Source organism: Hibiscus syriacus, unplaced genomic scaffold (genome assembly GCF_006381635.1).
Source record: "Hibiscus syriacus cultivar Baekdansim isolate YM2019G1 unplaced genomic scaffold, ASM638163v2 tig00110503_pilon, whole genome shotgun sequence".
NCBI classification, from domain to species: Eukaryota; Viridiplantae; Streptophyta; class Magnoliopsida; order Malvales; family Malvaceae; genus Hibiscus; species Hibiscus syriacus.
The window spans coordinates 4,537,393-4,609,481 of NW_024062764.1; the positions used below are offsets into that span (position 1 = coordinate 4,537,393).

General features: G+C 33.8%; 2 protein-coding genes and 1 pseudogene across 2 annotated transcripts; 2 read left to right on the forward strand and 1 right to left on the reverse strand.

The window, feature by feature from the left end:
- Positions 1–13,860: 13,860 nt before the first annotated feature.
- Positions 13,861–14,347, forward strand: LOC120129742. Its single transcript, XM_039147172.1, has one exon. The coding sequence runs from the start codon at positions 13,880–13,882 to the stop codon at positions 14,339–14,341; it is 462 nt and encodes a 153-aa protein (XP_039003103.1). The 5' UTR covers positions 13,861–13,879; the 3' UTR covers positions 14,342–14,347.
- A 2,025-nt stretch (positions 14,348–16,372) lies between these two features.
- On the reverse strand, positions 16,373–25,429 carry LOC120129839 (L10-interacting MYB domain-containing protein-like). Its single transcript, XM_039147242.1, has 5 exons — positions 25,273–25,429; positions 24,829–25,187; positions 24,663–24,756; positions 17,484–17,983; positions 16,373–17,109 (listed from the first exon to the last, which is right to left on the reverse strand). Exons 2-5 carry the CDS (start codon positions 25,162–25,164, stop codon positions 16,525–16,527), a joined length of 1,515 nt encoding a protein of 504 aa, XP_039003173.1. The 5' UTR covers positions 25,165–25,187; positions 25,273–25,429; the 3' UTR covers positions 16,373–16,524.
- LOC120129528 lies at positions 20,015–21,780 on the forward strand (annotated as a pseudogene).
- Positions 25,430–72,089: the final 46,660 nt, after the last annotated feature.

The window sequence follows — 72,089 nt, forward strand, 5'->3', positions numbered from 1 at the left end:
CGGACTGCGGAATCGGATTTAGAACGTCGAAAAATATCAGGATAGGTATACTCGGTCAAATGTCGTTTAATGCCCGGTCAAAACCAGTCAAAGTTCTGGTCAACTGTGGTCAACTGTGGTCAACAGTCGACCATTTTACACAAATATCACCCTAACAGAAATTAATTACCAAATTAGCCACATTATGTAAATATTTACCAATCTAACACCTTAATTTTAAACAAATAGCACCCAAACATAAATTAATTACTAAATTATCACCCCAGACGATACCCACTCTAGGGGGTGGCGTGTGCGGCATGTGAACAGTGCTACGGTGTCGGAAAATTCCTGAAAAAATTCCTAAAAATTATTTTAAGCGATTTTAAGGCACTTAGAAAGATTGGTTCACAATTTTGGACGGTGGAGAGCTCGATTCCAAAACGTCGGAAACTTTGACGGTCTCACCCCTTTACGCGCCGGCGATGACGGAGAAACGGAGAACACCGGTGGACTCGGAACGATGCAAAAAACACGATGGTGCGGGAGGTGTCGTAAACAGATAATCGGATCGTCGTGAATCGACGAAAAACCAATTGAAATCGAGTTATTACCGATGATACTTCCGACTGAAATTAACAATGAACGGACACGATTCACGGTGAAAGGTTTGAGGGGTTTTGTTCCTCGGTTGAATACGAACACGATGGTGGTTTCAGCTCGTCGATCGGAGGTCGAACGGCGAGTAGATCGGAGGTCAAAGTCAAAGGTCGTTTAATGCTCGGTCAAAGCCAGTCAAAGTCCTGGTCAACTGTGGTCAACGCCGGTCAATGGTCAACGGTCAACAGTCGACCATTTTACACAAATATCACCCTAACAGAAATTAATTACCAAATTAGCCACATTATGTAAAAAATTACCAATCTAATACCCGAATTTTACACAAATAGCACCCAAACATAAATTAATTACTAAATTATCACCCAGACGATACCCACTCTCGAGGGGTGGCGCGTGCGGCGTGTGAACAGTGTTATGGTGTCGAAAAATTCCCGGAAAAAATCCTAAAATTATTTGAAGCGATTTTAAGGCACTTACAAAGCTCGGTTCATAATTTTGAACGGTGGAGAGCTCGATTCCAAAACGTCGAAAACTTTGACGGTCTCACCCCTTCACGCGTCGGTGGTGACGGAGAAATGGAGAACACCGGTGGACTCGGAACGATGCAAGGAACACGATTGTGCGGGAGGTGTCGTAAACGGATAATCGGATCGTCGTGAATCGACGAAAAACCAATTGAAATCGAGTTATTACCAATGATACTTCCGATTGAAATTAACGACGAACGAAGACGATTCACGATGAAAGGTTTGAGGGGTTTTGTTCCTCGGTTGACAAGGAACACGATGGTGGTTTTGGCTCGTCGATCGGAGGTCAAACGACGAGTAGATCAGAGTTGAAAGAAGGGTTATTAGAGAGGGAAAACTGAGAAAATATTCTGCTGAACATACGGGGGGAGAGATTTATAATTCTCTCCAAAATAAAAATGGTTAAATCATAGGTTTAGCCACTGAATTTCTTGTACTTCTTAAAATGGTCTGCCAACTTTAAAATTTTATAATTTAATCCCCAATTTCTTCCAAAAATACAAATTAAATTCACCACTTTATAATTTCTTAAATTTAGCCCCTAAATTGGGGTGTTACACCAAGATCAAACATAACACCTTTAATTGCTACCTTACTGATTTTGTAAGGTATAACGAACATACCTTGGTCCTTTAATTTTTGTGGAAGCTTACGTTGAAAAACAATTGAGATGTTATTGCCTAAGTTTACTTTTTTATTGTCGGTAAGTCTTCTTTTGGTTGTGTAAAGATCTTTTAAGAATATGTTTATCTCCACCTTTTGGAAGACATCTAAAATTTCTTTCTCCTCTGCTTGTTTATCGAGTTTAACTAACCTCGAGGGAAAGGGAGGTAGCGTTACATAAGGGAGATAGTGCGGGAGGAGTCGACGATGTATCTTTCTTTTTCCTCTAGGTACTCATGTCGACTACTTCCTTTTCTTGGGATTTTTTTGTGTTGTCCTCTTTTTCTTTCTCCCCTGTGTCAATTTCTTCCTTCTGGGAATAGGCAACAATATCTTTTTTGTTGGATTTTATGGAACCATTTTTAGGAATTGGTGCAATAATTGTGCCACTTCGAAGGGTGATGACACTATTTTTTCTCGTGGGTTTGCCTCAGTTTGAGATGGTAATTTTCCCTGTGATTCCATGCATCTCATGATCTGAGGTAGTTGATTCATTTGGTTATCCAATTCTTGCAGAGTTGCTTCAGTTCGATTTTGAAACTTCTCTTGAGATAGTGTCAATCGTTCGATGATGGACTCTGATGAAGGTTTCAGTAGTTGATACAACTATTATGGAGGAGGCCTCAATTAATACAACTGATTAGGTCTTGAGTTTTGTGCATAACTGAAGTTCAAATGGTCCATCCACCTCTGATTATAGGTACTTAAGGTCTCTGGGGAGGTCCCGTAAAATTTCCAACTGTATTAACTTGTATGACATTGTCTTCTTGTAGCATCGGACAACAATCCATGGGATAGTCTAACATTGTGCATTTTCCGCAAAGTCTAGCAATACCTATTTTGCTTTCAACAAGATATCAAACTATATCAACTAATTTATAAAATTTTATTTTCCAAAGAAATTGTACTTATCTCGTGAACCCATCGAATATGTTCACTAGAAGAGCCAAACTGTTGAGAGTTAGCGGCCATAGTAGAGATCAAATTTATGGCTGCATTTGGAGTCATATTTACAATTGCTCCTCCACTAGTTGTGTCTATCATCTTCATCTCTAAAGGAAGTAGGCATTCGTAAAAGTGTTGAAGGAGTGTTTGCTCCGATAGTCTATGTTGTGGGCAGCTAGCACAAAATTTCTTAAATTTATCCCAATAGACTTTTAATGACTCTTCATCTTTCTATCGCACTCCTAAGATGCTTCTTCTTAGTTCACTCACTTTCGCCGCAGGGAAGAATCTAACATGAAAAAGATGATTCATATCAACCCAAGTATTAACAGAATTAGGAGGTAAATAGAATAGCCAATTCTTAGCCAAATCGGTTAAGGAAAAAAAACGCGAAGTGTAATATGATTCTCGTATAATCCTTGTGGTTTCATGCTTGAGAAAACCATGTGAAATTCAGTGAGATTCTTATGCGGATTATTGCTTGGTAATCCGTGAAAGGTGAGGAGAATATGAATTAATCCCATCTTGAGTTCAAATATGTTTCGCCTTAAGGGAACGTGATGCATAACAATTATTGTACCGCAGAAGCTATAGTTAATTCTCGGATTGTTTGATCAACCAACGAAATAAGTTATTCATCGAATTCAGAGTGTGCTGCAACATCAGAGGGTGCTTCCAATTTAGATTGATGTTGTTGTCGTTGTCTTTTTTCTTGTTGCAAGCATACGTGTAGCCTTTGGGCTTATGCTTCGATCTCAAGGTTGTAGTCTTCTAGTTCGCCTGGATTCTTCCTAGAAATAAATAAAAACTAAATTTAATCAGTAAATTGCCAAGGTCCCTGGAAAAGATTCCAATATGAAAAGTTTCATAATTGTAAAATAAATAAGCCCTTTTCTCAAATAAATAAGCTAAGAACATAATATAGAGAAGAAAGGGATGATTCGTAGGGACTTAGAAATTTCCAATGTCAGTTTGAATTGATCTTTAACCAAGAAATCTGTAAGAGAAAAATAAAAGGGGGTTTAGTAAAATAAATTGAAACAAAGAAAAATAATTAAAGCAAGAAAAGTAAATAGTTGAAAATAATTATGATGAGAGATGGCCTTTAACTTCGCTTTGCTTCGTTCGTCTTGATCGCTAAAATATATTTTACTTTAGATACTTTCCGGTTACAGTCTATAAGGACCAACCCTTGTAACTTACTCTTCTCTCTAATGAACTAATTTTCCAAAGTCAATCCTTGAACTTTAGTCATTGTTTGGATTAACATCGTCTATCGATGTTAGCGCCAATCCATTATTTTAATATTGGAAAAGCCCGTGCTCAGATTATGGTGTCTCGATGGGAATCAAACATGATCTTAATTTCCCTTAGCAGACTGTCGCTAAGTTTGTTCTTAGGGAGTTGAATTTGCTATAGGTCGACACTTCTCCCCAACAGTAGATCACAATGTCGATCAAGTAAATGTTCACTCTTTGGATTGAAGGTGTCGATATGCTTGAACGAAAGGTCGATTACCAATCCTAGATTGTAGAAAATCAAGAAAGAAATATGAGGGTGTGGAGAAAATTTTCAATTCTCACGAAATAGACTGAGTCGTCGCTCAACTATCGACTAAATGGAAGTTCAACTTATCATGATAGAAATCATACTTAACATACAAAAGAAAGAAATAAAAATAAAGAAGATGAAGAAGAAAAATAATATTTACAAAAAATCCCAAAGCTAATTGAAGTTGAGAAAATAGTACATCTATTGAGCTTCACCCTAATGGGTATTTATAGCTTGAGAAAACCTAAAGAAATTAAAACACCTAAAGACAATCCTATGAACATTCAAATACTTGAGTTCTAATTAAGAACAATCTTGAAACCTAAGTAATAGCAAACTAAATTTCTAATTAATTAAATAATAAATCCTAAATATTTGAATTCAATTACAACTCCTAAATCCCAAAGAGTTTTTCATCTGTTGGATATTTCTTCTTGGTTCTGATGACTGAGTTGTATTCTAAAAGTTATGGCTGACTGGAATGTAGAACTCGCCCTTTAAACGTTGTTTTATGGAAAATAGAGTCAATCCTTGATTCCAAAGTCATGCACATGTATCCATCCTTGATTCCAGGAAAGAAAATCTACAGAACTCGCCCTTTAAACGTTGTTTTATGGAAAATGGAGTCCTTTACAGAATTGAATGTTAACAACCCAAATTAGCAATATGAAAGAGATAACACAAAGTAATTAGTAACAAAACATTAAAAAAATAAAACACTCATCACAATGCTTAAAAGTAAATGTACATCATTAAAATATGATTTTATTATATCCTAATCAACATGTTAACATCCAGCTCAGACGATCGTCAATTTTTTTTTAACGGAAATTGATGAGTTTGGAACATATAAATACTCGAGTTGTCATTTTATAACTTTTAATAGTCAAATGACTCAATAAAACAACATCCTATAGTCGAGAGATCGTTTTATAACTTTAATAGTCGAAGGACTCAACAAAATAATATCATATAGTCTGAGAACCATTTGTGTACTTTACCCTTATGTTTATTAGTTTTAAAGGCACTTGTATTTTAATCATCAACAAAAATTACTAGAACTATTTTGTTAAGGAAAACTTTCAATTCAATTATCGGGTCGTTAAATAATTAACGATACCTAACTTGAAATGCGCATATGTCAAAAATTTATTTCGATATTAATTATCATAATAAAACCATGAATATAATTTATTTTTTAAAAAAACTATTAAATCATATGCTAAAACAATAATAAAGACTATAGCTTAACCTTTCAAAAATTTATAATTTAACTTTGATCCCTTCGAAAATTTTAAACTTCGTTCATGTACGTAAAATATCACGAATGACTATAATAAAAAGAGGTAAAATATATAAATGGTCCACTGACTATAGGATATTGTTTTATTAAGTCTTTTGATTATTAAAAATTATAAAATGGTACCTCGACTATTGGTAGTTTCTTTGTTGAGTGTCTTGACTATTAAAAGTTACAAAATGGTCACTCAACTATTCATTATGTTCCAAACTAGTCTTTTTCGTTAAAAAATTAACGATTATCTGAGTTGGATGTTAACATGCTGACTTAGATATGATAGTCGTTTGAGATTATGAGATCACATCTCAGTCAGTAGGTCAACGTACAATTCAGATAGTCGTCAATTTTTAACAAAAAATGACGAATTTGAAACATAATGAATAGTTTGGTGACAATTTTATAAATTTTAATGGTCAAGGTACTCAACAAAGTAACTCCCTATAGTCGGAGTACCCTATAGTAAGGGGACCATTTATGTACTTTACCCAATAAAAATTTATAAAATTAAGTAATGCAAAATTGTTGCAACCTAACCTATAGGTACCTCTAAGTCTAAGACAAAATAGACAAAGATGTTAATTAAGCGCATATGTCCCTCTTTTATATGCCAAATTTGTGCATGCACCTTTCTTCTTAGGGTTCATAATGATTCAACTAATGAGTCCATTCCTCCAACTCAGTTCGTTATTCGTCATTTTATTATCCACTTTTATCGTGCATGCTTTAAACTTTGATTCTTTTATCTATTTCTAATAATTTTATTGATTATTATCTAATTTTTTAAATTAGATTATTTATTATCTTAGTTTAATTTTTATTTATATGTATATACATATATGTATAAAGTTAAAGGTAGCTCGCTGAACATAGGTTAGGCCTCGTAGCATCAAAGCACTACGTCTTCCCCTCCACCACCCTTTTCCGGTGCAAGCTCTTTTTGATTCTTTATCTAATTTATTGATCGATTAATTCAGATCAAATACTGTAAAAGTAAGAACGACCATTCCAACATAATTTGCTCCATTCGTAAATTTCAAGATTGGAACTCTTAATCTTACTTAGGGATCTAGTGTCTCATCCCACTAAACCAACTAATTGTTGGTTTTTTTTTTATTTCCTTTTTATTTGAATAAACTAATATTTTATTAATCTTTAAATTTATTGTATCTCTTTCAGTTTTTTTCGTATTTTGTGTCTCTATTACTTAATATTTAATAGATTCATATTTTTTTATATAAAATAATTTTGTCCCCTCAACATTTGTCCTGGTCCCGTCCTTGATTTTAAATTTTTTATGTATTTTGTATTGATAATCTAATTTTTTTTCTTTTAAAATTTTATAAATTTACTCATAATATAAAATCATATGTATTTCTTTGTGAATCATAATCCTTTGACATGACTTTTGATTGGCTCATATGATCTGTCATAATGAAATCTATTATTATAAGACGGTAATAATCATTTGTCCCCTCTCACCACACTATCTATCTTTTTCTTTAACTCATTTGAATTATCGGTCATGACTTTCTTTCCAGATCAGAAAAATGAATAGTCTAATATCATATTTGATGTTTCGATTAATTTGATCAAATCCACGTGATCTTTTTTAAGGTGGGGGTTCTGGGGAGTGACAGAGGTGTTGTTCTGAGATTGGTGAAGGACATGAAACATGAGGTTTTGATGTTAGCAAGCGAGTAAACTATGAAGAGGAAACAAATGATTCGTTATACCTGGCAAAGCGTAGCATGATTCTCGTACTCGGACACGTTTCTAAAATCAGTTCGCTCCTCCATCACCCACTACCCTACGCATGTACATGCTCCTCCATCCATCCATAACCTCAAATCCCATTTTTTTTTATTAATTATTAATTTTATTGATTGTATTTAGCTTGATATCTAAATTTCTTTTTATTTTTAGTAAATTTTGTATTATTAATATACATGTGTCTACCATAAAAAATATTTCTCGATCTATCACTACTTTTCTTCTTCTCTTTAGTATTGTTGATCCCGATATCAATTTAATATAGGATAAAGTATAGAAATGGTCTCTCGACTACAAGATATTGCTTTATTAAGTCCCTTGACTATTTAAAGTTATAAAATGGTCTCTCGATTATAGAAAGTTACTTTGTTGAGTCCCTCAACGTTAATATGTTGATTGAGATATGCTAGTCATTTGAGATTATGAGATCATATTTTATCACATCTTAGTTAGCAGGTTCGCATAATCGTTAGTTTTTTTAGTTGAAAAGGATGGGTTTGGAACATAATAAATAGTCAGGTGACCATTTTGTAACTTTTAATAGTAGAGGGACTCAACAAATCAACTCTCTATAATCAGAGGACCATTTTGTAACTTTTAATAGTCAAAGGACTTAACAAAATAATATCTTATGGTATGGGGACCATTTGTATACTTTACCCTTTAATATATAGGCTTAATATAAAAATAGGTGCCCAAACTATATCGTTTTTCTCATTTATGTGCCTAAACTTTCTTCAGTTAATCTAGGTGCCTAACGTTTCTTACGTTATACTTTTAGGTGCCTTAGCCTTAACGTATGTTAAATTCCATCGTTAAGTGACAGTGTTACACTTAAGTAATTTGAAAAAATTTATAAAGGCGACACAAGTCATTTAACAATAGTAACCGTTCAGGCGCCTAAAAGTGTAACGTTGGAAACGTTAGGCACTTGGATTGACCGAAAAATAGTTTAGACATCTAAACGAGAAAAAATGTATAGTTTAGAGACTTATTTTTATATTAAACCTAATATATATATGTCATCTTTTTCCTAGTATTCCCCAACATTAGTCCATTATATATTTATAGTGAGACATTCATGTCATTTCCCCCATGTGTGCAAATGTTTACTTTGCTGGCTCTGCCCACCATGCTTGGCACAAACCTATTTTACATCATTTCAGATAACACAACTGAGCTAAAAACGCCTAAAACAACTGCCTAACCCAACTAATGTTGAATCTAGAGCTAAGAGGCAACAAGCATCCTGCATGAGTCCAAATACATCCCTACCAACAAGATCATGAATAAGTACATGGACAATATCATTGGAAAAAAACCTGAAATTTCATCAAGGTTGACGACGTTATCATGTCATTTACCGTCATATCAGCTTCACGATGAACACATCTAATCTTCGTGCCCAACTTTTTACTCGAAGTCGGGAGATAGTGTGAACACAAACAATGGACTATATGCTCAGCATCCGGGTCGGAGCTTAGTTTTACAGTTCGTACACAATCAGTTTGAATATGCAATAGTTCAAAGCCATAGGTTCATGCGAGACGCAACCCTTCGTAGATGCCTCACAACTCTAAGCAATTTTGTCTTAATTTTAAGAAACTGAAAATGTGTCTAGAATGTAAAATTTAGTCCGATTGAAATATGATTATAGAAATTGAAAGATGATGATTGGAAATTTAGACATTAAAATAAGAAGATAATCATAGAAACTTGCCTTGATTATACCAAATGTATTAGTTAATGGAATTCAATGACTTAAGTGCTAAGTGTCATCACTAGTAATTGTAACTTATTTTTTTTTTAATAGTTTGAGGTAATTATAAAATATTATTTATTTATATTTTTTTAGTCATTAACAATGCATACACATTTTACAGATGTAATTGCTCGAATCTAATATCTCTAGAGAGAACATCATCTTTAACCATTAAGATCACTAAATGAGTTCATGTAGCTTAACTTTAATTTTAAGGATAATGTGTAAAATTGATGTAAACTGATAATAAAAAACGATGATTAAAAAAAAAACCTCATTTGAAAGGTTTTGTGCCCAAACACCATATGCCCTACGGTTAAGAGAGAAACCTCGACTTTAGCGTAAATAGTGTTCCAAACCTCAAATTAAATATAGATTTGTGAATGTCAAGCTTAATACTATCTTTTGGTACTATTTTTTTTTAAATTTATAGAATATATAAAAATTTTATAAGTATCGAAATCCCAACGTAGTTCCATTTTGTACTTTGGCTCAATTAGAGCATTTCGTTGGCAACTATATTCTTAGATTAAGTTTCTCGAAGTTTGATGATTCAATGTATTTCGAGTTATTTAAGTTTTATTTTATAATATAATTTAAATTTGAATTATTTTAATCGAGTTGAATTTATAAAATTAATTTAAATTAAACTTTTTAAATTATATTAAGTTAAAATAATTAAATTTTTTAATCGAATCAAATTTTACTCACCATTACGTTGCACCGTAATTATTGAAGTTGGTTAAGTGGTATTCTACATCTGGGCTTCACATTAAAGTTCCAGATTTTATTCTAGATTTTATACGAATCATAATCCATTATTGATTTTATTTTATTTTTAAATATTCTACTTTTTCTCATTTTTCCCTTGCGCAATTAGTCTCCATTCTTTTATCTTTTTGTTTGGCCGGTTACTATATTAATTTTAGTGCTGGTCGTAAAATGTCAGTATATCTTTAAAATTTTAAGGTAAACTATGTATTTAATACTTAAATTATTAATTTTGGTTTATTTTAATACTTAAACTTTCAATTTTTTTATAATCATACCTAACGTTTAATTTTTGTTTCATTTTAGTACCACATCATTAAAAACTTAATAGATAGGCTGACGGGGTATAGCTTCGGTGGACGGATGACAAATCTGAATGGTGGACCACAAGAGAATGACAAGTCGACCAACATAGTCCAATTTTAGGTCTATCGGACGACTGCCAATAGAGATTTGAGGATGAAGAAGTCGAAGAGTTCATCATCGATTTAGTGAGATTGAGGCATTTTCTGGTGAAGCGGAGGCCACAATCAAGTTCTAGGGGTTTAAAAGGTGTTAGCTGAAAAGTTCTAGCTTCATCAACCAATAGATGCGACAATTAGCAATTTTAGATGCGACAGTCGGTAAGTCCGCCCGTTAAGTTTTTAACGACGGGTATTAAAATGAAACAAAACTAAACGTAGGTATGGTTTTAAAAAAATTGAAAGTTTATTTACTAAAACAAACCAAAACTGATAGTTAAGGTACTAAACGTGTAATTTTCCCTAATTTTTAATAACTCATCGTTTATGATACACTTTCCTTTGTCTTTTAACACGATTTCAATCTTCTTTATCGGTCGTTATCTTTGTTTAATTTTAAGGTTAGATTTGATATCGTCTTGACTAATCAACATGACATTTATTTGTTGCCAGACTAATTTTCCATGCTTTGAAGCTCCGGATTGAATTTGGATACGTGATGGAGATATTTTTCTCACGACAATCGATTCTGATTTACGATGGTCGATAATCTTTCAATAGTTTGATATCCTATTATAACTCGTTTATGATTTTTTTTTCTCACTTTTTTAAGATTTTATCCATTTTTTTATTTCAGATATTTTTAACAAAAAATGCCATATGTAGCAAAACCTGATTGGATTACGTAGTGTCTTTTAACGGTTTTAGATTAAACAAAAGTTGAGAGGTCGAACTGATAAAAGGAAATAGTAAAAGGACTAAATTGAAGATTATATTAAAATACAGGGTCAGTTTAGGTATTAAGCCGGAAATAAAAATTGGATAGGGTTTTTTCTCGTGGGTCTATGTATTATGTACATTAAAAGATGGGTTTGGGACACATGCGCTCTTGGGCTTGGGTTTACTAGCACAACTATTTTATTATTAACCTTTTATTTAGATCAGAAGTTGTTTTATATTTTTTTAATAATATGTGTAACTGTGTTGATTATAGCATATTATTTGTTTGAAATATTTTTAATTATTTTTTGACAATGAAGTTTATATACTCCTATAAACGTCGTATTTAAAATTGAGACTTCAAAAGATAACAATCATCCATTTAATTGAATTATAATATTTTTAATTGGCATTAACTATAAAATGTTATGGTCTATAATCTAAGATATACATTGAACTGTGTTTGTTGATTATAAATACCCTTTGTTTAGTTAACAATCTTTAAATCAAACGGTTAAAAACTATCGATTGTATCTCCCTTATTTCTCTCTAATTTGTGGGTCCGATAGTCATTAGGAGTATTATTCCGCTTTCTCCTCTCTCTAAGTAGAAATTGTTAAAAAAAATTCTTTTGTTTAAAAATAGGCATAATAATAAAATTACCCCCAACATTTTCATAAATAGTCACTTTGTCTCCTATCCCTTTTTTTAAGTATTTTAACCCCCAACATTTCATTTTGGAGTAAAATGTCCCCTGGTTGGATAAAAATTTTAATTGTCAATGTTTCATACGAACATGGCAAGTTCATGTGTGATGTCACTTCAACAAAAAAACTAGAGTAAACTATAATTATAATTAATTACATATACACTTATAAATATATATTTAAAATTTTAAATATATATATATATATATATATATATATATATATATATATATATATATATATATATATATATTTGATGATGTGACATCACACGTGGACCTACCACATCAATAGAAAGCATTGACAGGTAGTCAACTACATATTTCCATCCATTGAGGGGAATTTTGTGCCAAAATAAAACATTGGAGTACTAAAATGCTCTAAAAAATAGGAGACAAAGTAACAATTTGTACAAACGTTGGGGGATAATTTTATTATTATGCCTTAAAAATAATACTCCCCTAGAGCTGAGAGTATGACAATATAAACTCCTAATGAAAAAGAAATGCAGTGTAAAAACACAACTTTTGTGAAAAGATTACTTATTGGTAAATGTTGTTCTACCATTTTCACACTAGTGCAAGCATAATAAAACAGTAAACATAAAGTATTCTCCTCACACCACAATTCAATTAGTTTTGGATGTTATTTATGATATAAAAAATTGATTTTTAACCTACTAGTTGATTTTAGTGATAAAGAAAAATAATGTTGTTCTCTTTAAAATACTCAAACATCGTCAATGATTAAATTTTTTTTGAACAAATACTACCTTAAAATGACCTTAATTATTAAAAATGATTTTTTAATTATTTCCTTTTTCTTTTACTCTTTAGTCTTAAGAAAACTATAAAATATAAAAGGTAATTAAATAAATGGCTGATTAAACCAACGTGACTCCATCTACTTAAGGACATATAATCCAATTGAATTGTCTGTTTGACCAAAAATTAAGTATATATCAAAGTAAAGTGGTATTTGACCTTTTCAATCATCTAATTATTGCTTCTAATTTGTCTTTTCTCAGCCCTCTAATATAGATTTAAGGTTTGTGGTTTATTGCAAATGAAAACTAAAGATTCAAGGAAAAATCTGAGAAAGAACGAAACATAAGTTAATAACTTAATTTAGGGTTTAGAGTTTATGGATTCATTCTTTTTCTTCGATAAAAAATATAGAATATGATAAAGAAAACGACTTTTGATATTATATATATATATATATATTGAAATTTTTAACTTGAAATGAAAAAAACAAATGGATGACACACAACTCAAACCCTAATTCATGATGGATCCGTGGTTTCACTAATTTCATTTCTTTAACAAACGTGTATATAAATAATTATATACAAGTTGGTTAATATGGAATATGGAGAAGAAAGAAACTTGTTGATGGAATAAATTAATCTTTTTATCATTGACAAATCGTCCATTTTAATTTAAATAGAGAATTACAATCGATGAGAGAGTAGTTGTCGATCGTTGTTTCTATACGAGGAAAAAGAAGAGAAAGGTTGTGTGGGAAATAAGATGATTATTGTTGATAAGAGTGACCTCTTCTCAGTTTTTCCTTGAGATATAAATATATCACAATTATAGGATGACTGGTGTTATCTCTAGGGTTATTATACATACCTGTTGATAGACTGACAGATTGTACAGATACGATGACCAATTATTAGATTTGATCATTATCAAAGTTCATGTCAAAAGTTGAGGAGCATAGACTCGGAAAAACAATCACGATAGATGATAGTTTCGAAGAATTATGTAGTTTTCGAAGAATGACTTCGGATATAACAATGGTTTTACTATATTTTACTTTTAAATATATATTTAAAATTTATTTTAAAATCCAAAAAAATGGATGACACACACAACTCAAACCCTAAATCATGGTGGAATAGTGGTTTCACAAACTTCATTTCTTTAACAAACTTGTATATTATAATAATAATAATAAATGATAGTATGTATTATAAGATGCGTGCCATCAATCTCCCAACCACCTACCTTTGTTTCTTTTTCTTGAAAAAGTAGCCGCTGCATAAACAAGAACAAATCAGGAAAGGCTCCATCAGGAAGAAACCAAAACTAGTAATGGAAGGTATTTCCGTTACTGTGTACAAGTCTTTGAGAGGCTACTGGAACCGGAGAGGCTACGTCAAGCTCAACGGTTCTACCGGTTCACGGCGGAGCAAGGTGGTGAACCTTGGCTCTTCCACCCGGCGGCGGCGGCGGAGGAGGTTATGGAGGATGAGGGTCAAGGCGAAGCTGAGGATAATACCTTCGCCCAAGAAGTTGTTTGTTTGGTTACGAGACGCCTACGTGAAAACGATGCAGGGATTAGCAAATTCCGGGGTGGTGGTTAACACCGCTTACATGGGAGCCATCGGTGGTGGAGGTGGTGGTCGGAGCATCGCAGCCTTCGGGAAGAGTCCTGTGAAAGAATACGACGACAAAATGATTGTGGAGGTCTATAAATCTTTGGCGATGGTGCAAGGTCAGCTGCTGCCTCGTGAGGCAAGGAAGATTAGCTCTGCAATTATTTGTCAACGGTGAAACAATGTTGAGGGTGATTAATTTAGAGTCTAGTTATTTTTCTTCTTAGATTATGGAAATTATATTAAAAAATTACTTTAGATATGTAAATTATCATTTTCCATCTTATTTTATTAAAAGATTACTAATATTCAATAAAAATATGAAACAAATACATTGTTATTAATAAGTTTCTGTTAAATTAAGGCGAAAATGATAATTTAGATGTAAAGCTGGAAAAAGTACTTAAATGAAAAAGAAAGTGTCAAATTGTAAATCAAACCCTCCTATTATATTGTGATAAAAAAAACTACCAGTAAAAATGTTGGATTTGGCGAATAAGCTGTTAAATTTGCTTACCTAATTAATTTGGGGCCACAAAAGGACTTAATTAATTAATAGTGGAAGCATTTCTATGCTAGTTTTATAAAAAAAATAAGGATAAAGTACAGAAATGATCCCCTAACTATAGGGTATTACTTTATTAAGCTCATCGACTATTGAAAATTATAAAATGGTCCTTCAACTATAAAGTGTTGCTTTGTTGAGTCTCTCAACTATAAAAAGTTACAAAATGATGTACCTACTATTCATTATGTTCCAAACTCGTCATTTTATGTTAAAAAATCGATATTATTTTTAGTTGAACATTAACATGCCGACTGCGATATGATAAAATTTGATCATATAATCTCAAAGACTTATCTCAGTCATCATGTTAACGTCTAGCTTAGACAACCGCCAATTTTTTTAACGAAAAATGACTAGTTTGAAACATAATAAATAGTTTGGTGACTATTTTCTAACTTTTAATAATCAAGGGACATAACAAAGTAACATTCTATAGTCGGATGATCATTTTGTAACTTTTGATAATCGAAAGACTTAATGAAGTAGTACCCTATAGTTTAGGGACCATTTGTGTAATTTACCCAAAATTAATTAAATTAATTAATCATTAATCATAGATTATTCTTTAAGCGTGTTAGATCGTGCTTGGATTAAATCAAATAAGAGTAATAAAATAATGTTATGTTCAGCCGAAAACCTCTTTTTTTTTAATTTGAAGTATATTAAAATATTTTTTCTATTAATATTACATTGTAAAATTCCAATAACAGTTGTTATTAAATAGTGATAAATTTGAGTTGGTGGGTGCTGGACCTTTTGAATATCAAATGAATAACCTATTAAAAAGGACACCAGGTATTTAAATTCGATAATTTTTCTCAAATTATACTCGATAATGGACGTGCTCTCCAAATAATATATCCGAAAACGTAAGATTTTATGTTAGGATAAATTTATAAAATTTTAAGTAATAAAAATAAATTATTAATAAAAATATTTAAAATATATAGATAATCAAAATATTAAGATCATTTTTATTAACCTCTTTAATCTATTATTGATGATCATGCTCTAGTTAAGGATGGACACGAGATCTAAACTTGAAAAGTTCGGATCTCCAATAAGGATGGACACGAAACCCAAACTCGATGAGTTCAGATCTAATCTGACCTTAGACTATCTCCAGCCCTCATCTCTACTCTACACCCCTAATCTCTACTCTACAGCATCTCTATCTCCACTCTAAAGAAACAATAATTCATCTCCAGCATTATCTCTACATTACCACTAATTCTACTTTATTCACAATATTTAACTATTATAATATTGATTTTACAAATATAAAATAAAACATACACATTTCTAATAAATATTAAGATAAATTAATCTTTAAAGTATTAAAATAACGATGGGCTGGAGTTAAAATCCATCTCTAAAGTAGAGATTACAGCCACTCCAACGATGCGCTGGAGTTGGTCTTATTGTGTTTTTTTAAATTGAGTTGGGGTCAACTTAGGTTTTATAAAGTATAAGTTCAAATCTAGTTAAATTCGAGTTTATGAAGAAAAATATCTAACCTAACCTAAAAATAATATAATTATACTTTATATATTTAGAGATAATTGTAATAATATACGTTTCTTGGAGTAACGGAGGAAGACAGTCTTTGACTTGATATGAAGATACTTTTCTCCCAGAAAATGTCTCAAAAATGTAAACTTGTTTCCATGTATATATTCCACATATCCTAGCAATTTTGTAGAATTTCTCTACCATTTCCATAAGATTGTGTGTATCTCTGTGCCTAATCTCTTCTAAAGAATAAAAGTAAACTCAATTAGACTCGATTCAACTCACTGCGGAGGACGGAGCTTCCTCGACAGCCACTTCTTCCGCAGTTTGACATCCAGTGCCATAAAAGTTTTTGCTTTTATTTCATCTTCCAGAAAGTCGCATGCATCCAATATAAACTCTTCATCCATGTACGGCAATGTCTGTACCGCTGTAACTACGCTCTCTATCGAAATGGGGTTCGAGTTTTCGTCATCCTTCTTCTCGGTCAAAGACGAAACAGCACTCGCCATCTCTCGAAGCGCACTGGCCATACTGTCATACTCGCTTCTTGATTTCTTTGAATGTATGGAACTCGACTTGTTTTCTAGTTGACGTTTGTTGTTAGCGTTAGACCCTGTGTTTGAATCCAGACATGCTGGATCCAGTAAGTAACCGATTTCACCTTCACTCGAAATAGATGCTACAGGAGACTGAGAACTCTTAGCTGCCTGCACCGGCTTCACTTCTTGAACCACGTTTTCTGGTTCGGAACATTGGAGAGCAACGCAATCACGTTCATCAGGATACGAGGAATTGCATATCGAGCACAGGTCTTTATAGTAGGGCACCGGTCGGGTCATGAACTGCCGTGCATCCTTATGCCCCTGCATGTTAGTACATTAAAGGGCTTTCAATAGTATGTCAAACAAATCAATAACCAAAATGAAATGACAACAATCATCTTCCTCGTACCATCATTACCCTGCATTACGTTCGGATTATGACCCTCCGAATACATTGAAAAATTTGACCATTACCGTGTCATATACATACCAGTATCCGAACATTCACACCGTATCATATACTTGATGGCAGATATCGTCTCCAAGTCCTAATGTACACTAATTCTATATGGCTACTAGTACCAAGTATGCAAGATTCGGGTATGATTATAAGATAACCGAACATCTTATATTATAATATGACCTAGATTATTAGAGCATCAACTGCAATTCGAGTTTAACGCATAAATACATACCTTGATGTAGTCTTGCCATACACTATCATCAGCAGTCACCATTTGACGTTCATAGTCCCAAGCAAATCCATCCAGTTGAAGAATGTTCTTGATGACATTATATTGCCTTCTTAGAGTTTTAAGGCGATTCTTTAGTATGTCCACGTCGTAGCTAGAACCGAATTTCGCATTAAACAAAGCAATCATCTCTATCCATGCCTGCTTGCAAAATACACCACCGATCTGGTTCCCGTTGCGCACTTGCTCAACCATAAGATCAATGAAAAACTGGTCCATCGGCGGTTGCCAGTACATCCTATTGCGACCATATGGTGGGTTTGTTGTTGCAATTGGCGTACTCTCCGATGCATCCATCATTTCAAGGGGAAGTGAGACACATTCTTCACCTAATGCGATTTCATGAACAGCCTCCACGGTTCCCTCTTCGCCATGTTCTAGTCGAGCGGCCAATCGTTCTTCATCCTCACCCAAGTGTGATGATGTCTCCGGCAAACTATAACCTGGTAACAAATTACACCACCAATACATGAAACCTCGGCTGCACCACACTGATTTTTGCTAATGTGTCTGCATTAAATATATGTATTCGACACATTCGGACATAAATACGATATATCATCCTCCAAATACATGCAAAATCTTTGAAAATGGAGCATACTTTGTTTCTTGTACCGTATCCGACACTAGGGCTGTAAACGAGTTGAGTCGAGTTTGAATATTGTTGAGTTTGACTTGAAAAGTGTAAAACTAAGCTTAACTCGACCTGAAAAGTATAAAACTGAGCTCAACTCTACTTGAAAACTCACGAGCTTAAAATTGTCAAGCTCGACTCGAACTCAAAATAAAAAATTAAAGTTTGGCTCGAGCTCAAAAAAAATTTAAACTTGAAATGTTCTCAGACTGTCATGCACAAAGGAGAAGATATAAGAATCGGAGCAAGAGAATTAGGGAAATCAAAGAGGGTTAGGGATTTGGAATTGGGAATGGACCTGACACGTTCTACAGCCCACTAAGGATAGGAAACAGCTTGCTTATCTGTGTAGGTTGTTATATTCAGTACAACAAGGACTGCCAACTGTAGGGTAACTAGGGGTACACTGTAATTATATAAACCATGTACTAGAGGAGGAGAGGGCATGCTTTGATTGAATGAATTCTAAGCTACTTGAATCTTTTCTTTTCTCTCAATCTTAATTCTCTCAATTCTTCGTCTAATTTCTTCTCTAATCTCCTAGGGTCATAACAATTGATATTCATAGCCATCATTTCCTGGTAGCTTGAAGCAAAGAATCGAACCATGGTCGAAACTCCTAATCTTTCTTCAATCCAACAGCAGATTGCAGAACTTACAACTTTGGTGACGCAAGTAACGGATGGCACATAACCTCCTAAATGGTGGCAGCAGCAGGACAGTCGGTTGAGTATGTTGGAATCCAAAATGGTGTCGCAGCAGAGAGATGTGGAGCACATTTTCCAGTTGCTGACTGGTAAAAAGTGTAAGGAAAAACATGATGATTCCCAGGTGTTCGATAAATTACCAACACCAAAGGTAGATGTACCAGTGCAGCAGAGCTACCTGTGGTACAGTTCAAGCAGTGGTGATTCTGATTCCCAGGCATCTGGTGCATATGTATTCCGGCCTAACAGCTCATCTCTAATCGTTGTTTCACGATCAGTGCCATTGAGGATCACTCCTGGACCCTTAGTTGATGAAGTTTACCAACAGTTTAATGAATGGATCTACCAGGTCACCAGACTCTACAAAGACAAAGAGCATACTGAATTCGAATTCACTATTGGTCCGATTTCCACGGATGACATTGTCGGCAAAGAGATAATTACTCGGCTGACAGCAAAAATGACCACAAACAAGGTGTTTCATATTGATTCTAATGGGAGGAATAAACTTGTAGAAGATGATGACCCTTACAAGTTTAGATTATTGCTAATGGGAATCAATCTTAAAAATGCGCGAGTGGGCAGTGGTTTTGTTGCTGTGGAGATTCCATACTATCTTGATGAAGCCACAAGATGGGGTTTGGAAGTCTCTGAGCTTAAGAAACAACTTGAGATTTCCAGGTACAAGGGCAGCACTGTTAGGGCCTTGGTTGTAATAAATCCAGGCAAACCAACAGGACAGGTTCTTACTGAGGAAAATCAGAAGACAATTGTGGAGTTCTGCAAGCAAAAGGGTCTTGTTCTGCTGGCAGACGAGGTTTATCAGGAAAATATTTATGTACCTGAAAAGAAATTCCACTCTTTCAAGAAGGTTTCGCGGTCCATGGGTTATAGCGAGAAGGATATATCCTTAGTATCTTTTCAGTCAGTCTCTAAAGGTTATTATGGATAGTGTAAAAAAAGGGGTGGCTACATGGAGGTAACTAGGTTCAGTGTAGATGTCAGGGAGCAAATTTATAAAGTGGCAATTGTCAATATGTATTCCAACATCTCTGGTCAAATTCTTGTTAGTCTTGTTATGAGTCCACCTAAGGTTGGAGATGAATCCTATGAATCATACAGTGCTGAAGGAGATAGAGCTCTAGAGCTAAAAGCTTCAATGGCGGCCAAGAATCAACAAATGCGAAAACCCAAGCAGAGAAAGCAAATTTCAAGCTCAAACACTGACCGAGATTGCTCGAAATCGAAGAAGCCGAAGCTACTTGCTTCAATCCAATAAAAAAACCCTTCAAACAAGCCATTAATAAAACCTTTCAACCCATCGAAACAAAAACACGAACACCCAAGTCATTCAAAGTTTAAGAAGCAGGATTACGGGAGTGAAAATAAAGAGCTTTCTAAGAGAGAGCGTCGAATCCAAGCAAAGGAATTGGCAACAGCTAGAAAGAAGAAGAGGAAACCGCATTATACTCTTGAACAAGAGCTTGCATCTCTATGGGAAAAGATGAGATGTCGGAATATTGCTAAAGAAGACAGATCAAAGCTGATAACTGAAGCTCTGCAAAAGATGAAGGGAAAGATTCCAGAAATAGTTGGTTCCCATGTTTCGTCTCGTGTTCTGCAGACCTGTGTTAAACACTGCTCGCAATCAGAAAGGGATGCTATATTTTCTGAGCTTCAGCCACACCTTCTCACCCTTTCGTGCAATGCCTATGCGGTGCATCTTGTGAAGAAAATGTTAGATGCGGCATCTAATAAGCAGCTGGTGGGGGTTATCTCAACTCTTCGTGGGCACGTTGCTTCGCTTCTTCGTCACATGGTTGGATCTGTAGTTGTTGAGCATGCATATCAACTTGGAAATGCCTCTAAAAAACAAGAGCTTCTGATGGAATTATATTCTTTCGAGCTTCATCTGTTTAAAGACTTTGCATCCATCAAAGAAAGCAGGTTAATAGATGTAATATCGAAGTTGGGCCTGCAGAAATCTTCTGTTTTGCAACACATGAGTTCGGTGATTTAACCAATCCTTGAAAAAGGAATAGTGGATCACTCGATTATATACAGGGTATTAGTAGAGTATTTGAACATAGCTGATCAGTCCTCTGCTGCGGATATAATTCAACAACTGTCTGGTCCACTCCTAGTTCATATGATCCATACTCGGGATGGATCTAAGATTGGTATGCTCTGCGTTAAGCATGGAAGTGCTAAGGAAAGAAAGAAAATCATCAAAGGAATGAAAGGCCATATAAGCAAGATAACACATGATCAATGTGGGTGCATGGTACTCGTTGGCATTGTTTCAATGGTTGATGACACGGAGCTTCTAACAAAGTTCATCATCCGTGAGCTCCAAGCAACATTGAAAGAGCTTGCTTTGGACAAGAGTGGAAGGCGCTTTGTTCACGCTATTTAAATTTCGATGGTCTGGCCTTTCTAAATTTATCTGTTCTGTCGCTCACTGCTAAGAATGATTACGAAGTCGGATCTGAGAAAATTTCACGGGATAAAGAATCTAATAAGAAGGCAGCTAAGAGTGATATTCCTGAAGAGAACCTTGATGAAGAACCTACAAAGGAGACAGCTACAAGTGATCCTGATATGACAGAAACCGAGTCTGATAAAAGTGATATTCCCGAAGAGAGCCTCTGCTCAGCTGAAGGTGGGAAGAAGGTTCGTTCAATAAGGAGGAGAGTTGATAGTCAAGAGTGGGCTCGCTGAGAATCTTGTTGATGTTTGCATTGAGGGCTCAGGAGAATTGCTTACTTCAAATTTTGGCAAAGAAATAATTTTTGAGGTTGCAATGGGTGGTTCTGATGGAATTCTCTGCCCAACACTGGATGAAAGTGTATTTAACCTCAAGAAGCACAATCAGGCTATCACTCAATTGTTGTTGTAGTGGACGAACTTGAGGCCAGAAAATATCACTGGGGAAAACTATATTGTGCTTAAAGCACTAATCCCAGGTTTGGATCCTTGGGGACAAGGATCCTTTCATGGAGGGGGTATTGTCATGCACAAAGGAGAAGAGATATGAATCGGAGCAAGAGAATTTGATGTGATCCTATCTAGCTCCAATTTTCTCCATAACTTGATCACACCATGGATGTTATTCAAAGCTGGTTCTAAGGGAGTTCTTCCTTACTTTATATTATATTTACTCATTTATGCACTATATATTATTATGAGCATACATTTGCATCTTAAACTATGCTTGAATAATCATATGTTATCATTCACTTGCAACTATATAATTTTTATGCATAAAATATGTTTTCACATCTTTACTTAGCTTTATATTATGTTTACATACGTTTTAGATTCATTTATTATGTTTGCATATCATTTACATATCATGACAGCATGTATTCATTCATTCATTAACTCATGTCATGTTATTCTAGCTCATGTTATGTTTACATTAGCTCACTAGCTTTAAATCCATGATTCTTTAGCTCATTTGCATGCATGCATCTATTTTCTAGCTCATATATGTTTTCTTAAAGCTCATGAACGTCCTATGCCTTTTATCTAGCTTATATACATGTTATCTTAGCTTCTAGATGATCATTCATAGCTTATATCACTCAAACACCTCACGACATCATGCATTTTACCTTAAATGAGCTCACACATTGCTTACTTGGTTTGTTTGTTAATTCCTATAGGTGAAACACAAAGCAAGGCATATTATGGTAGCTTGGTTAGCTAAAAGGATAAGCATAGCAGCTCACACTAGCTCTTGAACGTTATGGCAGTTCATTTCATCACTTAAGGAGCTTCAACTTAGCTGGAGGAGCTATCATGTAGCTGAACCTAGTTGGAAGAGAGCTTTGGACCAAATTGTTGAAAAGTGGACTAAAGGTAGCTGGAAGTAACTGGGAGAGTAGCTGAGGAGCTGAGAAGACCAAAGCTAACTAGCTTGAGTCCATCAAGCTATAACTCACCTAGTTAGCTACCAAGACACTCACTTAGCTTACCTTGAAGCTAGTTCATCTCTAGGCTGCCCATGGACTTCAAGACATCATCCTATGGTTGCAACCTCACCAAAGCCTTGCAAGAAGACCCATGTGCGTTCAAGTAGGCTGCCATGTGCATCATTCAAGCATGTACACTCCATGTGACATCAAATTGGCGCCAAAACATCAAGGGATGCTTCCTATTCGGCCAAAGACTCCTTCCTCTCCATTTTGGCGTCCAAATAACTTCCAAATGCATTCAAAACATCCTTAGGGCCGAACCAACACATAACCATTTGGCCAAGAGCATTTATCTTCATTAAAATTATGTATTTTTCATTAAAAATCATGTGTTTTCAAAGGGGTTTCAACCTTGGCCGAACCATCATGTGTCTATTCGGCCTAAACCCTTTGAAAAACTATAAATAGGCTAGTGCAATTCATTTGTACTCATCTCATCTCTTATATAAAATATACTCTTGTGAGTTATTTCTCTTCAAAGTTCTTTGTGAACTTTATCGATTAAACAAGTATAGTTCCTATACTTGTGGCGTCATTCCTTCCATTTTGATTCCAAAATTCCTAGATTGATATCTAGTGGGTTGAAGACACCATCACCACCCCTCAAGCAAGTTTGTGAAGACCGGGATTGTGCTTCATAGCATAGTTTCCTCTTTGGCGTGTTTGAGATACAACATCACCACCATTGCCATTTCATCATCAACATCATTCATCTCTTCCATCAATTCCGCAGCCATCTCTATCTTTTATTTATTTCATTTCATTCTTATTATTTATTTTCATTACTTATATTATTATCTCATTTATTAAATTCCATTATTAATCATTATTTTCTTATCTTATTTTGCAGCCCAAACTTATAAATTCAAGGACATCAGTACTTGTCAATCCTAGATCGGGACACAATAAGGCTATCTACTCTTTTCATCAAAGCGTGTAGATTCGCCTTACATCAGAATTGGGGAAATCAGAGAGGGTTAGGGATTTGGAATTGGGAATGGACCTGACACGTTTTACAGCCCACTAAGGATAGGAAACAGCTTGCTTATCTGTGTAGGTTGTTATATTCAGTACAACAAGGACTGCCAGCTGTAGGGTAACTAGGGGTACACTGTATTTATATAAACCATGTACTAGAGGAGGAGAGGGCATGCTTTGATTGAATGAATTCTAAGCTTCTTGAATCTTTTCTTTTCTCTCAATCTTAATTCTCTCAATTCTTCGTCTAATTTCTTCTCTAATCTCCTAGGGTCATAACACAGACTTAACTCGATTGAAATTCAAACTCGAGCTTGAACATGAATCTTAAATACATGAAAGCTTTATATTGTATTTTTTTAATAAAAAAAGAACATATTAATGTTAATATTATTAATAATTTAATTTAAAAAATCTAAAAAATTAGTATATTATTTTTTCGAGTTACTCATGAGCTTTTCGAGTCGACTATCAAGTAACTCGCTTCAGGTCGTTAAGAATTCGAATCGAGGTCATTCGATTCGAGAGTTGATTGAGTCAATATTGAGTAACTCGTGATCCATCTTGTCTCATTCACAATCCTATTTACACAAATCTCCATATATAAGACAAAATATTAATAAAAATAAACAAACTCATCTCTCAGTTCGAAACCGGACTAACAATTATATTTCTTTATATTTTCTATTGATGATCTAATTTAATTCCTAAGGTTTTATATTTCGTAAAATTTTACATTCATCCCAGCCAGACACTCACCTCTAAGTCGGAATAGCAGACCACCAAACTAAGAATTAGTAGCATCAAGGATAGGATTATTTACCCATTTTGCCAGCTAAATGATCCCCATATATAACACACAGATCATCATAGCATGGAAGACTTCTCAATCTGTAAGGACGAACATCTGGGTTTACCTGTGAATCAACAAATAAGACCCTAAAATGCAATAAATCCTTCAAAACAATCAAATCATTAAATAATTGAACCTTGATATATTTATCCCAGATTTTACTCTCGGCGACCACCATTTGTCGAGCCGCATCCCAGCTAAAACCCTTCTGGTTCAACAGATTCTTAACAGCTTTGAACACATTCCTCAGCGTTTTGTGCCGGTTCTTCAACACATCCATTTCGTAATCGAACTTGAATTTCTCGTTGAACGATGAGTTCATGCTCATCCACGCCGTTTTGCTGAACACATGGTCGTCGAATCTGTTGCCCTTTTTGAGCTGTTCCAGCATTTGATCGATGAGATATCGGTCCATTTCGGGTGTCCATATCGTTCTTAAACGATCCAAACTGCCTTTGCCTCGGATACCCATTCTTGAATCATGTAAAATCAAACCTAGAAATGCAAGAATTACGAGTTGATATGAACATTTGGGCATTAACAAAATCGAACGAGAATTGGATTAGTTGATAATTTATACCTTGGATTGGAATTGTGGAACAATGGAGGGCAATAATCTGGGGTTTCTGAAGGTTTAGAGTTTTTTTTTGAGAAATCAGGTTTAGGGATAAGGTTTTCGGGATAGGGTTACGATTGCTTGGAGGCTGGAATAAGACGGGAACCGATTTGTGTATCCCAATTCCAGGGTTTATCCCAAGTTTTAGGGATAAGAACGTTATTCTCTTCAATTTCTTCTAGGCGACCCCTAAATTTTAGTTGTTTAGTCATTGTAGCTTTTATTTTTGAGTAAAGTACATAAATGATCCCCTTATTATAGGACACTACTTTATTGAGTTCTTCAATTATTAAAAGTTTTAAAATGGTTCATTGACTATTAAAAGTTACAAAATAGTCACTTGAGTATTCATATGTTCCAAACTCATTCTTTTCCACTAAAAAATTGACGATCGTCTGAGTTGGACGTTAACATGTTGACTAGGATATGATAAAATCTGATCTTAAAACATTTCAATTGTATAATCGTTTGAGATTATGGGATTAAATTTTATCATATCATAGTCAACAAGTTAACGTTCAACTCGGACAACCGTCATTAACGAGAAAGGACGAGTTTGGAACATATGAATAATCATATAATCATTTTGTAACTTTTAATTGTCGAGGAACTCAACAAAGCAACACCCTACAGTTGAGGACCAATTTATAACTTTTAATAATCGGGGATTCAATAAAGTAATATCCTATAGTTAGAGGATCATTCATATACTTTACCCTTAATTTTTATGTTATTTTTATAGAATAATCTTACAGTGTCTGGTTAAACCTAGACGCAATATTGATGTTGATTTGAAGATTAAAAGAACCAATTTGATAAATTATTTTAAATACATCGATAAATTGTTGTAAAAAGGATTTAATTATGAAAGATCATCAACATTTATTAATCAGGAATGTGTAGTGATGAATGTGACATGAATTGTCAAACTATCATAACGATAGAAAATTAAGGTAAATTACACGTTTAGTACCTAAATTATCAGTTTTGGGTAGTTTAAGTACCTAAACTTTCATTTTTTTTCAAAATCATACCTAATATTTAGTTTTTCTTTCATAATATCCCATTAAAAACTTAATGTTAAGTTTTGAAAAAAAATGGAACCTTAGGTATTAAAAAAGACAAAAACTGATAGTTTAGATACTGAATGCGTTAAGTTTTTAACGGTGAAGTACTAAAATAAAATAAAAACTAAATGTTAGATATGATTTTAAACTAAAACTAATAATTTAAGTACTAAATATATAATTTATCCAGAAAATTATGTTATAAAAATAAAATAACAACGTATCATACAAGCCGACAAAAATCAAAATTTTCAAGAATACGAGAAAAGAACTCAATAAAAAAACGAGAATATGTATTTAATTCTGAAAATAAAATAAAAGAGACCTCCACACTTAAATCGTCACTTAAAACACAACTCTTAACATTTAAACATGAATATCATTGCATACGTTGAGATTGAAGTTTTATCTCCCGCAAATAATTATATCATTTTGTAACTTTTAAAAATTGGGGGACTCAATAAAAAGATGTCCTATAGTTAGAGGATCATTTTATAACTTTTAATAATTGAGAGACTCAACAAAATAATAACCTATAGTTGGTAGATGATTTGTGTCCTTTGCCCAAAAATCTAATACATATATAAATGAATGTTTGTTATATGACATCTTGCACAAGGGGTGTGCCCTCAGGCCCATAAGGACTTACCCAATGCACATAGCAGAGAAGCCACCCTAAAGGAGTACCTTAGGATCTATAAGGTCTTACCACTGGACCCAGGAGCCTACCCAAGGGTCACCTTAAGTCCACAAGGAATTACCTGCTTGATCGATGCTGAACATGCATGAGGAATTACAAGCTTGATCAGAGTTGAACCTGCAGAAACTTCATACCAGATCAAAAAGTACCCTGAAGAGAATAGTTTTCAAACAGTAACTAACAGTAGCAAGGAAATCAGAGTTCCAACAGATATCAATTTAGTAAAAATAGTAACTAGAGAACATGAATCAGACAAGCAGACTTAAAACTTCAGTAAATAAAAAAATCAGACTTGAAATAGATAAATCATGCGAAATTAAATCAGATCAGCTAGCCATATTGCAAATCAGGTAAAACAATCATGTGTACATGATATTTCAAACATATATATATATATATAGCACATAAGGAACACACCTCGCCAAAAGAACAAGTTCGGTAGATCTATCGAGCACCAGCTTCACTACGCTCTTTGGTTGTACAAGAACCTAAGTTACATCAGAACAAAATTATTATCGGAGTAGTACACTAAACTGAGTATTTAATAGGGTTACAGAACTATACGAGTAATCACAGGCTCTCGCAGACGAGCATATCGGGAGGAATCGGGTCGAGCAGACGAATGGTCGGGAATATTACGGGTACCTTAATTAAAAGATATAATAATTTAATCATTGACCCTCAAAATAAATTAGATGCACTTAATTAAATCACTTAAATGCATACTTATATTACATATGCATATTCGAGTTTACTGGGTCAATTAGGAGGCTTTGGGTTCAAATTTGGCAAAATAGACTTCGAATTCAGGCTCATGACGTCGAAAAACATAAAATATGACTTTTCAAAATTTTTGACTTTGTGATCAAAGTTAATGGTCAAACTGGTCAAAGGTTAAAATCAATGGGTCTGATCAACGGTCAGGTCAAAATCAATAGCTCAGACCGGTTTAAATTGACTCGGGCCGGCTTGAGTTGACTCAGTTCGATCCGAGTTGACTCAAACCGGCTCGAGTTGACTCAAATCAGTTTAACCTGAGTACTCTAAGATCACCAAAACATCAAAACGAGCTAAAATCATGAAAATTAAAAGAAAATAGCTGAAACTCTTACCCCGATGATGATCGGCGGAGAAACCACGATGAGGCATCGGAGCTGATTGAGTTTTAACCAAAACTTCGCAAGGATTTTGAATATGAAGGCGATGAGGCGAACAAAAGCTTAATGTGGCTGAAATTGACATAAACAGTGGCCGACGATTTGGGTTTCACAAAACTTCGATCAGGTTTTCACGACGGTTGGTAGTATTATACAAAATGGGGTTTGGTCGGATAACGACGATGCTCTTTTTAGTACTCACAGTGATGCAAATCGGCGACGAAATCATCGAAAATTGAAGGTAAACAGATGTGGAAGTTATGGTTCTTGATGGGCTTCAAACAATGATTTGCGATGAACCATGATAGCTCTCGACGAAAGGTATGGGGGTTTTGGTAGCAGGTGAAAGACAGTCAAGATGGTATTGGAGGTACATGACACAACCACCGGAGGATGGTGATTCGGGGAAAAAGAAATGATGTCATTGGGGATAAAAGGTTTAGGGATTTCGAATTCTGATTAGGGTAGGGGAAAATAAGGATTCATAAAATCCAATATGATATCTTTAAAATTTATTTTTATTCTTTATTGACGCAAACAATGCCCTAGCCTAGTGGCTAGGGTATGGCTCCCCATCCTTGTTGGTCATGAGTTCAAATCGTTCTAACCACTCATCTTTTCATTTTTCTTTTGTTTTTCTGCAAGTAGAGAAAGGGTAAAACTCAAGTTGGGTCCCTGAACTTTTGAGTTTTTTTTTAAAAATGGGCATTAAATTTCTAAAAAATTGTAAAATAGTCCTCATAATTAATTAAAATTAAATTTAAATCAACTCCAATAAAAGGTGTGAAAACTCTCCTCCCCTTAAAATAATTTAATCCTCGAAATTCTCCCAAGTCGAACAGATACTTGCAACGATGACAGTTATTTCGATAAGGCAAATCAGAGTCTGAGAGTCTTGGAATACATGACATGAAATATAGGAATAAACAGAATCATTATTCAGAAATACATAATAAGAAACATAATTAATAATAGATATACCTGTAGAAGTCTTGGGCTTATCTTGATCGTCAAGACGTCTAGTAACATAGATCAGAGTAGGTTGTCTCACCTCAGATACAACTGGTCCTCAACTCTGCTGCGAACGAGCTCTAGTGTCAATCCTAGAAGAAGATCCAGAAGTCTTACCCTGATTTTGACTTTTAGCTGGGGTCTGAACAGAATCCTGAGAACGGGCAGGGGTTAGAGTAGATGGACGCTCAAAAGAGGATGGACGCGGATACTCTCTAAGAAAATGCTCACTAGATACACATCGATAACAAGTACCCATCTTTTTAGGATATTCTCCCCTATGTTGATTTTCACAGCACTCGTAAAAGGTACATAAGAAACACCTGATGAATCACACCGCCTAACAGCTGAGGGTGGAGTTGTAGGCCTAGAATCAGAATTACTCATTGGGGAAGTAAAAGTACGAGGTCTCTTCTCAGGACGTTCAAAAGACTCAATCGGGCCAGAAGACCTCCTAGATTTCTCTCGATCTACTCGATCTCTATCAGGAACCATGACCTCAACCTCCTCAATTTCTTTTGCTATATCAACCAACACATCAAACACATCATCCCGATAAGTCATCACCTGCCTAGATAGCTCATACCTAAGTCATCGAGGAAACTTATGGCACTTCTCCTATCATTAGGAACCATACTTTCACCATACTTCATTAACTTCAAAAACTCTATCTCGTACTTAGAGACTGTCATATCTCCCTGGACCAAATCCTGAAACTACTGTCGTATCTCAGCCAGATAACACTCTCCAAGGAAATGTTTCCTAAAATGGTCCCTAAAAAGTCCTATGTCAGGCGATCGACCAGAACAGTACTCATCACAGACTCCCACCAGGTGTGGGTATTCCCATCCAACATCGAAATGAATCCAAATATATCCTCTATGGATTAAACCTAACTAATCCATACGCCTCTCAGTAGCACATAGCCAATCCTCAGCCTCAATCAGAGTTCCATCAGTAGAGCTTCCAAAGGTCCTAACTCCATTAGTAATAAGGGTATGAGAAATGAGGACTTCGGGTGTAACACCAGCAGCTCGAACCATTCCTTGAATCAACTAGAGAAATTGTCTATTGAGATTCTCATTTAATACTACCCTCGCAGGCTCGGACTCAGAAATAGTCGCTCCTCTAACCAGAGTAATCAAACCTATACAAGGGGCAGGTGACAGATCCATTGAGGTTGTATGGGTAGAATTATCTATCGGAGGTGAGGGATCTGTACGCATCTCGTCTATCGGATCCGTAAATCTAGTCACTTGACCTCACCTACGGCCAGGTCGACGACCACGCCTAACACTCATCTAGGAAAAACCTCGAGTTCACTACAGAAGGATAAAACCTAGGATTAGATTGACACTTAGATTCCCGTACACATTTAAACTCATAAAAACTTAGTGACATGACCTTTGTGACTTATTTTGTAAAACATTTCAAAAATGTATTTTTATTTAGGACTCCTTCACAGTCCGAGGTCTAAAAACCAAAAGCTCTGATACCAACTAAATGTAACCTCATAGACCCAGCCTATGCGTTATGACAAGATCTAACATATTATTATAAATTTTCCAAAAATATTTTTCAATAATTTAAATCCATATTATGAATAAACACCTTTTAAAAACATAGTTATTAATAATAAGTTCTAATTCAAGTAATTTATAAAACTATAAATGTCCGAGTAAAACAAAATCTTTTACAAATCAGTATCGATGTTATTCTAACATCAATCGCAAAAGCAATATAAGTCACAAAACAAGTATTTCAAAATAAATAGGCACATGTCACCCATGGCAAATTGGAGGATAAAAACATTACAACAAAAAAATATTGTACGAATGTGTCGATCCTCTAAGTGTCAGGTTCGGGTCGCTTATCAAAAAGTATCTAAAAGAGAAATGTTTGGGGAGTGAGTTAGGAGCTCAGTGTGTTCCAATAGTGCAAAATAAAAACATAATGTTAAGTTTCAAAATCTGTTCATTATCAAAGTTATAAAATTGATTTTAGAGTTATAGTTTAAAATACAGAACAACCCTCCAATTGTATACCATATGCAGTTCCCCAGAACTGTATCCATAAGGACTTACCGTAGGCCCAAAGGGCGTAGATGTCAACCTAAGAGATCACCTTGGGTCTATAAGGTCTTATCCTAGCCTAAACGTAGGTGCCCACCTGAGGGGAGTGCCCTCAGGCCCATAAGGACTTACCTAATGCACATAGCAGAGGAGCCACCCTAAAGGAGTACCTTAGGGTCAATAAGATCTTATCACTAGGACCATTGGGCCCAGGTACCCACCCAAGGGTCGCCTTAAGTCCATAAGTAATTACCAGCTTGATCGGTGCTGAACCTGCATGAGGAATTACCAGCTAGATCGGAGCTGAACCTGCAAAGACTTCATACCAGATTCCAGAGTACCCCGAAAAGAATAGCTTTCAAATAGTAACTAATAGTAGCAAGGAAATCAGAGTTCCAGCAGATATCAATTCAGTAAAAATAGTAACTAGAGAACATGAATCAGACAAGCAGGCTTAAAATTTTAGTAAGTTAGAAATGAGGCTTGAAACAGATAAATCATGTGAAATTAAATCAGATCAGCTAGTTATATTGCAAATAAGGTAAAATAGTCATGTACACACGATATTTCAAACATATATATATCACACAAGGAACACAACTCACAAAAAGGATCAGTCCGATAGATCTGTCGAGTACCAGCTTCACTACGCTCTTTGACTGTACAAGAACCTAAGTCATATTAGAACAAAATTATTATCAGAGTAGTACACTAAACAGAGTATTTAATAGGGTTATAGAACTATACGAGTAATCACGGGCTCTCGCAGACGAACGGATCGGGAGGAACAATGCCGAGTAGACGAACGGTCGAGAGAATCACATGTACCTTAATTAAATGACATAATAATTTAGTCCTTGACCCTCAAATTAAATTAGATACACTTAATTAAATCACTTAAAAATGAATATTCAAGTTTAACGAGTCAATTCGGTGGCTTTTAGATTTGAATTTGGCAAAACGAACTTCAGATTCAGACTCAGAACATCGAGAAACATAAAAGATGACTTTTCAAAAATTTTAACTTTTTGGTCAAAGTCAATGGGTCTGGTCAATAGTCAATGGAAAGGTCAACGACCATGTCAAAGTCAACGGGTCAGATTGGTTTGGGTTGACTCAGTTTGGTCCGAGTTGACTCAGACTAGTCCGAGTTGACTCAGACTTGTCTGAGTTGACTCGAATCAGTTATAGAAGATTCTAAGACATGGGAGGATCCCCACGCGCAAGCGGCGACGTGTGACTGCGATGACGTGGTTGGGGGCGACAGCTGAGCACTCTGAGATCACCAAAGCAACAAGCCATAACAACGTTCAAAACAAGATAAATCATCACAATCAAAAGAAAATGGCCAAAAATCTTACCCCGACTACAAACGGCGGAGAAACCACGATGAGGCATTGGAGCTGGTTGGGTTTTAACCGAAACTTCTCAAGGATTCTGAATATGAAGGTGGTGAGGCAAACGAAAGCTTAACAAGGTCAGAATTGAGGTAAACAGTGGCTGATGATTTAGGCTTCACGAAACTTCGATCAGGTTTTCATGGTGGTCGGCAGCGTTACACGAAATGGGGTTTGGTCGGATAACGACGACACTCTTTTTAGTATCGACGATGAGGCAATCGACGATGAAATTATCAAAAATCGAAGGTAAACAAATGTGGAGGTTATGGTTCTCGACAGGCTTTAAACGACAATTTGCGACAAACCATCGGTGAACGGCGGTTACGATGGTACTGGCGGTGCATGACATGACGATCGGAGGACGGCGGTTCGGGGAGGAAACGATAATGTTGATGGGGATAAAAGGTTTAAGGATTTTGAATTCTGATTGAGGTAGGGGAACACGGGGATTCATAAAATCCAATCTAATATCTTTAAAATTTATTTTTATTTTATATTGACGCAAATAGTGCCCTAGCCTAGTGGGTAGAGTATGACTCCCTATCCCTGTTGGTCACGAGTTCAAATCGTTTCAACCACTCCACTTTTCGTTTTTCTTTTTTCTCCTGCAAGTAGAGAAAGGAAAAACTCAAGTTGGGTCCCTAAACTTTCGGGTTTTTCAAAAATGAGCCTTAAATTTCTAAAAAATTGCAAAATAATCCCCAAAATTAATTAAAATTAAATTCAAATCAACTCCAATGAAAATCGGGGTGTGACAGTTGCTAAGTGATGCGGCTACTTCCTTTGAGAAGAACTGTGTGAAGGGAATTCAAGCTAATAAGGAGAGAATTTCGAAATTACTGCATAAGGTATGTAAAATCTCTTCATGCTAAACTTTGATTCAAATATTACAATGCGGATTCTGATTTTATTTCAATCCGATGATTACAATGCAGTCTCTAATGCTGGTGACATCCTTGAACCCCGTAAGTTTTTCGTATTCATGATGTTCGTACTAAACAAGACTCTTTGTAATTCGAATTGAATCTCTAATTAATTGGGTACGATAATATTTCAAAAGTTGCCGAGACAGTACACAAAGAAGTCTGCTCCTTGAAGGAGGCGGCCACCACGAAGCTTGGTGTGCTGACACAAAGAAGAGTTTGAAAGTCTTGTTGTGCCTGAAAAAAATGATTGGACCATCTTATTGAGTTCTTGGATTTCGGTTTAAACTCGATTTTCTCAACCGGTCATGTTGTGATTTTGATATTTAATCGAGTTGTTCTAATTTTTAGTTGTTATTGTAATTTTTTAAAAGTATTTTATGTACAGAAAAGATCACATTTGTATCTAATTGCCCTAAAGGAAAAGTTTAAGCATCTAATTACATTAAAAAAGTGAACTATTTAATTATATCATTAAATAATAAAATAATTAATTATACTAAAAAATATTAAATATCACTTTACATATTCTTTTCCTTATGGAAAATATCACATTAGATATAAATATCAAAATTAAGTATAAAAGTTTATATTTATCCTAAAAGAGGATGGCGTCTTTTCAGCATGGAAAATAAGCAACATTGTGGAAAGACTAGGTTCCCACACCAAAGAGGCAAAGACCAAGACCCTCACTTCTCCATTGGTTTTTATAGTCCACAAAAGCTTAAAAATGGATTGATATGAGATTATTTCAATTTAATTATGATTTTGAGTTTGATATTTTTAAAATATAAATATTAAGATGAAAAAACTGTATTATTCTTGCGATTTTATCATATATAATTTTTGTTTAAAACATTAAAAAGATAGGTAAAAGACATCTATAATTATAAAAATGACTTCTTTTCCTTTTTTCTGGTCATGTGTTTTGGCAATTTTGTGTTTTAGGTAGGGATGGACACGAGACTCGAATTTGGCGAGTTTTGACCTGATCTAATCCAATTGGGTCGAATTTTTATAATAAATTCAAGTTCGGGGTCAGATTTTTAGAGTAGAAGTTTGGGTCGAGTCAGGTTCAAGTTTAGGGTGAAAATACATGATCCAAAAAATAATAAAATTTTATCTTATATATTTAGAGATAATTGCAATAATATTTATCTTCATATTATTATTTTTTCAATTAGATTCTTATTTTATTGAATAAAATTAATAATTTTTTTAAATATATTTATTTTGGATTGAGTCGAGTTCAGATTTTATTTAAAAACTTGGATCGAGTTTCGGGTCGGATGAAATCTGTTACACCCCATTTTTCATTATTAATTTATTATATTTAATTAAAGAACTAAAATTGGAATTTTTGAAAATGCTTGGGGTAATTTTAGAAGTTTGGGAAGTATAGGGACTAGCATAGTAGTTTACCCATAACCCACTTGGCACCAAAAATATAAGAATAGGTGGTTGGGGAGGTTTGAATCACTGACCCCAGGAATGGTCAGCCATGCCCCTACCAACTGGGCTAGGCCACTGTTTCTAATGGGAATTAATAAAAAATGATTTTTTTTTTTATTTTTGGATGTTAATCCATTTCAAACACCCCTAGCGTAAACCAAACACCCCTTATTATATTAAACTATGAAGAATTCTCTAAGAACCAAATGTCTAAAATGGCCTTGATTTTTTTAATAATGGAATCACTTCTGTCATACTTGAAATCTCAAGTAACTTTTATGCAAAGGATTCTGAATACCTTCCTGATTATTTAGTATCTCCAAAAAATATTTGAATTCTATATGAACTTGATAAATTATTTCTTGAACGACTGATGAATCCGCTAGCGATCAAACTTCCTTTTTATAAGGATCTCGTTTCTAAAGTTCAATCAGTTTGGAGAAGTTTCGTGTTTCCCTAACTTGATAATTGTTAAGTAACTTTGAAAAATAACTGAATCCTCTAGTGTGTTCCTTATGTCCCATATAATTATTTTACTTGTTTTAGAATGTGATTTTAAGAAATTATGGATTTACTAAAGTATTGATTTACTATTTTTATTGATAAATCAATATATCTAAACTCTGATTTCCTACTACCACTGGTTTCTGTTTGAAAAATATTTTTCCTTGGGGTACTCTGGGATCTGGTATGAAGTCTCTACAGGTTCTGTTCTGGTCAAGTTGGTAATTCCTTATATAGGTTCAACATCAATCAACTGGTAACTCCTTATTGCAGGTTCAGTTTTGATCAAGCTACTAATTTCTTATATAGGTTCAGTGTCGACTAGTTGGTAATTCTTTATGAACCTAAGACAACCCTTGGATGGGCTCATAGGCCCAATAGGCATGGTGGTAAGACCTTATGGACCCTATGGTACTCCCTTAGGATGGATCATCTGTTATGTTCAGTGAGTAAGTCCTTATTCTCTTGAAGGCACACCCCTCAGGTGGGCACCTACGCTTTGGCTAGGGTAAGACCTTATGGACCCAAGGTGCTCCCTTAGATTGGTACCTACGCACAATGAGGTTAGGGTAAGTTTTTATGGATGCAGTTATGGGGAATTACAACTTGGTTTTCAGTTGGAGGGTTTTACTATGATCATAAAAATTTGTTTTAAATTATTACCATTTTAAAAAGATATGTACCTTTTCACTGGTTTTGGTTGAAACACACTAGACATCATATTCTGATCTCCTAAACCTGGTCATCTTAACGTTTCCTCTGAACTATAATCTTCATGTCTTTTACTTGAAGAATTATCAGTGGAACCTCATCTCATCACAAAAGCCTATAAAAGTCTGAATCAATAAGGAAATTTTTATGCTTGCCTATTATCATGTAGGTCACATTTGATTTTTTACTGAGACAAAAACTTGTATGATCTTAAATTCTGTTTGTAATATAAGAATGGTTGTCTGGACTTGTATTTTATTTGTAAATTGTTTTATGATCTTCATGTTTTCACAAAAGTTAAAATTTTTCCTGGATTTTTACTATGGGTCGCTCTAGTGGCCCTAATATAACACCTCAGATCAGATCGGGTCACCCACATCAGTTTTAGGGTGTTAAATTTAGTGGTATCAGAGCTTAGGTTGAGTCAAGTTTTTTGGTAAACCGGCCTGTCGACTGTCATAGGATGTCATGTCAGTACATTCCCCTAAACTATAACTGTGATTCTCTAAGTTACAACTCCAAGGTTGAGTTCCTCTCTGTAATGAGCTCATCTAAGTTTCTATCTGTTAAGGCTTAACCTATGCATAAAGGAATACCAGTAACGTTTGTCCAAATTCTGTAAATTGCCTCACGAGTAATGTGAAAGTTACTTATCCGAGAAATCCATACCTGACTCTAAAAACGAAATTGGAATATGTTATCGCTCTATAAACCTAACCTCGTAGCTAAAATCAAATTGTTTCTACAAGGATAATTATGTTCAGATTCTTTTATAAGGATGAGGGAGAGTTCTGACGTGAATGTATATTCAGCTGGTTAAGGATTAACAAAAGACCCATACTTCTGTAAAAGTTACCTGAAGATATTGAAGAATTGCTGAAAGCTTCATTTCTGCTTTTCTATGACTTGAGCGAATTTCAAGGATAAAATTATTTTAAGGAGAGACGAATTTTCACACCCTAATTTTCAATATTAATTTATTGTATTTAATTAAAAGATTAAAATAATTTTTTTTAAAAATTCATGGGGTAATTTTGGAAGTTTAGGAAGTTTAGGGACTAGCCTAATAATTTACCCATAACCCACATGGCACCAAAAATAAAATAATGGGTGTTTGGGGAGGTTTGAACCCCTAACCATAGGAATGGTTGGCCATGCCCTTACCAATCGGGCTAGGCCACTATTTCTAATGGGAATTAAGAAAATTTGATTTTATTTTCTTACTTTTGGATGTTAACCCATTTCAAACACCCCCAATATAAATAAAACCCCAAATTTAACCCCTAACCTACCTGATTTTAAGCCATTTCTATCACCCATCTTCATTCAACCTCCTCCGATCGGTGGTAGAGTATATCGCCATCACAATCTTGATCGCCATTCAGCCTCGGTTAAATGCCCTTTGTCAATTTCTTGAAAGCCGCTGCTAATCACCGTGAAAAACCCAATAAGCATCTTCGAAACCCAATCGACTACTACTGGTGATCGTAGGTTGCATCATCACCACCAATCGACTCGTCATCCCACATAGAGTGAAACCCGATCGCCCTTGTTCTGGTTGGCCTCGTCGTTCATCGTAGAGGTTAACTCAAAGCTTTGTTGTAAAGCTTCAACCATTACCTCTATTTTTTGTAGTTTTGCATCGATACTGGTGTTAGTTCACTTCACTGCCACCACTGTTTTGTCCGTCCAACGTAGGGTAAGTATTTTTTATCCTTGTTCATTCATTTTAATTGAGTCTGGCTTGATTTCGGTTTTATCTTTGAGTTGATTTGGCCTTTTTTTAGTGTGATAATGCTTAGGGAGTGTTTAGTCGTTCGTCCCGACCCCTATCACTGCCACATGTCCTGACCTACAGCTGATTTAGGATTTTTTTTAGTAATTCCTTATGGACCTAAGGCGACCATTGGGTGGGCTCCTGGGCCTAATAAGCCTAGTGGTAAGACCTTATGGACCCTAAGGTACTCCCTTAGGGTGGCTCCTTTACTGTGTGCATTGGGTAAGTCCTTATGGGCATGAGGGCATACCCCTCAGGTTGACACCCATGCTTTGGCTAGGGTAAGACCTTATGGACCCAAGGTGCTCTGTTAGGTTAGAACATATGCCCAATGGGTCTAGGGTAAGTCTTTATGGTTACAGTTCTGGGGAATTGCATATTGGTGTTCGGTTGGAGGGTTTTACTATGGTTTTAAAAATATGTTTTAAATTGTTAGTATTTTAAAAAGATCTGTAACTTTTCACTAGTTTTGATTGGAACACACTAGATATCCTATTCTGATCTCCTGAACCTGGTCCTATGAACGTTTCCTCTGAACTGTAAGCTTCATGTCTTTTACTTGAAGAATTATCAGTGGAACCTCAACTCATCAAAAAAACCTATAAAAGTCTGAATTAATAAGGAAATTTTTATGCTTCCATATTATTTGTATATCCTTTAGCATATTTTGGTAGTTCTGTATTACTGAGCTTTCCAAAGCTCACTCTTTTACTCACTATTTCAGGTTAAAAGAATTTCTCCAGTTCAACTATCAACATCTGTAATGGGAGTTCCTTTGGCGTTGTTGGCTGAGTGTAGTACAAGTGTAATTAGGGGGCATGTAGGTCACATTTGATTTTTATACTGAGACAGAAACTTGGATGATCTTAAATTATGTTTGTAATATAAGAATGGTATTCTGAACTTGTATTTTATTTGTAAATTGTTTTATGGTCTTACATATTTCCACAAATATTTAAAATTTTCCTGGATTTTTATTGTGGGTCGCTTCGGTGGCCCTAATATGTCACCTTAGATCGGATCGGGTCTACAACACCCTCAGAATGATGAGAAAGACCCAATCCGATCCGAGGTGTCACATTAGAGAAACCAGAGCAACCCACCTTAAAAATCCTAAAAAAATCAAATTTCTGTTAAAGCATGTAAAATCGTAAAGTAATTTATATTTTAAAAGTAGAATTTAATAATATCCATAAATAAAACAGGTTTCAGACCCGGATGTAAAAACAAAATACAACTTACATGCCCCCTAGTCACATGCACCGTACTTTGCCGGTGAAACTCCTTTGCTGATGTCGATAGTTGCATTGGTTCAATCCTTTTAACCTGAAATGATTAGGAAAAATTTGAGATTTGGGAAGCTTAGTAATACAAAACTACTAAGTGATGTTGAAGGACATGCATATAAATAAAAAACAATAAAATTTTCTCGTTGATTTTAAACGTCTACAGGTTTTTGGATGAGCTGAGGTTCCACTGATATTTCTTCAAGTAAAAGACATGAAGATTTCAGTTCAAAGGAAACATTTAGAGGACTAATTTTTTAGGAGATCGGAATAGGATGTCTAGTGTGTTCCAACAAAATAGAGTAACGTATATAAATCATTTAAAAATGTTTGTAGTTTAAAACATAATTTAAAAACTCAGTAATACCTCCAATCGAACACCGCTTGTAGTTCCTCGGAACTGCATCCATAACGACTTACCCTAAGAACAAAACAAAGAAGCCACCCTACGGTGGGGCCTATGGGCCTATCCAAGGGTCTCCTTAGGTCTGTAAGGAATTACCAGCTTAATCAGAGTTGAACCTTCATAATCTAAAATCCTACCCATACAGTATCCAATAGAAATCAGATTTAACAATAAACTGTAATATCAAGATTGTGATCCTTTAAAATCTTGTAAAAGATATAATTAAATAAACCACATAACTAGCCTCTATTCATACACCATATGTATTCAATGATTTACCTAAAGGAGTGCCTTGGGGACTGAGAGCCTATCCAAGAAAGTTTCTCAGGGCCTTGGAGCCTACCCAAGGGTCACCTTACGTCCGTAAGGATTTTCCAACTTGATCAAAGTTGAACTTCCATATTCCATCCTACCTAGATAATGTCCCAATAAAATAGTTCAAGTAGTAACCAGTAGATTCCATGATCCATAATTTAGGAATGATTATATTTTCCAGTGAAAACAGGAAACTAGATAACGCATTTCAGGTAACCATAGTTCATAAACCAGTAGATTCCATAATCCATAAATCAGAAACCATAGTTCAAGTAGTAATCAAAGGACATATTTCATGTACCCGTAATTCATTTAAAAGTAATTCAAAACATCAGTAAATACAAAATTTTGAAAAATCACGTTTTAAAACAAGTAAAATATTTATATGTCACATAAGGAACACACTAGACGATCCAAATATTCTTCAGAGATACTTGGTGATCAGAATGGTATTCATAATCTTTTGTATCAGAGTTATTTAAGATTTCAAGTATGACAAGAGTGATTCCATTATTCAAACAAACATGGGTATTACAGACATTTTAATTCTTGGAGAGTTCTCAATAAGGATAGAGCGATGATTTGTGGTATTCAAGATTATATATTGAATTATCAGTATTTCGAGTATGATTGAACTACATATCCCAATACTGCGATGCTTGTCAATTATTCTGACCGTAATACTTCAATATTATTCACTTCTTATTACTGATTGCACCAGTTGATCTGATCAATATCAGAATCATCCTTGATCAGTTCTTGAGGAGACAAATAAGTATTATGTTGTTATTTATTGCATTTCCACATTGTAATAGTATCCAAAATGTCGGACGACTTGGGTCGTGCTCCATAACCTTTAGAGGTCGTACATCATTTAGGTTCATCGGTGTTCCCATAGTCTATCCAAAGGTATTCACTTAATCCAAGTCATAAAAGTATTTAGGTCATCTCGATAATCGATTTTATTTTAGTTATTTGGGGTCCAGACACATTAGTTATTTTAAAACTTGAGGATTATCCATCATTTAAATATTTTAGTAACGTGTCGCAGTTCTAGTAATCTAGTCTTCAAATGATCATTCAAAAACAAGGAGATCGACGTATTAAGAATTGCCAAATGTAGAAGTCTAATTTTGGCGTTTTTCAAATAGATCAGGAATTTAATTGGTGATTTTATGGTTCAAGTGAATCAAAACACGAGTTCTCAGATCGTCTCCATTACCATAGCTATCTATAGTCCTTTTTACACTTTAAGGGTATTATCGTCATTCCATTCAATTTTTCAGTGGCATTACTTTCGATAAATTAGGCTTCAAAGTATTCTAGTTCCTTTGAAGTTCAGGGTAATTTGGTCATTTGAACATTATAGGTTATTTTAGTTATTTCGTAGCATGAGGACATTTTGGAAATTCTAATCAATCCAAACATATGTATTTTTTTTAAAATTTGGTCAGATATATCTGTCCAGTGTTATTTTTCGCTCTTAGGGGTAATTATGATCTTTTTGCAGTGCAAGGGCATTTTGGTTAAATTACAACTCAAGGTTATTTTGGCCCTTTCATTCTGTCCATTCTTTCTATTTAATTTATTTTTTCTGAATAATTCAAACAATAATAGTACTTCTAATATTTTATTCTTTAAGTGCTTGTTGTTAATCAACAATTATAGGTCTTGTACCTTCTCGAATGTTAGGATCTGATTATCAGTGACTATCTGAGCATATCGTGAATTTAACAGATGAAATAATGATTTATCGAATTAAAAATGCAAATACTCAAGGTACTTTTGCTCTCAGATCGCAATTTCAAAATTTTATAATCAAGTGATTCTGATATTAAACCTGTTAACGAAAATAATTAGAATTTAATAATTTTGAGGTTATTTGTTCTTCAAACTAATCAATGTACTTGAAATCATTTCTTATCAGTCTTCCAATTCCTTTATGTAATTCAATCGAGTCTTAACTAATTTATCACTTAAACCGTATTCAGTTTGAGCCCATACATAATCAAACATGCAAAATAGACCAATCACATACATCCATGCATTTATCCATTATCAACATGTTTCATAAAGTGTGAGAAGAGGTAGTAAAGTATTACCTCGATTTTCCTACTCCACCAATCAAACATTTAAACTCCATTTGATCACTCTAAATCTTTAATCCAAAGTCCAATAATTTCTTGTATTCATAAAAAAACAAATTTACATCAAAAATTGAACTTAATTGAAAAACCTAATTGAATCCGAATATGAAACACTGAAAAATAACTTACCGAGTGCGAATTTGGCAAAATAGACTTCGGATTCAGACTTAGAACTTCGAAAAGCATAAAATATAACTTTTCAAAAATGTTGACTTTTCGGTCAATGTTAACGGTCAAAGTCAACGAGTTAAAGTCAACTGGTTGACTTGGAGGAGTTGACTCAGACGAGTTAACTCGGACGATTTGACTTAGTCAAGTTGAATTGGACCGAGTTGACTTGTTAGGGTCAAACAAACTTAGTTCAGTTCGGTTTGACTAGACTAGTTTGGGCTAACTGGACCTGTTCCAGAAACCTCCTTGACTAGCTAGAAAGCCCCACACACACTGTCGGCGCGTGGTGGCGACAGGGTTGATTTGAGTAGTTGTTTACTCCCTTTTCAAGCACTCACAACAATTCAACAAAAACATATCAAAACACAGCCAAAACATGGTAAATCAAATGGAATAAGATGGCCAGAGCACTTACCATGACCGACAACGAACGAGAGACGGTGGGGTGATGAATATAGTTCGGTTTTGTTCGGAATACCTTGAGGATTCAAATACCAATGGCGATGCAATGAACTAACGTCAAGATCGGTTGAAAACAAATAAATTCAACGGTGGCCAATGAGTTTACAATGAACATTCGATGGCCAAATTTATGATGTTTGTGGTGTTTCACATCAAGAGACCAAGGCCTTTTGGTCGCGAGATGTCGACGAGCTGAACGGAGGCGGTACGAAGCTCAAAAGAAGTTGGATGCTAGAGAATTTAAAGGCATCGGGGGGTGACGGGCTGAGCTAGGGATTTGGGTTTGGGATTTTATCGGGTGGGGTTTATTTTGGTTGCAAAGAATGGGAAAATGTAAGCTTAGGTCTCTGAACTTTTAGAAATTTAAAAAATAAACCTTAAGTTTCCCAATCCTCACAATACGACCCTTAATTAAATTAAATAAATTAAATATTATTTTAAATCAAAATTTATGGTGTGACAATTCTCATCCCTTTAAAGGAATTTCGTCCTCGAAATTCACCTAAGTCATGTAAACGTAGAAATGAAGCTTTCCTCAATTCTTTAATATCTCCATGTATCTTTTACAGGATTACAATTCCTCTACTAGACTTTAACCAGCTAAATAAGTGTTCTCGACAAACTCTTCCTTACCATCATTCCAAAACTTGAACAAAATTCTCTTCGTAGAACCAAACATACCTTAATTATCAGTTCTTAGACAAAATAATACTTGCTTAACTTCAATGCGTCATATAGACATAATTGATTTCTTTCTGACGTAACATAATTGTCTCAAGATTTACACTATTACCAAGTATACAAACTTTATTCCTTTAATTTCATACATGTCAAATCATTGGGGTACAAGCTCATCACTTATTGGGTTTCAAATTTGTAAAATTGAAACAAGCATGATTCCATAAATTCTTCAATTTAGTACATTAATGTAGAACTTTATGGGTGAACACCTTATTATAGCTTGGACCAAAAACATGCTCTTCAATCCACTTGGGTAACTATTATTAATCTCATAAATTCACTTATAAAGTTTGGTTACGAACTTGTCATCACAGAGCGTTCGAGGGAGTAGCAAAACTCATATTCAAGTTAGGATTCGGGTCAAAATTTTTGAACAAGTAATCTCCCACGTTACTCGCGGGTAACTTCCAAAATTGGGACGACTACTAACATTATTCCCTTTTTGCACAGATTGAGTCATAACATATAAGATACTTTGGAATACAATTGAAGAATGATTTATTAACATCAGAGTTCTGGCTCAGAGAGTACAATCATAATCTAGGGGCATGTACAAACCAGACATCCTATTATAGTCGACCGACAGATCGACCTAGAAAACTCAACTCAACCTAAGCTTTGATACCACTAAATGTAACACCCTCAGACCAATGCGGATGACCCGATCCGATCTGAGGTGTCACATTAGGGCCACCGGAGCGACCCACCTTAAAAATCCGAAAAAATTAAAATTTCTGTTAAAGAGCGTAAAATCGTAAAATAATTTATATTTTAAAAATAGAATTTACCAATATCCTGAAATAAAATAGGGTTCAAAACTGGATATAAAAAATAAAATACAACCTACATGACCCTAATCACATGCACCGTACTCCGCAAGCAACGCTAGTGGAACTCCTTTACTGATGTTGATAGCTGCACTAGTTCAATCATTTTAAGCTGAAATGATAAGTAAAAGAGTGAGCTTTGGACATGTAGATAAATGGAAAGTAATAAAATGTCCTCGTTGATTTCAGACGTCTATAGGTTTTCGGATGAGCTGAGGTTTTACTGATATTTCTTCGAGTAAAAGACATGAAGATTTTTGTTCAAAGGAAACATTCAGAGGACCACGTTTTCAGGAGATCGGAATAAGATGTCTAGTGCGTTCCATCAAAATATAGTAACGTATATAAATCCTTAGAAAACATTTGCAGTTTAAAACATAATATAAAAACTCAGTAATACTCTCCAACCGAACACAGCTTGCAGTTCTTCAGAACTGCATCCGTAAGGACTTACCCTAAGCACACAACAAAGAAGCCACCCTAAGGGAGTACCTTGGGGACTATGGGCCTACCTAAGGGTTTCCTTAGGTCTGTAAGGAATTACCAGCTTGATCAGAGCTGAACCTCCATACTCCAGAATACTACCCATACTGTATCTAGTAGAAATCATATTTAACAGTAAACTATAATATCTGAATCATGATGCAGTAAAATCTCATAAGAGTGATAATGAAATAAACCGCATAACTGCCCTCCACTCATACACCATATGCAGTCTCATGATTTGCCCAAGAGAGTGTCTTGGAGCCTAAGAGCCTACCCAAGAAAGTTTCTCGGGGCCTCGGTGCCTATCCAAGGGTCACCTTAGGTCCGTAAAGATTTACCAGCTTGATCAAAGTTGAACCTCCATACTCCAGCTTACCCAGATAATGTCCCAATAATACAACTCAAGTAGCAACTTGTAGACTCCATGATCCATAATTCAAGAACGATTATATTTTTCAGTGAAAACAAGAAATCATATAACATATTTTAGGTAACCATAGTTCATAAACCAGTAGATTCCATGATCCATAAATCAGGAACCATAGTTCAAGTAGTAATCAGAGGACACATATCATGTAGCCATAGTTCATTTAAAAGTAAATCAAAACAACAGTAAATCCGAAATTTCAGAAAATCATGTTTTAAAACAGGGAAAACATTTACATGTCACATAAGGAACACACTAGAGGATCCATATATTCTTCATAGCAACTTCGTGATCAGGAAGGTATTTATAATCTTTTGCATCAGAGTTACTCAAAATTTCAAGTATGACAATAGTGATTCAATTATTCAAACAAATAAGGGTATTACAGATATTTTGATTTTTGGAGAGTTCTCAGTAATTTAACTCAATAAAGAAAGAGCGATGAATTGTTGTATTCAAGATTATATATTGAATTATCAGGATTTCGAGTCCGATTGAACTATATATCCCAATACTGTAACACTTGTCAATCATTCGGACCGTAATACTTCACTATTATTTACTTATTATTACTGACTGCATCAGTTGATCTGATCAATATCAGAATCATCCTTGATCAGTTCTTGAGGAGATGAATATGTATTATGTTGGTATTTACTTCATTTCCATGTTGTAATAGTATCCAAAATTTCTGATGACTTGGGTCGTGCTCCATAACCTTTAGAGGATGTACATCATTTAGGTTCATCGTTGTTCTCATGTCTATTCAAAGACATTCACTTAATCCAAGCCATAAAGGTATTTAGGTCATCTTGGTAATCGAGGTTATTTTAGTCATTTAGGGTCCAAACACATTAGTTATTTCAAAACTTGAGGATAATCCATCATTTAAATACTTCAGTGATGTGTCGCTCTTCTAGTAATCTAGTCTTCAAATGATCATTCAAAAACAAGGAGATCGATGTATTAAGACTTTCCAAATGTAGAAGTTTATTTTTCGGGTTTTTCAAATTGATCAGGAATTTAATCGGTGATTCCAAGGTTCAAGTGAATCAAAATATGAGTTCTCAGGTCGTCTCCATTATAATAGCCATCTATAGTCCTTTCTACACTTTAAGGGTGTCGACACCATTTTTTTCCCGGACGGGGAATTACCAGTACCGACTTGGGGATTTTTCTTTGAACAAAATTTTTAAACGTGAGGAGTCACCAAGAATCATTTAAGGTGCGATTGGAACACCATAAAAACTGGGTGATTATGTTTTATTTTTATCAAAATACCAAGTTTTAAGGTCTACGAAAATCCATCAATTAGGTCCGGGAGTCGGTTACGCGTGGAGAAGGATAAGCACCCCCACAAGCGCACAAAAACTGGTACCTAGTTGATTACCCTATATTTAGAATCAGAAATTTTGAGTTCAAACTTTATTTAATTTAAAAATCATTACGGATGCAAAGTTGAAAAGGGTATTCGTTTATTAACACCGATAATATTCGCCCCTAGCATAAATGCGGGAGATCAACTATTGTGCCTAATAAACGAACATTGCCTCAATTTTAGAAATCATGATACAGTTTTAAAAAGGATGTTGACCTATTTCAAGAATCACCGGTAGTCACCCCTGAGCATACTTGCGGGAGATTTACTATTGAAGCTCTAATAAGTGAACATTACCTTAGGTTTAAAAAAAAAATGCAATCAAACAAATTTTTATTCATCCTAATTAAGCTAAGGGTAAATTAAGGTTTTTTCTAGCTTAAAGTGTCAGATTATGAAAATTAAGGAACTTAGAAGCTCAAGCCTAAAATGTAGGTTCTGATATCAACCCTATTTAATTTTTAATCAATTATTGAACCGAATAATCGAGATGGTCCCTTGAGCATTTAGGCGAGGGCTGACTCGTATTATTCCTTAAATTAAAAGACTATTTTGAAATCTAACCTAAAATGGAGGCTCTAATCTTAATTTAAATTAATTTTAAGATTCAAATAACTAAATTATAACTTGAGCAAAAGCGAGGATCAAATTAAGGATTCTCTCAAATTAAGGACTAAACCTAAAATAAAAGTAATTTAGATGGGGACTAAAATATAAAAATATAAATCAAAACGGATTTAATTTAAAAGACAAATGATCTAACAATGACTAAGTTAAATGAAATTTAAAATTGAAGGCAAAATTAAAAAAACAATTAATGAATCTAAAAAGACTAAATTGAAGCGAATAAAAAATGAAAGGCCGAAATTGAAATATTGAGTAAATGGCTAAAATGTAACAAAATAAAAAAAATAGTAGCTAAATCGGAAATAGGCAGTGTCCAAAATGCATAAATTGAAAGTATCACATCCAATTCCAAAATAAATAAAGATAACAAAGCTAATTAGTGATTAAATTATAACAACGTAAAACTCAGTGATCGATTTCAAATAAATAATAAAATAAAATAGTGACTAAATTAAAATAAAATAAAAACTGAGTACCAAATCAAAAAAATGAAAAGAACGTACTTGGTGACTAAAATATAGAACTCATGAAAGTTTAGGGACCTAAAAACTAGTTATCCGCATTATTTTAAATCTAAAATACCCTATTAAACAAAAATAGGGAAAATACAAAATTAATCCAAACAAATTAAAAAAAATTAAAAGGTCACTACATACGACCAAAGTGTAAAAATACACTAAACCTATTGAGACTAAACAATAAATTTACCAAAAAAATATAACATGCAAAGAAAATGAAAAATAACAGTTTTAGTCCCTACACGTGATCGAAATGTAAAAATATGCTAAAGTTAGAGGGACTAAAAAATGAATATACCAAAAATTATTAAACATGCATGTAAATGGGTAAATTATAGAAATGACCCCTATATATGACCACTTTGCAAAAACACGCTAAAAGTGGGGGGACCTCAGTGTGATTTCACCCCAAATTAGCACTATAAATAAAAAAAATTTCTTTTTTCATTTGAGACCAAAACACATAAAAAAGGTGGGAAAAGCTCTCCACTCTCTCCTAGGTTGGCCCATTGCGGCCAACTCGAACCCTCTTCGGTCACCGCACACGGTGGTCGAAAAACCCAAAACGTAAATCTACCCACCTAGGCTCTTTTTAGGGCCAAAACCATCGAAAAAGGCTCTAAACCCCCTCGAAACTCACCATAAACTTTTCATTTCCCGGATTCCGACGACCTCCTCTTCGACTCAGGTAAGACTCCAATCTATTATTTTCATTTTATTTTTTTCGTTTTTTACTGTAAAAAATGGTTGGTTGTTATTTTTGACTAAAAACCCCCATTTTATTTGTTATTCGAAATCTAAAAACTTTCTACATGTTATTACCTTTTTATAACCGAAACTAAGCGTTGGTGTATTTCGAAAACTAAAAAATGTTATTTTTTTTATTGAGATCCGAAACTAAATATTTGAGAAAATAAAAAATACTACTTGAAAAATAAAAAGAAGTAACCTTAAAATGTTATTGTTATTGCTTCGAAAAAAAGTGTTATAGTGTTTTTCGATCGAGAAAGCTTTTACAAATTTTTTTTCTGGGTTTTATACCCATTTATAAAGAATATTAAAAATGACAACTCTTTTTCTTGTTTTTCTTGTTGTCTCTGAGCTTGCGTGGAGTACTAGCGGAGCTGAGCAATGGCGTGTCGGGGCAACAATCTCCCCTGTTTGGTGGTAAAGAAGGGTGGCTACCCTAGGGTTAGGGTTAAACCCAGGTTAGGTTTGGTCAGGTTTAGGTTGGGTTTGGTTTGGGGATGGTTCGAGGCTATTTTGAGGGTTAGTTTGGTTTGGGCTTGAGGCTCAATTGTAAATTAAAATAAAAAAAGACAATCACAACTGCCCCTCTTTGCTCATTGCTATGAAACGAGAATGAAACAAAGATAATAGAGCGTCATTTTTTAGCTCAATCTATGTTCATGCTATGGGTTCTTCTCATTACTAGCTCTCTACTATAAATGTTGGTCCCTCGTGTGAGGCGTTGTTGATTCGAAATGTCGTGAATCTAACAAAGTTGAACAAGTTCCTCATCATGAACTTCTTCTCATTTGGAAATTTTGATTGGTTTATCTTCTCTTTGAGGATTTTTAAACTGAAATCATCTTCTTCTTCATGCAGTCGTGAAATGAAATCTTCGCTAACATTTTTGAAATCCTTTCAAATATTCAACATTTGTGAGGAAAATAAATGAATGAAAAGAAATTTATTTGAAGAGGAACTCTCTTAGGTGAGATAAAATTTGTTTCGAGTGAAAATTATTTCAAGTGAGACGAAGTTTGTTTTAAGAAAAACAATCTCAAGTGAGATAAACTTCTTGTTTCAAGTGAAATAATTTCAAATTTTATATTTCAAGAGAAACTTTCTCAAAAGAGATGAATTTTGTTTTAAGAAAAACAATCTCGAGTGAAATAAAATTTATTGTTTCGAGTGAAAATTCTCTCAAGCGAGACAAAGTTTGTTTTAAGAAAAACAATCTCAAGTGAGATAAAATTTATGTTTCGAGTGAAAATTGTCTCAAGAGAGACGAAGTTTTTTTAAGAAAAATAATCTCAAGTGAGATAAAATTTATTTTTCGAGCAAAAACTATCTCAAACGAGACGAAGTTTGTTTAAGGAAAACTATCTCAAGTGAGATAAATTTTTTGTTTCGAGTAAAAACTATCTCAAGCGAGACAAAGTTTGTTTTAAGAAAAACTATCTAAAGTTAGAAAAAATTTCTTCTCGGAGTGAAAACTATCTCAAGCGAGAAGAAGTTTGTTTTATGAAAAACAATCTCGAGTGAGATAACATTTCTGATATTTTCTTGAAAATGTTAAATCTGAAGATGATTGCTCATTCTTGCTGAAGAATTCTAGTTGTCTTTTAATTTCATTCTAGTTGTTTTAATGGTACCCTAGTGAGAGGGGAAAAACAAAGTTTTTATGGCATAATATGGTGGATGTTTGATGCAATGATGCGAAATCATCTATTTGTATGCCGATTCATGTTTTCTTGACTAATGGCAGTGAAGAGGTGCTCAAGCAATCTTGGTTCTCTTCTTGATCTGATCACCTTTATTCTCTTCCCACACTAAGGTGTACCATTGAATATCTTTGCAAAAATTTGCTTTTCTTGCTACCTAACATTCAAATTCGTTTCCCTAATTTCTGATTATGAATTTCTAAATATGAGGGACCTTTGTAAATTTCCAAGATACACTCACTAGAGAGATTGTCTTGTTTGAAAATATTTTTATTCAAAAATATGAAAAGTCTGTTGAAGAGAAGAAACCATGCTTTCTTTTAGGCTCACAATTGAAGCAAATTATATATCATGAGTTCATTAAATATCAAAAGAATCAACAACTCTTTTAATCTTTCAAAGTTTTACTCTTTGACAAGTGTCAAAAATTGATAGGTTGGTTTTCAGGTTAGCTCCTTAAAGTTTCTAAGGTTTCAGTCATCAAGATGTCATTTCTTTCTTGGTCATTATGAACCTTACGACATGCCGCTCTTTCTTGGCTTGGTATTTTAATCGGATGCGGACAAAATGATGCAATTAGCATAATCAATTACTATACTTCTAGAACACTTCTATTTCGGTTCTCTAAAATCTTTCATTTGTTCAAGCTTCATAGACTTCCTTTAGTATAGGTAGTGTAGGGACATCATTCTAAATATAAAATTCCTGAGTGCTTGTGTAAAGTCGACTATAAAAGGTGTTCCTCAATTCCTTTACTCCATTTTCATCGAAACTCATTATTAGATCAAGCATAGGCATTATAGCCTTTATTTATCGGAATTTATTTAATTTTCCTTTGTTCAGGCATAGTCGAAGGATTCATCTCATCACAAAGTCTTCGACTTGACAATCGCAGTGGAGTAAACATCAAAGTACCAGGTATTCGATCAATGTCATGGTTTTAATACAGTCCATTCATAAAACCATGGCCTTTGAGTTTCCTTTATAACCAATTGCTTTAGTGGAATAGCTCAACTTTATTATATAATCTATAATAATAATTATTAACCTTTTGAGTATTCAGATTTAGGATTTCTTAAGCTCATCGAGAATAACCTGTTATAGTCTAGGTGACTTTGATGGTCAGGAAATCCACATTTAGAGTTTAGTTCCCAAACAACTGACCTAAACTAAATTTGTATACTCCACCATTCCATTTACGAAGATTAGTATCATCACTGAATGTCTTCAACAGAGGTGTAGTCTAGGCAGTTTTGCAATGTCATGCACAAAAGAGGCCATATGTTGTTCGCTCCGATTCATATTTGAATGCCATGCCTCTTGATCATTTCCTCATAAGAGGAGAAGGCTATATTGGTCCCTGCAAGAGAAGGGTATGGTGTTCGAATGTATCCTCTAGGGTAAGGTCAATGGTTTTTGTTTTATTAGTTTTTTATCTTGTCACTTTGTTAAAGATCTATAACTCATTTTTTTGAAAGAGCTTTTAATCCAATTGATACTTAATAGAATTTCAAGATTGAAATTTACTCATTGATGAACAAAGTAGCGAGCTCCCTTTCGGTCACTAGTTGATGCACTTGAGAAGCAACGTCCCTTCATTGTTACGAATATTGTCAGAACCTCTCATTGTACTTCATCTCCATGTTTTGCAACGTTGTTCGATCAGAGGCCATATCAGTCATGTACTTGTATTGACCCACAAAAGCTTGAGATAAGTCTTTCCAAGAACGTATTTGAGTACGTTTTAGCTGGTTATACCATTTGGAAGCAGGTCCAGATAAACTGTCATAAAAAGAGTGGATCAACAACTTCTCATTCTCCACATAGCCAACCATCTGACAATAATACATGGTGATGTAGGATGAAGGACATATGGCCCATTGTACTTCTCGAAATATGGAGCTTTGAACTTTGGTGGGAGAACCAGATATGGGATAAAACTTAGCTCTTTGGATTTAAACCCATAGAATAACTCGACCATCTCACTAGATTTTATCACCTCTTCTATATTTTTCAGTCTTTGGGTGAACTTTTCCTTTTCAGCTAATTCATTTTAGGTCAAAGACCTCATTATTAGTACAAGTTTCACCTAGCTTCAACCCAGAAACAGCAGGACAGGCAGACTGGTGGTTAGATTTCTTGATGCACAGAGGCGTGCTCAAGAATGCGAACAGGCGTAAAACCCAAAGGATGTGTGGGGACTTTCACAAGAGTCTTTCTAGCGGTTAAATGCCTCCTAAATATTTCTTCCACCTTGTTCAACATATCGAGCTGAGAGTTTACGATATTAGCCTCAATTTGTGCTAACTTGTTCCTCACTTCTTCTTGAATCTATTTATGCTCTCTCTCAATTTTGGCTAGCCTATTATCTATTTCTTTAGGTATTTTTCTTGTGTCGTACGGATGATGACTGTTCTTGCTACTAGTATGAACCAGGATCACTGCGTTAGGAAACCTTATCTTGAAATTTTTATTTTAATGAATGAATGTTTTAATGCGTGATTTGGATATGTATTAAGCAATACAAATGTTATGCAAAATGAATGTATGCAAAAGACATTGATCCCAAAATAAACTCAACAAAGCACACAACAAGACAACAGTAAATCAAGTTAGTGAAATAATGATCAAATAAAAGAAATCTACGTTAAAAAAAGCTGAAATGATTAAATTCAATCGGTACATAAACCATGAATATAATGAATAAAGCATACATATAAAATTAGAACTCTAACCACATGCATTCTAGTTCTCTTAGGCTATCCACATGGCTCTAGCGGGTAGGTCTACTAAATTCTCTACATGAGGTTGGGTTCTAGTAAATGGTTCTCAAGCCATCTTTACAACCTACTAAGGTTGACTCCGATTCTGGCCTATTACAAATTTGTGAATCGTATTCTACTTAGGGATGACACCACTTAAAGTGAGTCTCTAAACTGATATCCGGATAGGAAACTTAGGATGCTTTCCAGAGATATTTTATCAGACCCACACAAGGAAGCCCAATGCTCTTCATGAGGTGTGACGTTTCTCCCTACTTAGGTAAACCGGGATTAAGCTCGGGTTTAAAGCTATGACATGCAACAGTCCTAAATAATTTCATGGAAGTGTAAGCATTAACTAGAGAGAAAATATCTTTTTTTTTCTTTTGATATAACATAATGAACTGTAAATTAAAACAAGATCCAACTCATAATTTCTATAATCCTATAGGGTAACCAACTCGTGGCTACTCGTGGCTCGACTCACAAGTTGTTTTAAAAAACAAAACGTCCTCAGCGAAGTCGCCAAGCTGTCGACACCGTTTTTTTCCTGGGGGAAACACCAGTAACGACTTGAGGGTTTTTCTTTGAAAAGAATTTTGAAATTTGAGGAGTCACCACCAATCATTTAAGGTGCGATTGGAACACCATAAAAAATTGGGCGATTTTAATAAAATATTTTATTTTTATCAAAATACCATTTTAAGGTATGCGAAAATCCAAAAAATCAGGTTCAGGAGCCAGTTATGCGTGTAGAAGAATTAACACCCCCACAATAGCCCAAAAATTGGTACCTAGTTGATCACCCTATATTTAGAATCATAAATTTTGAGTTCAAACTTTATTTAATTTAAAAATCATTATGGATGCAAAGTTGAAAAGGGTATCGTTTATTAAGGCCGATAACATTTACCCCCTAGCATAAATGCAGGAGATCGGCTACTGTGACTAATAATCGGACATTGCCTCAATTTTATAAATCATGATGCGATTTTGAAAATGATGTCAACCTATATCTGGAATCACCAGTAGTCACCCCCGAGCATACTTGCGAGAGATATACTATTGAATCCCTAATAAGTGAACATTGCCTTAGGTTTAAAAATAAAATGCAATCAAACAAATTTTTATTCATCCTAATTAAGCTAAAGGTAGATTAAGGTTTTTTCTAGTTTAAAGTGTCAGATTATGAAAATTACAGAACCTAGAAGCTCAAGCCTAAAATGTAGGTTCTAATATCAACCGTATTTGATTTTTAATCAATTATTGAATCGAATAATCGAGATGGTCCCTTGAGCATTTAGGCGAGGCTTGACTCGTATTATTCCCTAAATTAAAAGACTAGTTTGCAATCTAACCTAAAATAAAGGCTCTAATATTAATTTAATTTAATTTTAATATTCAAATAATTAAATTGGATCCTCGAGAAAAAACGAGGACCAAATTAAGGATTCTCTCAAATTAAGGACCAAACCTAAAATAAAAGTAATCTAGATGGGGACTAAAATATTAAAATATAAATCAAAACGAGTTTAATTTAAAAGAAAAATGATCTAACAATGACTAAGTTAAATGGAATTTAAAATTGAAGGCAAATTTAAAAAAAACAATTAATGAATCTAAAAGGATTAAATTGAAGCGAATCAAAAATGAAAGGTTGAAATTGAAATATTGAGTAAATAACTAAAATGTAACAAAAATAAAAAACAGTAGCTAAATCGAAAATAGGCAGTGACCAAAATGCATAAATTGAAAGTATCACATCTAATTCCAAAATAAATAAAGATAACAAAACTAATTAGTGATTAAAGTATAACAACATAAAACTCAGTGATCGATTTCAAATAAATGATAAAATAAAGTAGTGATAAAATTAAAATAAAATAAAGACCATGTACTGAAATAAAAAAATGAAAATAGCATACTTGGTGACTAAAATGTAAAACTCGACAAAGTTTAGGGGACCTAAAAACTAGTTATCCATATTATTTTAAATCTAAAATACCCTATTAAACAAAAATGGGAAAAATGCAAAATTAATCCATACAAATTAAAATAAAATTTAAAATGTCACTACATATGACCAAAGTGTAAAAACACATTAAACCTATAAGGACTATACAATAAATTTACTAAAAAAATATAACATACAAAAAAGGAAAAATAACAGTTTTGGTCCATACACGTGACCGAATTGTAAAAACATGCTAAAGTTAGAGGGTCTAAAAAGTGAATATACCAAAAATTATAAAGCATACATGTAAATTGGTAAATTATAGAAACGACCCCTACAGGTGACCACTTTACAAAAACACACTAAAAGTGGGGGGACCACAACGTGATTTCCCCCAAATTAGCACTATAAATAACAATATTTTTTCTCTTTTCATTTGAGACCAAAACACACAAAAAAATAGGGGAAAGCCCCCATCTCTCCTCGACTGGCCCATTGCCAGCCGCCCCAAACCCGCTCTGGCCACCGCACACGGCGGTCCGAAAACCCAAAACACCCCAAAACATTGATCTACACACGACGGTCGGAAATTCTAATCAATCCAAACATTTGTACTTTTTTTTAATTTGGTCAGAAATATTTTTTAGTGTTATTTTTTGCTCTTAGGGGTAATCATGGTCTTTTTGCAGTGCAAGGGCATTTTGGTTAAATTACAATTCAAGGTTATTCCAATCCTTTCCTTCCATTCAGTCTTTCCATTTAATTCAATTTTTCTGAGTAATTCAAACCAGAATAGTACTTCTAATATTTTATTTTTTAGGTGATCGCTGTTAATCAACAATTATAGGTCTTGTACCTTCTCGAATGTTAAGATCCGATTATCAGTGACTATCCGAGCAGATCATGAATTTAACATATGAAATTATGATTTATCGAATTAGAAAAATACGAATTCTCAAGGTACTTTCACTCTCAGGTCAGTCCATCCCATTTTTACCCCATAGGGGCAATTTTAAAATTTTATAATCAGGTGATTCTGATATTAAACCTTTTAATGAAAATAATTATAATTTAATAATTCTGAGGTTATTTGCTCTTCAGACTAATCAATGTACTTGAAATCATTTCTTATCAGTCTTTCAATTCCTTTATGTAATTTAATTGAGTCTTAACCAATTTATCACTTAAACTGTATTCGGTTCGAGCCCATCCATAATTAAACATGCATAATAAACCAATCACATACATCCATGAATTTATCCATTATCAACATGTTCCATAAAGCATGAAAAGTCAATGAGTTGACTTGGACGAGTTAACTTAGTCGAGTTGACTCGGATCGAGATGACTCAGTTGGGTCAAACAGATCCGGTTAAGATTGGTTTAACTGGACCAGTTCCAGAAACTTCCTTTACCAGCTAAAGAGCCCCACGTGCACTGTCGATGTGTGGCGACACATACTGTGGTGTCGAGTGTTGATTTGAGCAGCTATTTACTCCCTGTTAAACTACTCACCACAATTGAACCAAAACAGATCAAAACCCAACAAAAACATGGTGAATCAAATGAAATAAGATGGTCAGAGCACTTACCACGGCGGAAGATGAACGGGTGATGATGGGGTGATGAATCTAGTCGGGGTTTGTTTAGAATACCATGAGGATTCAAATGCCAATGGCAGTGCAATGAACTAATGCAGGGATCGGTTGAAAACAAAGAAATTCAACGATGGCTAGTGAGTTTTCAATGAACATTTGATGGCCAAATTTATGACGTTTGGCAGCGTTCCACGGTAAGAGACCAAGGGGTTTTAGTCGTGAGATGCCGACGAGCCGAGCGGAGGCGGTACGAAGCTCAACAGCGTATGGACGATAGAGAATTTAAAGGCATCTGGAGTTACGGGTTGAGTTAAGGATTTGGGTTTGAGATTTCACCAGGTTGGGATTTATTTTGGTTACAAAGAAGGGGAAAATGCAAGTTCAGATCCCTGAAGTTTTAGAAATTTTGAAAATAAACTTTAAGTTTCCTAATCCTCACAAAACATCCCCTTAATTAAATTAAATAAATAAATTATTATTTTAAATCAAAATTTGGGGTGTGACAGGGTCACCCGCATTGATATGAGGGTGTTACAAAATCACTTTAAACTCTAGTTGAATTCGAATGGAGGATATCTATTTTTAGATCGGGTCGGATCGGGTTGATAAAAAACCGACCCATATTCATCCCTAATTTCATGTGTTATTTTTCATGCATCAATCTAGAAGTCTTTTAGATTGTGACGACTGAAATTAACTCTAAAGCTTATTTTCTATTGTTGTATGTATCTTGGATTCTAGGTCTATTATTGTAATGATGCTTTCACTTTGTATTTTTATTAGACTGGAGTGAATACGAGATAATATTTGATTAAAAGATTTTCAATAATTTGACAATAAATACTTAAAACATCTTTGCTGGGTAATCGAACTTAAAACCTCTAAAAATGACAAATACCATTTATCCACTAAAATCATCTGATTCGTGTTGGACTTTTCTTTAATGTTATTATTTTTGGTAGCTTCTTTATTAATAATAAAATATCTTTTAGCTGGGAAGATATAAAATTCAAGTATTGGGTGATTTTTATGTGTCTTTGAGAGATGTATTTATTGATAATTATTAGTTTGGTAGTTGAATGTTCAAACTATGTGATTTCTTGTCAATAATTGTTTTATGATTTTTCTATAGAAGATAACCAAAGAATTTTAGAATTGTTGCTTTCAAGTATGTGTTTGGGTAAGGAATTTTGGGGAATTTAAAATACAACCTATTAATATCAGGTTAAAAAGTTATAATTAGTTGTAATTCAAAAAATTATTATATGTATAACTCTTTCGAGCAGATTAGATAATATTTTAGGTTAAAACTAAAAAAATTACATTCTTTATAACAAATCATGTAAATTACATACCTATTTTGGCTGCAACTTAAAAAGTTATTATAAGAAACTCATGTAACATTCTCAGTTATAATAAAAATTATTACCAATTGTGTAACTTTTTAGAATAGATATGATAACATTTTAAGTTCAAATCTGCAATAATATAACATTCTCGGTTGTAACCAAATTTGTTACCAAATTTTGTAATTTTTTAAAGTATACATTTTAAGTTAAAATTCGTCACAAATTAACCTTAAATTTCTCCACCACACAACAAAACTATTTTTAAGAAAAAAATAGGTAATAAAATGATTGTTCAATATATTCTTTCACAAATCTATTTAATACAACAACATTGCTTTAATTTAAGAAAATAGAAAGAAAATAATTCGATGAGAATGCAAGTTTTTTTTTTAAAATATGCTAACATGATCTTTTTCATTATTGAGATTTCTAAAATTATAAAATATGAATTAAATTTTCAATTTTATTTTAAAATGGGTATTGTGCTGTTAGTTGTCATGAACTTTTATTAAAGAGATAATGTCCACATTAAATTATTGGATAATTGTTCATTTGACTCCTCAACTGCAATTAAAATTTTTATTTTGATACTTTTATAATATTTCAAACAATAATAAAAAATAATAAAAGATCTTAATTTTTTAAATGATATCTGAAAATTCATAATTTAACTTTAATATTATAAAAAATTAAAAATTTTATTTTTCTTATTTCCACATATTGATGTTAAAGAATTTTCCTCTATGAATGTATAATAGTTTCCACTCTTCCACATGCTCGCCAATTACGGGAAATATTGCACAGATTGATGTTAAACTATGATAACTCGGAATTTAAATAGCGGTTTGTTAATTGAATGATGGACTGTTAATAAACGATAAAAGTACCGTTTGAAACCGTTATTTTATAATCGTGATATCCGCAATAATCGTAATAATAATCATAATTGTTGTAACCACAATTTAAATCCTTGATGATAATGAATGGAAACCTATTTGTTCCTCGTCACTCTTTCTTACTAGTCCATATAGTAGAAAATTTAGGTATAATATAAAAAAATACCTCTAAGGATAACGATTGATTAAACTCATTTTAGTTATTTTTTTAAAAGTTTTTAAGTCCTTAATGTTTTATTTTGGGACTAAAAAATTCTTTCGCATTTGAATTTCGCTAGTTGACTAACAATCTATGTTTTCTACCGATTAAACGGGTACAATAGGACCAATAAATCGGCGTTGTATATTCATATGTGAAAAGGTGATGATGTAACGTAGGGTCTATTTGGTAGACTTAAAATATTTTATGGAAAATGAATTCTGAAAAACAAATTTCAGAAATCATTTTTCTGTGTTTGGATGATGTGTAAATCATTTTCCACTGTTTGATAAGTTTTCCTGAAAGCATGTTTTTGAATTTTTTTGTAAAACTAGATTTTATTATTACATTAAATAATTTTTAAGATAATTGATTACTATAAAATTATATTCGATAAAATTTTAAATATAATATTATAATGTGTAAGCTTGATGAACAAACTAAATTTTTTTTTAATAGAAATAAAAATAAATAGTAATACATTATGTTAACAGTAACATTATTTAACTATATGTCTCCAACATGTGTTTTTCATCTCAATTCGTTTTCTTTTCAATGCAAATGAGCATACAACCAGAGAATAGGAGAAATTTCGAAGCTAGGACTCAGACCCTGGGCTTGCTTAATGCCACCATACATATTGTAAATCGCTCACACAGTTCTCCGACGCTTTGGTGTCGTAAGTAATGTATTTGGAAAGAAACAACAGACAATTTATGAAGCCTGAACTCGAGGTAAGATAAAAGGTTCCAAATGTTATGATTCGATGCAATTTCCATGTTCATGGCCTTGACTTAAGATACAATAAAAGATAACAAAGCGCTATGGTTCGAATACTGAACTTAAAAGGAAGCGTGTCTGCATGAACCATCGATCCCAGATTCATTTTCATGTTCTTGTTATCCTAAAGAGTTGCAGTTTAAAAATCTTTTAAGTAGTTTGATCGAACAAAGAACAACCTTAAACAAAAAGGAGAATTTTAAGTAGTAATTATCACAGTAACACTCCCCAACTCTCTTGCTTCATATTAAAATTATTTCTAAGGTGTTATAGAGGTTGGTAAATATGAATTTTCATTTAAATTTTCTCACCCTTTTCTCAGCAACCAAACAGACAAATTCTAAGGAGTAAAACCAAGGTTTAGATATACTTTAAAAAGAAGCATGAATCACTAAATAAATAAAACAAGGATCAAATGTGCATGAACTTATAAAAAAATATAATAACATTATAATAATCAATCTGACCATCAAAAACAAGTAAATCCCAAGTTGAAACTGAACAGAACAACGGCAAAGCAGAAGTGGAAACCAAGTATCCAAACAGAAAGTCTTGGCATTCTCTGCACAAACTTCACCACAACGATCGTAAGTTTCATTTAAGAGATTCCAATCAACGAACCCATCGGTTTTTTCATCTCTTTTCTTCAAAGCCAAAGCTCTTTTTCCCTTTTGTTGTTTAACCAAAGCAGCTTGATCTAAAACAACATCGTAAACTCTCTTCTAAAGATCCGGCTAGGTTGGTCACTGCACTTGAAATAGCTGAAACCACTTTGAAACACCTCTTCGGCTTCTTCCCATTCCTAGGTATCAAATTGGGCTTATTTTTGGAATATGCCATCATCAATTGTCTCACAAGATTACGTGGACACCATTCATTCTAGTGCATTTGTTGATTTCAAGCCACATCTTTGAAAACACAAGAAATTGCAAGAAATTTTAAAACTTTGCAGAGCACGAATGTATGAGAAAAGAAAGAGAAATTGCCACAAAAAAATAAACAGAAAATCTACTCACCTTGAAAGATGCCGATACTAATGTCAGAAGCGAGATTGGAAAGACTCACAGCTCAAGATTCAAGAAAATGGAATAGTTTAGGGTCGAAGAAGATGGTAAAATGTTTTACCAAAAATGAGATGGTAAAACATTTTACTGAGAATAGTGAAGGCAAAAATTTTGACTTACGAAAACAAAATACGTTGACCGCATATTTTACTCTTACGAAACACAGTAAAATAGGAAAACTAATTTCTTAAATTTCTTTTACCCGTATCAAACAGAGCCGTAGTGTAAAAAAAGATTTTTTTTCTTTTTCGTATCATCACTTTTTTTGGCTCCATAAAAAATTATATTAAAGATAAAAAGGCTGAATAAGCCTACAATCTTGTCAAAAGCAAAGATAAAAGCACACTAATAGAAAGAAACATGACAAAAATTAACAAAATAAACTACATGCACCCAGGTAATGCTCATTAGCATGCTTGTCTTATTTATTACCTAAATAATACTCTCGTTACAAATAATTTAGTTTAACAGTTTATCTTATATTTAGTTAGAGTGGAGCTGAGGTAGCTTGTACTCTTAATTAAAGAGGAAACATCTCGACGTCTTTAAAGAAGCACTACAAAACGAGCAAAGATATATCCACGCTCTATGAAGAAACATTGCAGAATGGGCAGAGACATGTTTTCCCTAGTAAAAGCAATAAGGGGATACCCTCACCAGGGAAAACGTATCTTGACACCATTATTATCGGAGCAGTGACATCTCATCAATTTTTGGAGGATTTCTTAAGCTAAAGTAGTGTCGACACCATTTTTTTAACAAAAACAATATCGTTTGACTTTTGAAAATATGATGGGAGTCGCCACCAATCAGTTTAAGGTGAGATTGAAACATCAAAATATTTAAGTATACAAAAACCAAAATTGAGTTCGGGGACACGGTTATGTATGAGGAAGGGTTAGCACCCTCACAACGCCGTAAAAATGACGTTTACTTGACCACAAATATTTTATCTCAACTTATGCATGCAATTAATGTGTTTTAAGATTAATAAAAAAATTTAATTTCTCAAGAATAACTTTGAATTCTCTAACGGCTAATAGAATCAAAATTATACTCGAAAACCCTAAAATTTCATAAATTAATCTATGTAAAATTTTGAAGGCGAAGTCTTTAATGGGTAATTTCGGGCATTCTACAACATCTAGAAGAATAATGAAATTTAATCCCATTCCAGAAGACACCCCGATTTTCATGAATTAGAATCAAAGATTGAAATTTACAACTCTTTAAAATACCTCAAAATCTTCTAACGTCTAAGAAAATTTAAAATTTTTCCTCAAAGCCCGAAAAATTCCATGGTCGTGATGATATTGTTTATGAAAAAGTGAAAGATATAAATAAAAAAATAAAAGCTCTAACTATGTCTATAATACCTAAAATAAAAAAATGTGGAAGATATAAATTAAAAAAAATTAAAATCTCTAACTCATTCAATGTCTAGAGGAAGGAAGACCCCTTTTTAAATATTTTAAATTACTTAGGTAAAATATTTATAATAAAATGATTTTTAGCTAATGTAAAATAAATTCAAAATTCCAATTTGTCTAACATCTAAGACAAATTGAATCCTCTCAAAATGTTTTTTTTATAGAAAATAATAGGTTTTGGTGCGAAACGAAAATAAAACCGAAAGAAATCGGTTTGCCTAACATCTAAGACAAAAGAAATTCCATTTGGTTCACTCTTATTTCATATTAAAAGTTGAAGTGACCTTATAAAACAAACTCCCTTTAAATACTCATGTTATGAAAAATAATAGTTAGTATTTGATATGAAATGATGATAGAACCAAAAGAATTTAATTTGCCTAACATCTAAGACAAAAGAAATTTCATTTGATCCTTCCTTACTCCACATTGAAAACGTTAATGAATTTACATGACCCCATTTGAAAGTAACAATGATAGTAAAATCGCTAATAAGAATTTAAAATATGTTAAATCATACTCGACACAATTGAAAAATTGTTGGTAATACTCTGACACTATCCACATTGAGTGAGAAATACCAATGACATGAGTATTTATAGTGTTCATTCTTCCTTCCCTTATTGAGTGATAGAGAATAAGGGACCATCTTGTGCACCTTCTCCACCATTGGTCATCCATCTCGTTTCGTGCTTGAGGCTGTGGTTCGTGGCAATACGTGTCTTCTTGGAAATTTTATGAGCAATATAATGTGAAAAATTTTACTTTGATATTTATAGGTTGCACAAAGTTCTATTTGATTCAATTTTTCAAAAGGTAACAACTGATTAATTCACTGTTTATTGTGTCAATTATAAGAGTTACGAGTGGGTATGTTTTCACTTTAGGTGGACCAACGATCTCGTGGAAGTCTACAAAGCAAACTTGTATTGCTCGTTCCACTATGGAGTCAAAGTTTATAATTCTTGACTTAGTTGGGCAAGAAGTCGAGTGGCTCAGAAATTTATTAGCTAAAATTCCATTGTGGGGAAGACTGACTCCTCCAGTCTCTTTACAGTGTGATTCATAAGTTGCGATATGTGTGGCTAAGAACCAAGCTTATAATGGTAAGAAGAGGCACATTCGCATAAGATATGAATATGTTAGACATTTAATAAGGAATAGAGTACTCTCTTTAGAGTATGTGAAGTCAGAAAGACGTCTAGTAGATCCGCTTACCAAAGGGTTATGTAGGAAACTAGTCCTAGATTCGTCGAGGGGATGGATTTCATGGTGGATACCCAACTTGGTTATCTAAGTTCAATGTAGTCAAATAAAGCCGTGGAAAGACTTATAGTGTACATTTATCTACCTATCCTTATGACAAATAATGTACATGCACAGTATGAGCTTGATTCCTCTTAATAAATTAATAGCACAGGTTTTGGAGGACTTAGTGAGAAAGTCTTGATGAATTTACCGACATTGGTTGAATATTTATTCTTAATAAGTTTATAACCCAGACTTGAGTGGGTATTCCTAAGTGAGAATTACAATATGAACTTAACGCTAGAAAGGTTGATTTTATGAAAACTCTTAATAATTTCTAATCCAAGAGTTTGGATGGTCCTACTGAAAAGGACATAATAAATTTACCGATTAATGAGGTTGAATATTTATTCTTAATGATTTGATATCCCAGAGTTTAGATGATTCATTTATAATGAACTTGAAGAAAATCACCATAACCTTTGGAGGTTGAGCTGTTGTAAAAGGCTTTAATTATTTTGAGTTACAAACGGGTGGAAATTATATCATGAACCTAGATTGTTTTGGGGTCAGATTCATTGGTTTTATGAAAGTAGTTTCAAAAGAGATTAAATTCAAAAACTAAATCAGATTTATAAATGATTTTTTGCTTAGACAATTTTTTCCTTGAGTTTAGCATATAAATAGATAACTAATGTTAGCTTCTCAACTCACTCAACACTTACAAATCCTCTATAAACATTAAAAGGTTTTCTGAGATTCTTTTCTCTGTTGCTATCAGAAAAGCAGTATCACCATCAGTCCACTTTGGTTTTGGGTGTACGAATTCTCGAAGAGATCGTGTTAACCTTGGGGGACAATCCGCCTATCTTAGCAATTACACACATCGGGGTGAATTTATTTATAAGGTAATGGTTTTCACCACGACATGGTTTCAATTGATCTTTTGTAAATTATATTTTTAATTTGTAATGTCAGTTCTAACAATGTGATTTTGCAGTATTCATTTCTAAGATTTTAGAAATGTAATAAGTGGCCTACTTTTGAATAAGGCATGCATTAAGTTAGTTTTGTGAGGTAGAAAACTTGTACTTTTCTGAAACGGTGATTATTTTGGGAAATGATTCTTAAATGAGGATTAATTTGTCATAGAAACTCAACTTAATTAGAATAAAGCTACAACTTCTACTTACACTGTTGAAACTATTGATATATGGCATGTTAGATTAGGACATTTGAATATTCACTCTTTAAAGAAACTGATTAAAACGAGTATTTTGCCTAAACTAGACATAACTAGTTTTAAAAAGTGTGAGATTTGTGTAGAATCCAAGCATGATAAACATCACTTTAAGAATGTTTCTAAAAGAAAAATTGAATTGTTAGAAATTATATATACTAATCTAGCAGACTTTAGAAAACTCAAAGCAAAGGAGGAAAACACTAATACTTTACTTTTGTAGATGATTATTCAAGGTACACAAAAGTATGTATCCTAAAACCTAAAGATGAGGTTTAAAACTTCCTTCTTTTTTATATGGAAAAAGTTGAGAATCAACTAGATAGGAGAATTAAACGGGTTAGATTTGATAGAGGTGGTGAATATGGATCAAATTTGTTAAAAGAGGTATGTGAGAAGAATGACATAATTCATGAAACTTATGCTCTCTATTTTCCTTATTATAATGGTATAGCCGAGAGGAAAATTAGAACTTTAAAAGAGATGATGAACTCATTGTTGATAAGTTCTGGGTTGTCTAGCAATATGTGGGGAGAAGTTATTCTATTGGAATAACATATTTTAAACCGAATACCTCACAATAAATTAGATTCTACTCCATATGAATTGAGGAAAGTCTATGCTCCAAATTTGTAGTACATGAAAGTGTAGGGGTGTCTGGCTAAAGTGGGCTTGTTAGGCATAAGAAGTCCACCATCGGTCCTAAAATCATTGATGAAACGTTTATAGGTTATGCTACGAACATTGTCGCATACATGTTCATGATTTTACAAGACTACTTTATTTGTGAATCTAGGGATGTTGTTTTTTAAGATATTTTTCCTCTAAAGAAACCTATATTAAATGAGGAAACACAAATAGAAAGTTTATTATCCACTTCGTCTAGTGTACCTGCTAGGACTTCTCAAGATATTGAATTTGATCCTATAAGAAGTAAAAGACAAAGGGTTAATACCTCTTTTGGACCAGACTTTATAACTTCCTTTATTTCTGAGATAAATGATTTAAACTCTATATATGATCCTATAGCTCAAATTTTCCTATTAGAATAGGATCCTAAGACTTATCACGATGCTATAAGAACTATTTATGCTTATTTCTAGAAAAGCATTATTAATGGTGAATTAAAATCAATATTGTCTAATCATACTTGGGAATTATTTGACTTGCTCGGAGGATTTAAACCAATCAGTAACAAATGGGTCTTTTGGAAGAAACTCATACCATATGGTTCAATCCAGCGGTATAAAGAAAGGCTAGTTGTCAAAGGGTTCACTCAAAAATTTGGTTTAGACTTCTTTGATACCTACTCTCCTATAACAAAAATCTCGATGATCCGTGCATTCTTTGCACTAGCGTCTATTTTTAAACAGAGATCTAGATGAGGAGATCTACATGGAGCAATCTCTTGTCTTCTAGGCCTCTGACATGAAAGGCAAAGAGTATAGACTGAAACAAATTGCTTTATGGCCTGAAGCAAGCTCCTAAACAATGGTATAAGAAATTTTACAAAACTATCTTTAGTTTTGGTTTTGTTGTGAATGGTTCGAATGCATGCATGTATTCAAGGATGTTTGGTACTGATTGCATCATCATAATTTTGCATGTTAATGACATGTTGATTTTCAATACTAACATTGAGTCCATTAACAAGACAAAAAATTTCCTATCTACTAAATTTGACATGACTGATTTGGGAGAAGTAGATGTGATCTTAGGGGGTCAAAGTTACCAAAATTGAGAACGTGTTTTTCTTTTTAAATCAAACACGTTACATTGAGAACATGTTAAAGAAATTTGATAGTTTTGATATCATCGTTGTACGAACACCTTATGACCCTAGCATCTATCTCTTTAAAAATAAAGGAAATAACGTTTTCCAAACTGAATATTCTAAAATAATTGGAAACCTAATTTTCATAATGAACTATACACGGTTTGATAATGCTTATTCTATAAGAAAACTTAATATATATACTTATAACCCAAGTGGTGACCTTTGAGTTGCTCTTTGATGCTTACTCAAGTATCTCAAGGATATGATGGATTGGAAACTTGAGTTTGTTGGCTATTTTACGGTTTTAGAAGGATATTGTGATGCAAAATGAGTTTTTTTATAATGATGAGGTAAGCTCTATGAGTGGGCATGTTTTTACTTTAGGTGGAGTAACGATCTCGTAGAAGCCTGCAAAGAAAACTTGTATTGCTCCTTCCACTATGGAGTTAGATTTTATAATTATTGACTTAACTGGGCAAGAAGTCGAGTGGCTCAGAAATTTATTAGCTAAAATTCCATTGTGGGGAAGACCGACTCCTCCAATTTCTTTATATATGATTCATAAGCTGCGATATGTGTGGCTAAGAACCAAGCTTACAATGGTAAGAAGAGGCACATTTGCATAAGACATGAATTTGTTAGACATTAAATAAAGAATGAATTACTCTCTTTAGAGTATGTGAAGTCATAAAAAAATCTAGTAGATTCACTTACCAAAGGGTAAGTAGGAAACTAGTCCTAGATTCATCGAGGGGGATGAATTTAAAGCCCATTGATTGAAGAATTCATGGTGGATACCCAACTTAGTTATATAAGTTTAATGTGGTCAAACATAGCCATGGAAAGACTCATAATGTACATTTATCTACCTATCCCTATGAGAAATAATGTACATGCATAGGATGATCTTGATTGCTCTTAATAAATTCATAGCCCAACTTTTTGGTGGTCTTAGTAAGAAATACTTGATGAATTTACAGACTTTAGCTGAATATTTATTCTTAATATCTTCATAATCCAGACTTGAGTGAATATTCCTAATTGAGAAGGACAAGATGAACTTACCAGTAGAAATGTTGATTTTTATGAAATCTCTTAATAATTTCAAATCCAAGAGTTTGGATGGTCCTACTGAGAAGGACATACTGAATTTACCGATTAATGAGGTTGAATATTTATTCTGAATGATTTGTTATCCTAGAGTTTGGGTGGTTCATTTATTATGAACTTGAAGATAATCACCATAACCTTTTAGAGGTTGGGATGTTGTAAAAGGCTCTTAATTATTTCATAGCCCGGTTTTAGGGTGATATATGATAAGATAAACTTGATGAAATAACTTACGTGAGGAGGATTAGCCACCTTCTATGAAAAACATTGGGTTGTTTTTCTAATATACTTACTAAAATCCTGAGGTAAGATGAAAAAATATACATTTCTGTATATATATCATACCTATCGAGGACTTCAAGGATGAAGGGGTTAATTGTGTATTATGAGTTTACCCTTATCTTAGAAAGTTCAAGACTAGTTTCACTTATATAAGAGAATAATTCCTCATCGTCACTATGTACTAGTTCAGGAGACGTTCACTAGTGTTTAAGCAATCAATTCTTCTATTACTCTTCTGAGAAGTATATGTTTCGAGTTTCATAAGAATTATTTCGTATTAGTGGGGGAATATTGGTAATGTTCCTTTACTATCCTACATTGAGTGGGAAATACCAATGAAATGAGTATTTATAGTGTTCATTCTTCCTTCCCTTGTTGCGTGATAGAGAACAAGAGACCTTATCGCGTGTCGTCACAGTCATCGTCTATCCATCTCTTCTCGTGCTCGAGGTCATGGCTTGTGGCAATACGTGTCATCGTGGAAATTATTTTAGAAAAAGAATGTGAAAGAATTTTACTCTGATATTTATAGGCTACATAGTTTTCTATTCGATTCAAATATTCATAGTGTAACAACTTATTAATTAGCTATTTATTGTTCCAGTTGTAAGAGTTACAAGAGTAATTACATGAGTTACAAATGACTGGAAATTATATCACGAACCTGGATTGCTTTGGGGCCAGATTCATTGGTTTTATGATAGTTATTTCAATAGAGATTAAATTCGGAAACTAAATCAGATTTATATATGATTTTTTTCTTGGATGATTTTGCCCCTGAGTTCAGCCTATAAATAAAGAAGCAATGTTAGCTTCTCAACTCACTCAACACTCATAAATCCTCTCTAAACATTCAAAGGTTTTTTTAGCTTCTTTTCTGTGCTGTTATAAGAATAGTAGTATCGCCAACATTCATATTTTCTTTTAGGTGTATGAATTCTCGAAGTGACCGTGTTAACCTCGGGGGATGATCTGCTTATCATAGCAATTACACACATCTAGGCGAATTTGTTTCTAATGTGGTGGGTTTCACCACGACATGGTCTTGGTTAATATTTTGCAAATTACATTTTTAATTTTTCATGTCAGTGCTAACAATGTGGTTTTACAGCATTTGTTTTCAACATTTTAGAAATTTAATAAGTGGTCGACTTTTGAGTAAGGCATGGATTAAGTTAGTTTTTTGAGGTAGATAAACTTGTACTTTCCCAAAATGGTGATTATTTTGGGAAATGATTTTTAAATAGGGGTTTATTTGTCATAGAAACTCAACTTAATGAGAATAAAACTACCATTTCTGATTACAAGGGTAAAACTATTGATATGTGGCATGCTAGATTAGGACTTGTGAATATTTACTCTTTAAAGAACCTGATTAAAATGAGTATTATGCCTAAACTAGACATAACTAGCTTTAACAAATGTGAGATTTGTGTCTAGACATAACTAGCATGCTAAATCTCACTTTAAGACTGTTTCTAAAAAGAAAATTGAATTGTCTGAACTTATACATACTGATCTAGCAGACTTTAGAAATCTCAGAGAAAATGAGGAAAACACTATTGGTTACTTTTGTAAATGGTTATTCGAGATACACAAAATAAACTCTTAAAAACTAAAGATGAGGCTGAAAAATTCTTTCTTATTTATAAGGAAGAAGTTGAGAATCAGTTAGATATGAGAATTAAACGGGTTAGATTTGATAGATGTGGTGAATATGAATTATATTTCTTAAAAGAGGTGTGTGAGAAGAATGACATAATTCATGAAACTTCTTCTCCCTATTTTACTCAACATAATGGTATAACCAAGATGAATAAATAGAACTTTAAAAGGGATGATGAACTCATTGTTGATAAATTCTGGGTTGTCTGACAACATGTGGGGAGAAGCTATTATATTGGAATATCATATTTTGAACCGAGTACCTCACAAGAAATTAGATTCTACTCCATATAAATTGTGGAAAGGTTATACTCCAAATTCGCAATACTTGAAAGTGTGGGGGTGCCTGGCTAAAGTGAGCTTGTCGAGCTTAATAACCCTACATTCGGTCCTAAAACCATGGATGTAGTGGTTATAGGTTATGCTACGAACTGTGTTGCATACATGTTCATGCTTCTACAAGACTACTTTATTTGTGAATCTAGGGATGCTTTTTTAAGATATTTTTCCTTTAAAGAAACCTATATTAAATGAGGAAACACAAATAGAAAGTTTACCATCCACTTTTTCTAGTGTACTTGCTAGGACTTCTCAAGAGATTAAATTTAAGCCTAGTAGAAGTAAAAGACAAAATGTTGAGATTTCATTTGGACCATACTTTATAACTTCTTTTATTTCTCAGATAAATGATTTAGACTCCATATTTGATCCTATAGCTCAAATTTTTCTCTTAAACGAGGTTCCTAAGACTTATGATGAACTAGAATCAATATTGTCTAATCATACTTGGGAATTAGTTGACTTGCATGCATGCATGATTTAAATCAATCAGCAACAAATGGGTATTCCAGAAGAAACTCGTACCTGATGGTTTAATCCAGTGGTACAAAGCAAGGCTAGTTATCAAAGGGCTCACTCAAAAATTTGGTTTAGACTTCTTCGACACCTACTCTCCCATAACAACAATCCCGAATATTCATGCATTCTTTGAACTAGACTCCATTCAGAAGTTGTAAATACATCAAATGGATGTAAATACTGTATTATTGAATGAAGATCTAGATAAGGAGATCTACATGGAGCAATCTTTTGGCTTCTAGACGTCTGGCATTGAAGGCAAAGTGTGTAGACTGAAAAATATCGCTTTATAGCCTGAAGCAAGATCCTAAATAGTGCTATGAGAAATTTCACAAAACTATCTATAATACCCTAATTTTGTCCGAACGATTTAAATCTATTGGAGGTGGTCGAGTGTCAATTTAAAGGCCACACATGGTCGTAAAATTAGATCGAGTGGCTTACTTGGGAGAATATAGTTTTGGGCTTTGAAAAATGTTGAACATTTATTTGGGTTCGGTAACTATACATTTTTATGATTGAATTTTAAAGCTGAAATATAGGATACCCAAATTAAGTACCAGATTCAAATATCCATTTACAGTCCATTATACAAAATACAACCAAAATTAAATTCTCATACCCATTATAAACTAAACCCATTACATCTCACCCTAAAACTAGTTGGCACAAGACCAACTTAATCTATCTAATATTACAATTTAGGGTTTTAACCCTAAAACTCAGTTAGTCACCAGCTCCTAGATTCCCTTATAGTAGATTATATGCATACACACACCTAGTCATCTTAAATGTTTTAAGTAACAAACTAGACCAAGCCTCCAGCGTCCCAATTAAGCTCACCAAGTCACGTTAACAACCAATAACAAACTAATGGCCACATCAACACAAGCAGACAAAGAAAAATAGAAGAATAATAATATTATTCATTTTTGGATTGTATTATAAAAAAAGGTTTATATAAAACCCAAAAGGATGTAACAGTGAGAGGGGGCTATTCCGATTGGAAAAGAATCAAGCAATCAATGTAAGGGGATTTCTCATATACGAAATAAAGCAATGAAAAATGCAATAACAATTTCATAAGGTATATATTTGTTTTATTCATTTTCGATTTCCAGCATGTGGTGTGTGTTCTTGTTTTGAAATAAATAGAAAGTAGAGGGAGATGGTCGAGTTACTTGGGTTGTGCGAACGCTGGTGCAGTCTCATCGGCTCTGTCTCATAGTCGTTCGAGTTTTATCGTCGAAGATAAGAGGTTAGGGTTAGTATTAGTAAACCCAAAAAAGTTCGAAACAAAACTAACAAATAGTGAAATAGAAAGAAAAGGCTAAGCCATTTACCTTAGTTGTTTGAGTCCATCATCGGGAACAAGAAGAGTCTCGCCGGAGTTGACATCGGGGTGGAGAAATCAAAAAGCCTATGACCCTTTGTCTATTTTTGGATTTTTCATATGTAGTTTAGGGGTTCGATTTGAGGTTAGACAGAGTGTAGAAGGGTTAAGAGTGATAATCAGAGGGAAGGCCGAGGGTCACCGGAGTAAGGACCCAGGTT

Coding starts and splice junctions, on each gene's coding strand:
- LOC120129742 (XM_039147172.1), top strand. CDS start 13,880: ATGGAAGGTATTTCCGTTACTGTGTACAAGTCTTTGAGAGGCTACTGG.
- LOC120129839 (XM_039147242.1), bottom strand. CDS start 25,164: ATGGGTATCCGAGGCAAAGGCAGTTTGGATCGTTTAAGAACGATATGG. Junction 24,757..24,828: donor TCTGGGATAAATATATCAAG/GTTCAATTATTT, acceptor GTTGATTCACAG/GTAAACCCAGATGTTCGTCC. Junction 17,984..24,662: donor TCATTTAGCTGGCAAAATGG/GTAAATAATCCT, acceptor ATTTGTTACCAG/GTTATAGTTTGCCGGAGACA.